The sequence below is a fragment of the Triticum urartu genome, chromosome 6 (genome assembly GCF_003073215.2).
Source record: "Triticum urartu cultivar G1812 chromosome 6, Tu2.1, whole genome shotgun sequence".
Classification (NCBI taxonomy): Eukaryota; Viridiplantae; Streptophyta; class Magnoliopsida; order Poales; family Poaceae; genus Triticum; species Triticum urartu.
Genome location: NC_053027.1, coordinates 549,139,065 through 549,211,153, shown reverse-complemented (window position 1 = coordinate 549,211,153; position 72,089 = coordinate 549,139,065). Strand labels below are relative to the sequence as shown.

The window sequence follows — 72,089 nt, the reverse complement described above, 5'->3', positions numbered from 1 at the left end:
CCAAGACAAAAATTCTTGCATGGCAGGGGATGCGCTAGTAGAATAGTGAAAATTTAAAATTATAAGTTGAAGCAAATGAAGCATAAGTTTTGCAATCAAATAATAATTGACAAAGTGACTTACTGTGTCAACTTCGAATGTCTCATCCAGCTTGATGCTGAAGCGCCTACCATCAATAAGGAAATTTCTGTCGCACAGGCTGCGCTGGTCTTCACAGTGTTCGCACATAATGAAATCTTTTTCGTTGTCAGATGACATTTCCTATGTTCATATAGGTGAAACATTAAACACCTATTACAAATTAGTTGTCAACTATTTTTGAATAAACTGTATCAAATCTCAGATACCTAAATTTTCTTACTAAAAATAAACTAATTATATTAATTATTGAACTAGTTCAAATCTCATATACCTAAATAAACTAGTTCGACAATTTTCTTACTAAAAATAAACTAGTTATATTAATTATTGAACTAGTTCAAATCTCATATACCTAAATAAATTAGTTCGATAATTTTCTTACTAAAAATAAACTAGTTATATTAATTATTCAACTAGTTCAAATCTCTAGTTCGACAATTTTCTATCTATCTAACATTCGACATTAATCAAACATTCGATCATCTAATTAACTTTTCTAAAAAACAGAAAATAAGTAAAAAAAATGTGTGTGTGTATGTGCGTGTAGTGTGTATGTATATATATGTGTGTATGTGTGTATGTGTGCGGCCCCGTACGCCGCCGCCCCGTACGTACGAGCGGGGGCGTCGGCGTACGGGGCGGGGGCGGCGGCATACGTACGGGCGGGGGCGCCGCCGTACGGGCTGGGTGCGACGACGACGGACGGCGGCGCGGCGGGTATACGCGAGAGCGAGAGACGTACGGGACCGCGGCGGGACGACGACGGACGGCGGCGCGCGACGTTCGGGGCGGCGGCGCGAGACGGCGACGACAACGGGCGGCGGCGGGGACATCGACGACGACGCCGGACGACGGGGACGGGCGGCGAGGACGGGTTCGAGCGGCGCGCAAGAGGTTGGAGACGAAAGAAGTGGGGAGATCTAACTAAATTTTCGTAAGTGTTGTATATATAGGAGAGGCCTTTAGTACCGGTTGGAGCCACCAATCGGTACTAAAGGCCAACTTTGGCCAGGCCAAGAGGCGAGAAGAGCAGGCCTTTAGTACCGGTTGGTGGTTCCAACCGGTACTAAAGGGTGGTCTTTAGTACCGGTTGGAGCCACCAACCGGTACTAAAGGCCTCGCGCTGCCACCCCAAAGTTTAGTCCCACCTCGCCGGGCGAAGGGCAGCCGCACTGGTTTATAAACCCAGCCGCGGCTACCTCTTCGAACTCCTCTATATAGCAGGCTTGTGGGCCTAAACTCTGCGCGCTGCCCTGTGAGTCTGCTGGGCCTTTAAGGCCTGTAATTGCACGCCTGTGGCCTAGCAGGCCCACAGGCAGCGCCCCAAATTTTTTTATAATTTTTTTCTGCTATATTTTCTTCTATTTATTTCTGCGTAGTTTTTTGTATAGTTTTTACTTTTCTGTTATATTTATTTTCTTCAATTTATTTGTGAGTAGTTTTATTCATCTAGTTTGCCAAAATTCAACATTTTCAGAGTTCATTTGTAGTGATTTTCAATTTTACGGTCATTTTGTGAACGATTGAAAAATAGCAAATATTTTTTTTTTCTTTTCTACTTTATTTTTTCTTCTATTTATTTCTGAGTAGTTTTTTCTTTTCTGCTATATTTATTTTCTTCTATTTATTCTGAGTAGTTTTTTATATAGTTTTTTTCTTTTCAGCTATAGTTTTTTTCTTTTCTGCTATTTTTTCTTTTCTGCTATTTTTTCTTTTCTGCAAAATTTGATGGTCAAAGTCTGGAGTTATAACCAAAGTTTAAAAAAAAGAAATGCCGACGTGCAATTAGTTTTTGCCATAACAGAAGAAGTCCGGAGTTGTAACAAGTTATTAAAAATAAAAAAGAGGTGCAATGCTCGTTAATTTGCTTCAAGCCTTTCGAAATAGCGTAAACTGCACTGCGCGTAGCTCCGTGCAATCTACCATATTCCTGAAGGCTTGAAGCTAAGCAACGTGAGCATTGAGCCTCTTCTTCATCGTCTCTGCACTCAGGGCTTATAAACCGCTCCTAGTCCCTCTCTCTTGGCGAGGTGGGACTAAAAACAGCTTGCCATAACCTCATTAGTACCGGTTCGTGGTACGAACCAGCACTAAATGGTGATGGTGGGGCCATAGCCTGACCGCAGGCTGACACAACCTCTTAGTGGCGGTTCGTGGCATGAACCGGTACTAAAGGTTCGCCACGAACCGGTGCTATTGATCGCCGCCACGAACCGGTGCTATTGTACACATTAGTGCCAGCTGAAATTTAAACCGGCACTATTGTGCTTCACGTTTGACCCTTTTTCTACTAGTGATTATCTCCTGTGGACAGATCCGAAGCGGCTGATGGATCTTCTGTGGATCCAGCGGCTGTACCTGTTGCACAAACATGTACATGTCTTCAAAAAGGGGTAATTAAACCTGTCAATTACAATCATATTACCAAGTTTGGCATGGCATGTACCACAGGTGAACCGACTTCTTTGCAAGAAGCATTTGGTGATTTGAAGTGGAAAAGGGCTATGGAAAAAGAATACATGGCTCTTCAGAAAAACAAAACATGGCATCTCGTTCCCCCAAAACAAGGTAAAAATTTGATAGATTGCAAATGGGTATTCAGAATCAAGAGAAAATCTGATGGAACAATAGATCGCTATAAAGCTAGACTGGTTGCAAAAGGATTTAAACAAAGGTATGGCATAGATTATGAAGATACCTTTAGTCCAGTTGTGAAAATTGCTACCATTCGTCTTGTTTTGTCTATTGCTGTTTCAAGAGGATGGAGTCTCAGGCAACTAGACGTACAGAACGCGTTCCTCCATGGTGTTCTGGAAGAAGAGGTCTACATGAAACAGCCTCCTGGGTTCGAAAACAGAAAATTTCCCAATCATGTCTGCAGGCTTGATAAGGCCATTTATGGATTGAAGCAAGCTCCTAGAGCATGGTATTCCAGGCTCAGTCATAAACTGCAAACTCTTGGTTTCATTCCTTCTAAGTCTGATACTTCCCTGTTTATATACAATAGGTCAAATACATCTATATTTGTACTTATTTATATGGATGATATAATTGTTACAAGCTCATCTGATGAGGCAGTGGCAGGGCTGTTAAAGGATTTGAGTGCTGAGTTTGCTTTGAAGGATCTTGGAGACTTGCATTTTTTTCTTAGGGATTGAAGTCAAGAAACATGGTCATGACCTTCATCTCTCTCAAGAAAAGTATGCTACTGACCTAGTCAAACGAGTAGGGTTGCAAGGTTGTAAACCATCACCCACTCCTTTATCTAGTTCAGAAAAGTTGTCACTTATAGAAGGAGATCCCTTGAATCAAGAGGACAGCACAAACTACAGAAGTCTGGTAGGTGCACTTCAATATTTGACACTCACAAGGCCAGATATTTCATTTGCTGTTAATAAAGTATGCCAGTTTCTTCATGCTCCTACCACAGTTCATTGGACTGCAGCAAAACGCATAGTCAGATATATCAAAAATACTCTGAACACTGGTCTTACTTTCAGCAAGTCTTCATCAACACTGGTTAGTGCTTTTTCTGACTCTGACTAGGCAGGATGTCTGGATGATAGACGGTCTACAGGTGGATTTGCCATCTTCTTTGGACCAAATCTTATATCTTGGTGTGCCAAGAAACAAGCTACAGTATCCAGGTCAAGTACAGAAGCAGAGTATAAAGCCTTAGCAAATGCAATAGCAGAAATTATATGGGTTCAGTCTTTACTCAGAGAGCTTGGCATAAGACGAATCCCAGCACCGTGCTTGTGGTGTGATAACCTTGGTGCTACATATCTCTCTGCAAATCCAGTTTTCCATGCTAGAACAAAACATATTGAAATTGATTTCCATTTTGTCAGAGAACGTGTTGCTAACAAACAATTGGAAATCCGGTTTGTTCATTCTAGAGATCAGCTTGCAGATGGGTTTACCAAGGCATTACCTACACGAAGCTTTGAAGAGTTCAAACGTAATCTCAACTTGACCAAGTTGTGATTAAGGGAGGGTGTTAAACATCATCATGTCACGATGACTTGTGTCACGTAGCTTCGGCAGGAGGTAGTTAGGAGATAGTTTAGATTCTCTCTAAACCGCATGTACTTATCTCTATCTCTTATCTCTTTCTTACTCCTCAAGATGTAATCTCTCCAAACTACTTGTATGCATATCCAGGGATAAGCCCCTGACTATATAACACGCAGGCGCGACCCCGATCAGGGTACGACGCTTCACGCCTTTCGCACAGTAAATTCTTGTCCCGCCGGATGAGGTGGGAATAAGTCATTGTACAGAAATTAATTAGTACTAGTTCAGGATGTTAGGAATTCGCTTGCAGATGGGTTTACCAAGGCATTACCTACACGAAGCTTTGAAGAGTTCAAACGTAATCTCAACTTGACCAAGTTGTGATTAAGGGAGGGTGTTAAACGTCATTATGTCAGTCACGATGACTTGTGTCACGTAGCTTCGGCAGGAGGTAGTTAGGAGATAGTTTAGATTCTCTCTAAACCGCATGTACTTATCTCTATCTCTTATCTCTTTCTTGCTCCTCAAGATGTAATCTCTCCAAACTACTTGTATGCATATCCAGGGATAAGCCCCTGACTATATAACACGCAGGCGCGACCCCGATCAGGGTACGACGCTTCACGCCTTTCGCACATCCTCCGACGTTTGAAGGTAGGCGTCAGCAAGCTGCTCATCTTCAAAGTCCCAACCCGACGTTTCTTGTAGCTTCAGTTTCAATTGAGCTGCCTGCTTCCACGAACGCTTGTCCTCCCGATAGGCGGCTCGCTCCCTCCTCCTCGCGTCCCTCTCCGATCTCAATTGCTTATACACCTGGCGCGCGTCGACGATGTCCTGCGGGTAGCCTCCTCGCCACAACACCAAGGCTTCCACGTCCTTCTCTGCGATGGCGAGGCGACGCTGCCGCCTCCGATGGACACGACGATCCTCGTCGGTGAAAAGCCGCGGGAGAGGCGCCAGATCCTGCGCCCGCTGACTCGACACGTTGGGAAAATTCATATCCCGACGAGGCCTCAGGAGGCGCCACGCCGCCGCGTCGTGCGCGCGGGCCGCCTCCTCTGCAGTGTCGAAAGTGCCGAGGATGAGACGTTTCTCGCGAAACCAGATCTCGGTGGAGAAGGCGCCGGAGCGGCGCTCGCGGACTCCGCGAAAATCCGAAGCGTGTAGGCGGCGGATCGACATGGTGGCACAGAGGCGGCGAGAGTGGGCGACCGACATAGTGTGGAGGGAGCGCCTTCTTTTATAGCGAGCGCCGGCCGCGGCGCGCGCTGGAGCGCCAAAACCAGCGCGCGCGAACCTTTCCCGCGTGCTGGAGCGTCAAAATCAGGGCAACGACACGATGTTAAACGCGCGCGGTCATGAAAATGGGTCGGCCCGTTGGGCGCACTGCTAACCCAAAACTAAAAAAGGGAGGACGGCGGGCGGGCGGGCGACCCAAACGGACAAAAAACGGACAAAAACGCCGTCCGTTTGGGTCGGCCCGTTGGAGTTGCTCTAACGGCGTAGGTACGGTGCACTGGCAGAGGCTGCATCTTCCAAAACCGTCTACAGGGAGAGGAGAACAGTCTGGCGATTAAGTTGGATGCAATCTGCGGAGGGCAGATCTAAGAAAATAAAATGTCTGTGGAGGATTTGGATCTATGTAGCGTTTAATTAAGTGATTCTTAAATGAAATACAAGAACGGAACAAACATGTGGAACGGAGTATGTCACTAGCTTTGTGCGTACATGTTCTATTTTTTTCAGATGATCATATATATAGATGTTGTTCGATCTAAATACCAAAGAACACACAAATAATACAATAAATCCAACCTATACAAGACCTATAGAAGCAACACAACAAGGGTGGCTACACACCGTTCGTGTTGCACCATTGGTACAAGGAGCTAGTTGGCCATGATAAGTTTTTCTGCATGGGCTGATTTCTTCCTTCCTCCCCCCATTTCCTCTTTAGTATTTAACTCCCCCTCTGCCTTTTTTATATAAAGTGCCATCTTGAGAACATCATGTACGGCATTCTTTAGTTACATCACATATCCTTGCCTTCCAAAAGGTGTCTAGCTAGCCCCATCAATCATCTATTTATCATTGAGCATGTGTGAGAAACAGTGGGTGCATATACTATGCAGAATCGGAAATGCTTTGGTGAGCCGTCCTGCCCGGACATAGCAAAGTACAGCAGTACTTGGCCAACAGCACTGCAGCATATCCGGCAACGCTTCCACTGTTGGCAGATATACAACCACCGGCAGTGTACATAGTGCTGACTGGGACATGCACTTACAACAACTCTCTCTAAAAACTCCAGCTGGCCAGGTTACAACTGCAACTACTACATCGTTGTTCTTGTTACAAATTGGTGGTTCTATATGCAGGTCGTCGTCAAAGGTTACTGAAAATCGTGAGAACTTTGTAGATCGGTAATGCTGCAAGCCCACACGAGACTGGTCGATCAAGAGGCAGGCAACGACTCACATATGTTGCTTGAAATTGTATTGCCAAGAATGTTAGCACATCAACGCTATGTCATGTTCCCACTGTGTGACAGTGTGAGCTTACATGAGTTTTACAAAAAAGTAATTTTGGCAGCGCAGCTGCCGTGTCTACCTACCTAGCTAGTCAGTTCTAGACAGAGATCATCGATCAAGAGGAAATAAAGAAGAATTTGCTCCGTCAATGGTGCCTAGGGCTGTGATCTTTTGGACCATAGTAGTCCTCATGAAACTCCGGCAATTTATGCGCCGCCGCACTAACTTCATCTGCAGCAACGTGGACGCTCCTCTTTGTCTCGCTTGTCGAGCCAGCAGATCCCTCGATGACATTGGTCCCAATCGGTTTCTGCATTGACGACACTGAGTTGCCACCGCTGCTGCTGAGTGATGCCCGCACCTCTGCATCTAGCCGGATGGCTTCAGCCTCTGTGGCCGCTGTCAGTACCAGAAGCAAGATCACGGCTGCAGCCAGTGTCAAGTATCTGGAACTGCAACTCCTCATCTTGTGAGAGATCAATGTCATTGACTAGATGGAGAGTATACTTCAGTGAGTCTTCAGCTCAGAAGAGGATGTAGAGAGGAGAGGTTAGCTAGGCTAATGAAGTCGTTTGAACTGAAGCATGCATCTAACCTCATGAGAGATGGTATATATGCATTCAGCTTTGCAACCCGTCCCGGTGTTTGCTGCACTGATGTCTGTCAGGAGTGGTTTATCAACAACATATACAGATTAAACAACTACTTCTGAGTGCAAAATGTCTCTGGATCACTGCCATTAATTTATTTTAATTAATAGGGTACGTCCTTGCATGCCACCCTAAACGGGAGGATGTTTCCACAAAAGTTGGGCCATGAACAATTTGTTTAAGCCACTAGTTTGTTCCTTAGTACTTAACCAAACACTAGAACAGTTTAAATTAACTGCTAAGCACAAGAAGCTTTAGGTTCTTGTGTTTGGTTCCAGGTGCCGCACGCATTGCCCGGTCCTGGAAGGTTGGGTGCCGGTCTGTCTAGTCTAGCTAACGACGTAGGTGCATTGACAGAGGCTGCGTCTTATGAAAGCGTCTACGGGGAGAAGAGAAAATCCTGGCGGTTATGTTGGATTAATCTGCGGACACGCTTTGGATGTAGCTTTTACGTGCTTGGAATGGTAGCTGGCTCTAGCTCTGTACATGTTCTATATTTTGTTTTCCTGATGATCATATAGGTCCTGTTTGAACTAAATATACTCCCTCCGATCGGAAACAAGTGTCGTGGTTTTAGTTCGGAGTGAGTACCAGAGAGTACAACACACACAATATACAACATGGCCGTAGTATTTTATTTCTGGCTGAATACTGGAGTACCACGTTAGCCTGCTTTCTATTGATTACGAAAAATAATACTACAATGCTATTTTCTCTTCTTCTTTTTTGCCTTTTTTTGTCGACCCTCTCTTCCTTTAGTGCCAACACTTATCCTTGCCTTGCAAAAGGTGGCTAAGCTCAATCAATCATCTACTCCCTCCATTTGGAATTACTTGTCTTGAATTTGTCTAGATACAGATATATCTAGACTAATTTTAGTGTTAGATACCTTCGTATCTAGATAAATCTAAAACAAGTAATTCGGAACGAAGGGAGTAGTTATCATTGAGCATGTGCGAAATAGTGGTTGTACGTAGCTTTGGGATAATCAAGTGCACCGTCCTGCCCGAACGTAAAGTGTTGTAGTACACCAAAACTAGTACACCAAAACTGTGTCTTCTCCGGCTTACAGAGATGCAGAAATGGAATTGAGCTTCATAGTTGCTATAGCTATCATGATGTGCTCACTGCTTCAGCTTACATGAAATTCTAGCTGCTTCGCATCTAACCTCATGAGAGATGGTATATACTCGAAGGTTATGCGCGCTTTGTTGCGCCTTTCGTGTTGTTGTGTTTCTTAAAAAAAATCACTCTTTAAAAAAATATAAGGTCTATTACTTTTTTTGAAAAGTCAAACCTTTTAAGTTTGATCAACTTTGTAGTGAGACATATCAAAATCCATAATATCAAATCTGTATTTTTTGATTCATCACGAAATGAATTTCCATACCATTTTTGTTTAATATTGTGGATGTCGATATTTTTGCTCTGAACTTGATCAAAGTTAAAGAAATTTAATTTTCTAAAATACTAATACCCCTTATATCTTATAACTAATGGAATATTTAGTTTGGTGGGTTGGGGAGATGATAGAGTGTGTTTTACTTTATTTACAATGAGGTGATTTGGTGGACCTTTCGTGGTGTGATTTCGTGTTATCCGCTAACCAACCTATATTTATGTGGGGAAATTTCTGTGTTGGTGGTTGCATGTATTATATTGATGCTATAATATCATATGGTGACACTTTTTTCTATGTTTTATAGGTCGGTTGCTGCTGATTGATTTTAGGAAATCACTGGCCCAGTCGAAATCATAAACCAAATCAAAATTGAATACCACAATTGAATGAAAGAGCTTCAAATTTTGGGAACATAGTGAATTAATATAATTGAATGGAAGAGCTTGAGAAGTTGTTGACCCGGTCAAAATCGGATGATCCAATTCTAAATTGAATACCTTAAAAATTAGAAAGCATATCTCTACTATTATAGTACATCAGTTTTTGAACTCGCGGCTTACCAGCACGTATACAGTGTTCCCGCCAAACTTCATCTCAAAACAGTATGGCCCGTCCATTTCGCAGACACAACGGACTAAGCAGGAGCGAATCCAAAGAAAGTTGGCCGTCAGATTTGGATACATCTAACAGTTCAGGCTGCTTGTTTCTCTGTCAGGTCCTTCTCGATTCTTCCGGACTGAACTTTTCCCGTACCGCCGTACGCCATACATTTCTCTGATCAGGCCGGCGTCCCCCTCCGCTCCCAGCATGCAGCAACTGACTCACCCCCGCCTCCCGTCTCTCTCCACACAGCAATCTTCTGTATTCTTGCTCCCAAAATCCACTTCTAAACTGGCCGCCTCGCACCCAAATGTCGGCCGCCGTCTCGCTGGCCACCGCAAAACCTGCGCGCGCCCTTGTGCATCCCAAGCTTCAACACACCTCCACCCTGCATTCCTATGCCAAGTCCCTCCTTTTGTATGTCCGGCATACGCGGCGTCGCGATGACTTCGGAGCTTCCTCTGTCATAGAGTAGCTTAGCTTGTCCAAGTGAGTCATTCCCTGTACTGGTTTTGCTTTTCTTTTTCTGCATCTGGATACTCCACGGGTGATTCTTTACTAATATCTATCACGTATCATCACATTAACCCTCAGTTTTGAAAATTTAGCGCTGGTTATGGTCATTGGTAATGTTTGGTATTCCTGCACGGCAGCTGTTTGTGTTTTTGTCAAACCAACATATGTTGCGGTTCTTTGAGGCAGACCAGAAAAATTATTGATTTTTCTGTGATTAATCTGGACCACCAGATGATAGTGCAAGTACCAACAATGATGCAAGGCACGAGTACAGACGCCAATGACAAAACATGCATGCCAGTAGAATTATCCTCAATGACAAGTTATTTATGATGTGCCATTAATAAAAGAAGAATCCAACTCTATATCTTGGTTGCACTTTGTATGATGGTAACAGTCCTATGCCAAGAAAGAAAAGCAGTGGGATTTTATCTCACAATCACCTACTTAAAATATTGTGTGTTTCAAAATATAGCATACATGATTCAATCGTTCAATTTATCTTTACTAAATATTGAAAAACTTGATGAGTAATAATCTATCCTTATCTAATATTTTTCTCTTTATCTCTATGTTAAAAATACAGTGTTTCTATTGGTAATTTTAATATATACTCATCTGACCAATGAGGGCAATATGTTTCCAATTGTAAAATGAATGAAGACTTTGATTTAGATCAAGCAGAAAGAAAAAAATTCATGCCACCCCTGATTACATGGAAGTAACTCTGTATGATGGCATTTATTTCTAATGGCTGTACTACTAGGTTCAGACATGGAAGATGACAGTTTTTGCCTCCAATCGTTCACCATTGGTTACAAGCATGGAAACCTACTGCGAGAAAGGCAGTAAAACATACTGAAGCCTTATCTCATGTGGTTTAATAGTTTCTAGAATTTTGTATTATTGGACGTCCGAGCATGAAGAATGTGAGATACTGAGATGTATAAGATATTACATATCTGTTCTGGAGAGTAGTATTTCTTTTTGCGGGAGAAGGGTAGTAAAAGATAATGGCTGCCCATTGTTATTTATCCAGAATGGCACTCTTCTATTTGGCCTCCAAAAGTGTGCAGCGATCATGTATATCTCCAAAAGTGGGTTCACAAGGCGGAGCCATTGCTTTGATCCGTATGTGGTTATTACTCACTCCGACGGAGGCCAGGAAGCGTTTGGTTACTGGATCTATCCGATGGAAGATGGTTGCACGGGATATCTTCAGCCGGTTTGGATGACGGTCATGTAATATGATAGGCAATTAGTTTTCCTATCGTTCTCTTGCCGGCCGGCGGTGGCTTTTGGTTTCCTTCTTTAGCGCTCTGTGAGCAGCTTTGTTTGAGAATTTTAGACTGGTGTCGAACCTCTTTGCTTGTTTAATAAAGGTGGCCGTATGCATCTTTTCGATGCAGAGGCCGGGGAAGTCCCCCTTTTCCAAAAAAAAATGTAAAAAAAAATGGGCAGCGATTCCTTGATCTTGTTATTGCAATTACCAATTGTGTAAAGTTTAGTCATAAGAACAAGGAATCATATGGGGCAAACAAAATAGACCAAGGAGTCTTTTTCATGTTAAATGATGATCAACACAAACACATGTTCTTAGGGTGTGAACTATTTACGAACTGGCAAATAGGTCTTTCTTGATAATTTTGTGAAAAGTTGGATGCATTGCCAATTTGCGTATCCCCATCGCCATAATGATGACGTTAATTCAAGTTTATTTTCTAGAAATTATTAGGGCGTAAGACAAATAATAATCCAATGCTTACTATTTCTTTTATTAGATTATACACGTACTTGGTACGTGCCTTTTACTAGTAGTGTATAGTATAAAATAATTGAATGGTGGAGCTTTGAGAAATAATTGGCTCGGTCAAAACCGGGTGACCCAATTCTAATTGGTGACCTCAATTGAATGCGGGCTCTTTAAAACTAGGGAGCTTAGTGTTATAAAGAATACATCTAAGTAGCTCTACTCCGGTTGTTCTATTTTTTGTCAGTGGTGCCTAGGATTGTGAACACTTGGAACATAATAGTCTTCCTGGAACTCCAGCAACCCATGGGCCACCGCCTTAGCATGGCTCGCAGCACCCGCGTTTCTCGTCGTCTTGCCTTCTGATCCAGCAGAACTCTTATAGCCACATCGTCGATTGTTTTCTGCAATCATGAACATAGGACAGTTAATTAGCATCTGCAGAAAGAATCATCCAAAGATTCAGACAACGGAACAGAAGATCAAAATCACTGCTTACATTGACCACTGAGACTTTGCGAAGTCAAACACAAGGCCAACCCAAAATGCGACAGCAGAGAACAACCAGGTTGGACATAGGAATAAAGTGGGATGTGCTACAAGCATATGACGTCAGCCGACTGAGACCAACCTTTTTACAAATAATAACCCCTGGCCCAATCATCAAATTATGATTAAGCTTGTCTGAGTAGAGGATATATAGACCCATATATATACTTTAGCTCAGCCGTACGGCCCGGGCACAAAGTACAGCAGTACTTGGGCGAACAACACTGCAGCATATCGGGCAATGCTTTCACTGATGAGGTTGGTATTCGCTATGAACTTGGAATGATGTTCCTAGATCAACCACACCAGTCATAGTGGTGCTATTTGTATTTGACGCAATGTGGCTGATGAACCATCTGACGAGCACATGTACATTCCACACACACAATCGCGATCAACGTTGCTTGGGCATTCAAACCGTAAGTCCGTAAAATATTGTCATTTGTCAACAAGTTAATTAGTACACCAAAACTATGTCTTCTACAGCTTACAGAGATGTGGAAGTGGAATTCATGGCATCTAACCTTATGAGACATGGTATATGTACATCCTCTGGGACTAACCAACTAGCTACTCTGGTTGTTCAATTTTTTTTATCAGTGATGCCTAGGGCTGTGAACACTTGAAACATATAGTCTTCCTGGAACTCCAGCAACCCATGGGCCACTGCCCTAACTTTCCTCGCAGTATCAGCGCTCCCTCAAGTCTCCGTAGCCGATCCACCGGAACCCTTGACCGCATCATCGATTGGTTTCTGCATTGAGCAACACAAGTAGGTTGATTAGTGTCTGCAGAAAGGACCATCCAAAGATCCAGACAACGAAACAGAAGGTTAGAATCACTACTTACATTGAGCATTGGCTTGCTGCCGCCGCTGCTGACTGATGCTCGGGTCTGTGCTTCTAGCCAGATGCCTTCAGCCTCCGTGCTTGTCAGTACTAGAAGCAAGATCACAGCTGCAGCCAGTGACAAGTACTTGGAAATGGAACTCCTCATCCTGTCAGAGATTGATGTCACTGACTATGAGAAACAGAGTATACTTTAGTCTTAGGCTCAGAAGAGGGTGTAGACTATAGAGAGGAGAGGCTAGCTGGGCTAATCAAGTCGCTTGAACTGAAGCATACAACTAACCTCATGAGAGATGGTATATATACATCCTGCTTTTCAACCTCCCCCAGTGTTTGCTGCACTTATGTGTGTCATGAGTGGTTTATCTACAACATATACAAATTAAACAATTATACTTACGAGTGCAAATGTCGCTGGATCACTACCTTTAATTAATGGGGTACGTCCTTGCATGCCACCCTAAATGGGAGGATGTCTCCACAAAAGTTGGCCCATGAACAATTTGTTTAAGCCACTAGTTTGTTCATCAGTACTTAACCAAATGCAGCACTTTAAATTAGTTGCTAAGCACAAGAAGCTTTAGGATTTTGTGTTTGGTCACAGGTGCCGCACGCATTGCCCAATCCTCGAAAGTTGGGTGCTGGTCTGTCTAGTCTAGCTAACGGCGTAGGTGCGACCGAACCTTAAACCCTAGGGAACCTAGGTCTTCTGAAAGCTTCTACTACATGTTGGGATATGGATAAGTTGGATTTAATGCGTGGAGGGTTTCAATGTGTTTACCTTCTGAAATGAAATACATGAACAGAGAGAACTAAGAGCATCTCTAGCCGAACTCTTAAAAACGGCTAACTCCTCAAAAGATTTCATTTTGAGGAGGTTAAGCCGCAGCTAATCGAAGGCTCAAACATTTAACTTAGGAGTTCAGTCTCAAAAGTTCCCCACTCTCTCCATTTTGAGCAGCAGCCACCAAGTCTCATCAAAAGATTCCTTTTCTCCTCTCTCGCGCACATGGCGCCTCTCCTGCCTCCGCCGCTACAACCACCAGGCTGCCCGATTTCTCCGAGAATGGACTGTTGGCCGCCTTCACACTCTGGTGAACACTCTTGCTAGCGTTTGACACCCACGCCAAGGAAGCATCTTAGGACGAAGACCGTCGTGCGCTTCGCTGCGTCGTCCACGACGACTAGCAGCAAGGCTGCGGCATCCCGAAAGACGATTGGCCACCCTCCGATTGCTCCGGCCATCACCAAGTGGACAAGGAAGTTGACGTCGGTGGGCAAGTCCCTCGATGAGGCCATGGCGAAGAAGAGGGAAAAAAGGCATCTGTTGACGCTCAAAAGTGGCACGTTTATAAAGAGTGGCTTGAAGCTATGTCAAGAGTAATTCAAACTTACTATTGAAAGTCACTATGAGATGGCTCTCTTCGAGAAGATCAAGATGAATATGAAGATGGTCTAAAACGGGGTTTGGATGCAAAAGTTATGACAACTTCAGAGATGCTCATGTTGACACCAGATTAAAGAATGGCTTGAAACCCAATTAAGATGTCCTTATATGGAAAAATGATCAACATGAAAGTTATGCGTCTCGTCGAAACAGTGGATTTTGATATAAAAACCATCTTAATCCGAGGTCTTATGCAACCTGTGAAAGCAAAACAAGGTCAGAAATAGAAGCTGCAGAGTCATTTCGGACCAACCGAGTTGATTTGATCGGTGAGACCGAGTTGGTCCAAAAATTTACCAGAGAGTTGGCAATGTTGACTCGGTAGGACCGAAGAAAACTAATCGGTAAGACCGAGATTGATCCGGAAATTACACAAAGTTACAGAGAGTTGGCCATGTTCACTCGGTGGGACCGAAGCAAACCAATCGGTGAGACCGAGATTGATCCGGAAATTACCAAAGATTCGTGTCCGAGTTAGGTTAGGGTTTTTGATGTTTTGGACGGAATTTTTAGTCCTTTTCTTGTACGGAAAGTCCATCCGCCTCATAAATAGATGAGAGGTGACGGCCGATTGAACAACACACAATTGATCAAATCATCTACCACTTTTTACCCTTTACGTTTATCTCTCTCCCTTGTTCTTTCTCTCTCATTCTTCGTTCGTTCTTCTTGTTGCAGGGCGACGAACCTCGAGGCCCTAGGGGCGATCAGGTCGACCTAGGGCAGCCCATAGCCGCCGCGCGCCCTGACGGGGGTCCCTCCCGGGCGTGTGGGGTTTCGGGTCCTCAAAAGCACCCGCCGGATTGCCTGCGTACCGCGCTTCCGGTCAGGTCTCCTTCGATGTGAGCTGCGGTGCATCACCCCCGGCGTCGAGGGTACACGGTGACGTGTTCATGTGCGAACACACTTTTTGGCGACTCCGCTGGGGACGAAGCTTTGAACGGTCTCTGGCCCGTTCTTGCTACGAAGAGATCGTCATCTAGGGTTTGCAATCTACAAAGGTAATATGAATACCGAATTCACATATGTAGATGCAAATAATGCGTATGTTGTTGCTAGATCATCTAATGAGCATAATGTATCGGCTAGCCCTAGCTTTATCAATCATGCATCTAATTATGTGCAAGGGCCGATGCAACAAAATCTCCATGATTCTACTTCATATAATTTTAGCAACATGCAACATATGTATCCCAACTCCCATGCATCGGCAACCCCACAAATTTATATGCCGATGAATAACATGATGAGTTTGGTTAATCAAGTTGAGACACCCTATGTAGGAACTTCCAATGGTATGCAACAAAGTGTTTCAAATTTTTATTCATTGGCAAATAACTTACAGTATGTTAATCCAAACGTGCCGGTGGATAAGGGAATTGGCCATGTTACTACTAGTTATTTGGCCAATTACCCTCAACCATCATATGCTACACCTCATGTTAGTAATTTTTCAGCACCGTATGCAACTGTAGATGTTCATAATTCGGCCCCGCATCTTCATGGTCATAGCCGAATAAGTGAAAATTTTACAGGAACACATGTGCCGTCATCAAATACTATAGCATATAATGCATACTCTACGCAATTTGAGAATTTCGGCAACACTCGTGAATCATTGCCGAAAGAATCTAAAAGTATTGCGGAGCAATCTCTTCCAGAAGTGGTTGTGGCTGCATTAAAAAAGAGCTTGGCACAAAACAAGAGGATTAGTGCTCTTTGCCTTGAACAATATGAAAAGGGGTTGTTTCCTGATTATGCTGCAATAAAGGCTAGAGTTTTGCAAGAAGATGAAACTTCATCAATCGATAGAATTGGCAAGAGAGCATATCGTTATACAGAAGTGCATACACCTCCACCTAGTACCGCGGCATATTATACACCCCCTACACAGTTGCAAAATTTCGGCAACACTAACAGTCCATTACCGAAAGATCCTAAAAGCATTGGGGGGCAAACTACACTAGAGAGGGCTGAAATTGAGAGGGGAGTTAAAGCTTTGCGCGATAAGGTGCAAGTACTTCGCCAAGAGAGAATTGATAGGGAATTAGCTCAAAGAAAACAATCCTTGCCAATTGATATAACCGGTGAAAAGAATGATGATTCAGAAACTAAAAGTGCTTCGGTTGAAAAAGCCGAATCAAGTTATATATATTCCGTATCCATCAATTCCAAAGAGGCAAACATTATTGAGAAAGGGCATGGAAAGTATAGCAAGACAGTCATACTTGATTTTTCTGAAGTTAATGGAACCTACTTCCTGCCCTATGAGTTTCGTGCCATAGAAATTGGTGAGCTTCAAGAACAAGATCAAGTAGCCTAAGAAAGTTTGGTGGACGAAGATCTTGCAACTAATGATGCACCAAATCAAGAAAAAGATGATGACAGGGCGTTGGGGAGCTATCCGAAGGCGGCGCAAGATATTCTTCAAGTCACACCATCATCATGCTCTCCCAACATATTTTAAGAGGTATGTCTAGCAATTAATTTACCTGTTTTCAGATTTGGTCATGACTTAGTTGTTGATGCATACATTAGAAAAATCTTCAGAAGAAATATTGAGAGACCAATGAAGAAGGGTAATTTATTTGTTAGCAATCAGATTGTGACAAAGCATATCGGTCAACATATTGCATCATTCAGAAAGACTGATAGTGAAAAATTATTGAAGCCAAGGCTTTCCCCATTGCTTTATCTAAAGCTCATATCTAATTGGGTAGCTTTGCTTATTTCGTACTTGGCCTGCACTTGGTCTCAACTGAGACATGTATGTTCTAAATATCTTTGTTTCAGAAATTTAAGGCCAAGGTTAAATTCTATTGCGAAAACCGATGCTAATATAATATCTTATCCAAAGGCATCGGAGATAGAGTGGAAAATACAATGCATATCCGAATGGGAAGATTCCAAATCTTAACCATTCGTTTGCTTACCTCCAAAACCGTTCACACAGCAAGATCGGCTAGAAAACAAGAAGTATACCTTCAATTCAAGCATGTGTGATCAAATATTTGATTTGTTGCTGAAAAATAATTACATTACAATCCTTGATCACCATGTTAAGCCATCAATCCAAGGACGAATGTATTGTAAGTTGCATGGTTCATTCAAGCATAATTTTGAGGATTGCAACATGTTTCGTCAAATAGTTAAATCGGCCATTGAAAAAGGACGATTGAAGTTTGTTGAAACACCAATAGATGACTGCTCTATTCCGATTGGTCCCGATGGCAAAAAGTTTTTGCATCGGCTGCTTCAAGCCGATCCATTTAAAGAAAAGGTAAAAACCTCAGGTGATGGGATCAAGCTTTCATGTAAAGAAGTTGTTGAAGAGCATAATGAATATAATCTTGAGGATGAGAATTCCATCGAAGCTACAATGGAGATGCCAAGGACTGGGGGGCAGCAAGCAAATCCAATGATCGATGAAAGCAAACCAAAAGAAAACAAAGGCCGAAATAAGCGCAAGTGTAAGAGATCAAAAATCACCTTCGCTGAACTATTGGATAAATATCAAAAGAAGAGTGAAGAGAAGAATGCTTATCGGCCAAATCATTCAAAGAAACCAAGGTCACCCCAAAGCGCAAATATGAGGGTCGACATTGGCAAAGTGAGAATCTCAATGTAGCATATTCATATCCTTACTTTGGGCCGCTGATGCCGATGTCGTGGATACCTCCCTATGCTCATGTAAATCCATATCCATCATGGGACAGGTATGATACAAGGACACATTACCCATCTTACTTTGGACCATTTCACCAATATTATGCATCTCCGAGAAGATCAACATTTGAACAATCATATGTTAAAGACCGTTTCAATCATAAGGAATCGGTCCGGAGCTCAAAGAAGAAGAAAGAAGTTGTCAAACAAGTGCACCGTGTTAAAAGAGATGGTCGTAAGAGTGCAACTTCAGATTTGATCTCAAATGAAAAAGATCCAATTAACATGTTGACATTGGCTACTAAAGGCAATGAGATGAAGCAACCAATTATCAAGAGTCAAAGTGCCAAATCTGAAGAAAAGAAGTTGACAGTGCACAAGGTAAAACAAGAATTGTCATTGCTTCAAACAAAATCACAGCCGGGGTGCCCACTCGGCTTATCATATTGGCGAAAGAAGGAATTACAAAAACTTAGTGCACAAGAGCTGAAAAAGTAGAACATGGCATGGGTTCCCAAGAGGAGCAGTCAAAATAAAAATGATGTGCAACCTTCTATTGCAACAAGTGTTATAAAAGTGAAGAAAGAGAAGGGTGGAAACCCGAAACAATTAAGCCGAAGGTTTGCATCACCCCATCAAAATCTTCGGTTAGCACATCATCCATGTTTTTCAACCATACCATTGATGCCTTTGCCATGGAATTCATCATCAGGTATGATAAATTACCCTCCCTGGATTTATTTTGATCCATGGAAGCGACATAATTTTCTGCATCATGAGAGGGTATTACCAAATCTCTATACAATTTATTATCTACATTTTTTCTTGCTAATCCAATGGGCCGAAATATTTGATTGCTATTTCATTTGTTTATTTCGGCTATACATGATTTGGTGAATGAATTCTACATGGACCTCATGGTAATGGCCGGTACTTATCTATCGCCCTAAGAATATATGTAAGAATGGCTGGTGTGGTACTCTAACACCGTCCTTAGTTTGAGTAGAGATTGAGATAAGTGCTTGCAAAGGAATTTGTCAAATTGATGCCATTGAGGATATTATGCATAGACCAATTCACTAAAATTGCAAAGAGAACTTATGTTTTGATTGGGTGTGCTTTGGCTTGTTAGTTTTCAGAACTTACGTAAGGCCAAATCATGGTTGATTTTATTATTGAGCATCATATTGACATCATGCATAATATTAATTTTAGCTTGATCTCTCTAGTACCATGGAGATTATATATTGATGGTTAAATTTGTAGCAATGGCCAAGGTGTTGGTGTTGTTTATATATCTCCTTATGGTGCTATTTTGTGAAGCCTCATGCCGCTTAAAATATTTTTGCACAATGATCAAAGCCGAATATGCATTGTCATTCGGATTGGAGCTTTGCCTTGCTATAGGAGCTATACATATTGAGGCTTCCGGTGATTCGTTATTAGTAGTGCAACAAATATCCAAGGGTTATCAATGTTATAACGAATCACTTATAGTTTATCTTTTGGTGTGTCTAGATGCAAAATTTACCTTGGTTTGCTTTAAAAGTATTCATGTTTTTAGACATGACAATTCGAAAGAATTGGCACAGCAAACACCCGGGTACTATGTTAATCATGGTGTATTGCATTTCTGTCAACAGCCGATGCTTAGTCTCGTCAACATAGGTAAGGCCGAACCAAAGTCCACAGCTTCGGCCACTAATGAAATTTTTATGTAGGCAAAAGTAAGGATTGGAGAAAGTATTGTTGATTATCTACAAAATCCTAGCAAAAGGGTGAACAATATGGTCCGGAGGATGACCTTGAGATACATATCTATGGTATTTTATCATCGGATTGTTAATGAAGCTGAGAAGGTTTCACCCAAGTTTGCATCAGAAAGTTCACACAAGACATGGTCGATATATACTTATCGTCCTAAGGACATATAAATGGCCGATGGAGTGTTGACATCGTCCTTAGAACAAACTTGGTACAAGTTATTTTTCGGCACGCTAGCTTTGCCGAAAAATAGGGGGCATGTGTTGACGCTCAAAAGTGGCACGTTTATAAAGAGTGGCTTGAAGCTATGTCAAGAGTAATTCAAACTTACTATTGAAAGTCACTATGAGATGGCTCTCTTCGAGAAGATCAAGATGAATATGAAAATGGTCTAAAACGGGGTTTGGATGCAAAAGTTATGACAACTTCAGAGATGCTCATGTTGACACCAGATTAAAGAATGGCTTGAAACCCAATTAAGATGTCCTTATATGGAAAAATGATCAACATGAAAGTTGTGCGTCTCATCGAAACGGTGGATTTTTATATAAAACCATCTTAATCCAAGGTCGTATGCAACCTGTGAAGGCAAAACAAGGTCAGAAATAGAAGCTGCAGAGTCATTTCGGACCAACCGAGTTGATTTGATCGGTGAGACCGAGTTGGTCCAAAAATTTACCAGAGAGTTGGCAATGTTGACTCGGTAGGACCGAAGCAAACTAATCAGTAAGACCGAGATTGATCCGGAAATTACAGAAAGTTACAGAGAGTTGACCATGTTCACTCGGTGGGACCGAAGCAAACCAATCGGTGAGACCGAGATTGATCCAGAAATTACCAAAGATTCGTGTCCGAGTTAGGTTAGGGTTTTTGATGTTTTGGACGGAATTTTTAGTACTTTTCTTGTACAGAAAGTCCATCCGCCTCATAAATAGATGAGAGGTGACGGCCGATTGAACAACACAATCGATCAAATCATCTACCACTTTTTACCCTTTACATTTATCTCTCTCCCTTGTTCTTTCTCTCTCGTTCTTCGTTCATTCTTCTTGTTGCAGGGCGACGAACCTCGAGGCCCTAGGGGCAATCAGCTCGACCTAGGGCAGCCCATAACCGCCGCGCGCCCTGACGGGGTCCCTCCCGGGTGTGTGGGGTTTTGGGTCCTCAAAAGCACCCGCCGGATTGCCTGCGTACCGTGCTTCCGGTCGGGTCTCCTTCGACGTGAGCTGCGGTGCATCACCCCCGGCGTCGAGGGTACAAGGTGACGTGTTCGTGTGCGAACAACATCCACTTCTCTTCCATCTCCGACCACCGCCCTCACCTCCTCCGCCAACAACTACAACCACCTCAACCGCCGACAAGGATCATGCCCCAAGTGTCCGACACAAGTCGGAAAGGTAAAAATAGCATTTTTTATCTTTTTTGATGAATTTTTGAGATACATTGCGACGATGTTCGTGTGATATGTTTGTTCTTGGTGATTTAGTGTAGAAGAATATGATGTTACAAGTTTCATATCTTAGTTGGATGAATCGCACATACTTGAACTTGATGACATGTCGATGTCTATGGCTGATGATCCTGAGAGGGAGGAGGATGACCTGAAGTGGAGGAGGTCAATGAGCCTGTGGAGATACAAACAAGCACATAGAAGACAAGATCAGTGAACTATCGCAGCCAAGAAGACATTGCTTTCTGTTTTTCTTGGATGAATGCATCCTTTGGTGTCTAAGTTGGTACCAATGAAATGAAGGAGAGGTTTTGACAAAGAATTGAAGAGTACTAGTTGAGCAATGTGACGGTTCCTTCCAGCTATACTCAAGGTTCTATTGCCCACCGGTGGGCTGTGATCCATGATCAATGCAACCAATGGTTTGGTTGTGTTGATCAAGTCAACTTCACTGCCAACTAGGGTGACAATCAATGAATATGGGTCTATCATCCAAGACCTATACAAGCAACCCAACAAGAATGGTGGTTGTGAACCGTTCGTGTTGCACCATTTGTACAAGGAGCTAGTTGGCCATGGTAAGGATAAATTTCAAAACTAGTTCAAGGAGGGCAACAATCACTAGTAGAAAAAGGGCCATTTGTCCCGGTTCATAAGGCCCATCTGTCCCGGTTGCAGAACCGGGACTAGTGGCCTTTAGTCCCGGTTCTTATACGAACCGGGACAGACGGGCCTCCACGTGGCCGCTGTGGCAAGCCCAGGCAAGAGGGCCTTTAGTCCCGGTTGGTGGCACCAACCGGGACCAATAGGCATCCACGCGTCAGTTCAGGGGCTAGGGTTTTTGTTTTTTTTCTGAAGGGGGGTGGATTTGGGGTTTTGTATGGTTAATTAAGGTGTTTCATATATTGTGTTAGGTAGCTAATTAATTAATAGAGAGAAGTGTCCTCTCTTATCTCCGTGCTTGGTCGACGCTACGTACTATACGTATAGAGAGGCCCTCGACACGCTAGCTAGTAAGAAAATGAAGGAAACCATTAAGTACAGAAGTTCGTCATGCATACCGAGAGAAGTGATCGACCTCTCCTTCTCCGAGAGATTGGTCGAACAACAAGTTTTCGTATTATCTATCTGACGCTACTGGCTACATACATATACAATATGTAAGATCTGTTACAATCCCCTAGCATCTGAAATCAAGTTCCACATGGTATTCTCCGGCTTTATTGATAACGTGGTCAAGAAAGAATCCCGCTAATTCCTCTTGAATTGCTTTCATGCGATCTTCTGGTAGGAGTTCATTCCGCATCTCCCATGTCTAATTTGAAGAAGGGGGTTAATACATATATATGAACGAAACTCAACAGAAATGATGGTGTAATAAAATGAAATTGTGAATATTATTGCTTACGCACATCAAATTGTCTTTTAGATATAGCATTACAACATCCAGAATACAATCAAGGTCCGACTACGGAACCAAATAAAGAAAGACAACCCCTAATGCTAGATCCCCGATCGCCCCGACTAGGCTCCACTACTGAACAACTGGAAACGAAACAACACAACGAACACGAACTTCATCAAGCTCCTCCTTGAGCTCGGTTGCGTCACCTGCACGGTATCATCGGCACCTGCAAACTTGTTTTGGAAGTAATCTGTGAGTCACGGGGACTCAGCAATCTCACACCCTCGCGATCAAGACTATTTAAGCTTATGGGTAGGAAAAGGTAGTGAGGTGGAGCTGCAGCAAGCACTAGCATATATGGTGGCTAACTTACACAAAAGAGAGCGAGAAGAGAAGCAAAGCACGGTCGTGAACTAGAAGTGATCAAGAAGTGATCCTAAAACTACTTACGTTCAAGCATAACACAAGAATTGTGTTCACTTCCCGAACTCCGCCGGAAAGAGACCATCAACGGCTACACACGCGGTTGATGCATTTTAATTAAGTTTAGTGTCAGGTTTTCTACAACCAGATATTAACAAATTCCCATCTGCCCATAACCGCGGGCACGACTTTCGAAAGTTCAAAACCCTGCAGGGGTGTCCCAACTTAGCCCATCACAAGCTCTCACGGTCAACATAGGATATTCCTTCTCCCAGGAAGACCCGATCAGACTCGGAATCCCGGTTACAAGACATTTCGACAATGGTAAAACAAGACCAGCAAAGCCGCCCGATGCGCCGACATCCTGATCGGAGCTGCACATATCTCGTTCTCAGGGCAACACCGGATGAGCAATCCGTACAACTAAAAACCAGCCCTCAAGTTTCTCCGAGGTGGCGCTGCAAGGGGCTCTAGTTCGGACCAACACTTAGACAAGCACTTGCCCGGGGGGTTAAAATAAAGATGACCCTTGAGTCTGCAGAACCCAAGGGAAGGTGATAGGTTGTTAGTGCAAATGTAAAACCAAGGTTGGGCCTTGCTGGAGGATTTTTATTCAAGGCGAACTGTCAAGGGGTTCCCATTATAACCCAACCGCGTAAGGAACGCAAAATCAAGGAACATAACACCGGTATGACAGAAACTAGGGCGGCAAGAGTGGAACAAAACACCAGGCATAAGGCCAAGCCTTCCACCCTTTACCAAGTATATAGATGCATTAATTAAATAAGAGATATATTGTGATATCCCAAATAATATCCATGTTCCAACAAGGAACAAACTCCATCTTCACCTGCAACTAGCAACGCTATAAGAGGGGCTGAGCAAAGCGGTAACATAGCCAAACAACGGTTTGCTAGGACAAGGTGGGTTAGAGGCTTGACATGGCAATATGGGAGGCATGATATAGCAAGTGGTAGGTATCGCAGCATAGCAAAAGAGAGAGCAACTAGCAAGCAAAGATAGAAGTGATTTCGAGGGTGTGGTCATCTTGCCTGCAAAGTTCTCCGAGTTGATGTAAGCTTGATCCTCGTAAGCGTACTCAACGGGTTCCTCGATCACGTACTCGTCTCCCGACTCTACCCAAGGCAAGAACACAAGAAAAGGAAACAACAATCAACCATAGTGCAATGCACAAACAACATGATGCAAAACATGGCATGATATGCGGGATGTGATATGCAATGCATATGCGTGCTCCGGAAGGAAAATAATGAACCAGGCCTCAACTTGGCAAACCAAGAGTGCCGCTGGAAAGATGAGTTGATTTCGGTCAAAATCGATATAAAGATCACCGGAATCGGATGCACGGTTTGCAAATGGCAAGCAAAACAAGAATGGCACAATTCTGGGATTAACAGCACGATGTCATCTAGAATGCAACAAGAAACTAAGCTATTGCACTCCAACATGGCAACAAAGCACATGACAGTGATCTACTCAAGATGCTTGACAAAAGATGAACACTGAGCTACGGCTAAATCACACAAGAGCAGGTTCAAACAAGCATGGCAAAAGTGCAAAAGATAACACCATCACAGACTTAGTGAAAATAACAACATGCCAGGAATTAACACTAGGAAGACATGTTTAGAGCAAGATAACAACATGCTATAGGATCAGATCATAGCAATACAAGGCATGGAATGAATCTACTCAAAGCATATAACGAAAGTCCCTTAATGACCATAAGCCAAAAAGGATCATAAGATATGATGGCACCCATGTAAACATAGCAAGTTTCGTTAACAGATTAAGACTTAGTAGAAAACTGGACATGGCATCAACAGAATTATGAAGGCATGTTTGTGAGCTCGATGCTCTCAACACAAGGCATTGCATGACAAACTAAGCATACTACCAGCAAGAAGACATGATCAAGAAGCTATCCAAAGCAAGAACAAGTTCATAGCATGCATGGATCAACTACAACAACCTTGGCAAAATTGATTAACATGTAAACAATCTGCCAGGAACATTTATTAGCAAAAGTAGAGCAAGATTGAGTCATGCTAGGGCACTCCATAATTGCAAACAGGGGCATGGATGGATAGAGCACAACCATATGCCCAAATCATCCTTACTGAACATACTCAAAAGAAGCATGGATCTCTCTGTAGCAACATGAATACATGGCATAAAAATAACAGCAGGGAAATGACTTAGTGAAATTCTAAGTCCCTAAAATCAGCAATATCACGAGAGCTACTTTGCATGCCTGTGCTAGTCACCACATTGATCACAAAAATACATGGCATACACCCCTGTAAAGATGGCATGGCATAGCCCAAAACATATGTAGGGCTCAAGTTCATATGCAGCACACAATAATCATGGCAAAAATGACAAATGCTCAAGATCTGCTAAGAATCAGCACCTAACATTATGAAGCACTCTTGCAACAGCAATTAGGGCATCAAGATGGACTCAAACAAGCATGGTGCAATGGAACAAAATGAAGAGGACATCCTGATGAGCATTTTGATATATCATGCATGCAAAATGGATCTACGGATGAGGAGTTATGGCATGATGAACAGGGCCTGAAAACATTACAGATCTGGGACTTAGTGGATTTTGACCTCGTGAAAATTGGACGAGGAGGTCCCGAGACAGAGAGATCCAGGGACGGGCGCGGGCGTTTGGATCGGCGAGGTGGTGGATCTGATCCCGATCTGCAGAGGAGAGGGCCGACTAGGGTTTCAGCGACACATCAACTCCGGCGAGAGCATGAAAGCCGAGGCGAGGCGCTGCTCCGGCAAGGGGAGGTGCGGGGCGGTGGCGCATCGGCAGGAGGACGGCGCAGCGGCGGCGCGCGCGGGAGGCGAGGCGCGGCCGCGGGCGGCTCCTTGAGCCCGTGGCGAGTGGCGGCGATGGCCGGCGGGAAGATGGCGGGCGGCGGTGCGTGGAACGGTGGCGGCGCAGGGTGCGGGGAGCCGCGGGCTGAGCGGGCGGCGCACTCGGGCCCGGCGTGGGCCGGCCGTGGGCGCCGCGGGCCCGGCGCGGTGGGGAGGAGGCAGAGCGACAGGTGGCGCGCGGCGGTTGGCGGAGAGCGGCGGCGGGGTGACATGGCGGCTTGCGATAGGTCGGGGTGAGGTGGCCGGCGGACATGTCCGGCGCGGACGGATGTGTCCGGCGGCGCGGGAAGGAAGAGGACTAGGGTTAGACTGTGAAACTTTGGAGGGGATCACATATATATAGGTAGAGGGAGCTAGGAGAGTCCAAATGAGGTGCGATTTTTGGCCACGCGATCGTGATCGAACGGCCAAGAGGATGGAGGGGGTTTGGATGGGTTATTGGGCCACTTTGGAGGGGTGTTGGGCTGCAACACACACGAGGCCTTTACGGTTCCCCGGTTAACCGTTGGAGTATCAAACGAACTCCAAATGGCACGAAACTTGACAAGCGGTCTATCAGTAGTGTACCAAGGCCGCTTGGAAAATCTCGGTCCATTTCGAGAATGTTTAACACCCGCACACGAAAAGGGGCAAAAGCGGTCGCCGGAGGACATAGGAGTGTCGGATTGCAAAACGGACAACGGGGAAAATGCTCGGATGCATGAGACGAGCACGTATGCAAATGCGATGCACATGATGACATGATATGAAATGCATGACACACAAACAAATGACAAGGCAACAACAGCGAATAACTGGAAGACACCTGGCACAACGGTCTTGGGGCGTCACAATCATACATTTCTGCTTTTCTGCACTCGACGATCTTCAATCTGCATAATATAGTGAGGATAATCATATATACATGCAATGAAAGAGCTGAGCTATATATAGAGACTTAATGACAGAAGTAGTACTTACAGATAGTAGCAAGTGACCGTTAATTTATCGAGGACCTTTTGATTGAACCACTGGAAGAACTCAAATGGAACAAGCAACAAATCAATTCCAACGAGGTTGTGCTCCTCTTTAACTCTCAGATACAAAGCATTCGTCCCCCAGACTCTCTGCAGGTTTCCATGTACCAATCATGGAATCTTCGCATCATCGTTGTTAGAGATTTTTCATTTTTGGCAAGAGGCTTCCCGTAATGGTATTGGTGTTCTTCCACCTCCAAGAAATCATAATGTACATCGTCGGGCAGGTAATCTTCAAGATTGCCACAACCGGGCACCATCCCCGGATCATTAGCGACGATATTGCTAGACACCTTGAGCGGGGGGCACGATTGGTCCGCTTGTTCGCCGAGCTAGGTAATTTTTTTTCCCAACTCATCGTTTTGCTAACCTTCGATCACTGATAGTATTTCCCGACCACTACGCTTCGATGTATACCTTTGCAGTAATGCGCTCATAGTTGGTTTTGGCGGAGACTTTGGTGGTTTCCTCAGGGCATCGAGTGTGCACTTTTCTTTCACCCGGTCTACCTTAGTCTCCGGAGGTGGATGTCTCTTTGCTTTCACCCCTTTAAAGAAGTCATTCACTTCTTTTTCCATGATCTTCGCATTTTCTTCCATGGTCCTCTCATATGGTAACTTCTCTAGAGGCTTGAGAGGTGGATCGAATTTGTATTGCCTGCCTCTGGCTGTACTGCTAGACGCCGGAGCAGACGGAGTGGCTGCGGCTGTCTTCTTTCGTGCTTGCTTATGAGGCGGAGGAGAAGGACTACGACGCGCCGGAGCAGCCGGGGCGGCGGCGGGTATCTTCCGCCCTTGCTGGCGACGCGCAGAAGGAGGAGGCTGGTGGCTACTCGGGCGCGCCGGCGCAGGCGGAAAAGAAGGCGGAGTGCCGCCACGCGCCGGAGAAAGAGGCTGGTGGCTGCTCGGGCGTGCCGGTGCAGGCGGAGAAGGAGGCGGAGTGCCGCCACATGCCGGAGAAGGAGGCTGAGTGCCCTGATCACTCGCCGGAGGAGGAGGCGGTGGAGGAGGCGGAGTGCCCTGACTCGCCGAAGGAGGAGGAGGAGGCGGAGGTGTCCAGTTCGGAAGGTTGATGAGCTCCTTCCGCCATAGGCATGGAATCTTCAGAGCAGAGCCCAGCCGAGTCTCCCCATCACCCGTAGGGTGGTCAAGCTAGAGGTCCTCAAATCCTTCTGTGATTTCATCGACCATCACCCAAGCATATCCTTCTGGAATCGGCCGGCAGTGAAAAGTTGCGCCAGGTTCAGGACATGCAACAGAGCCAACAGCCGCCTTGACTTTCATATTCATCCACTGCGTCATAAGGTGGCAATTGTGAGACTCCGTGATTAAGTCCACGGGGTATCTAGCAGGAGCCGTGAAGACAGGCTCCTGAAGCAGCTCCGTGGAAGCCACGCTGCTTCTCCGCTGAGATGGCGGGGTAGCTTTGGGTGTAGCAGCTTCGGCAGGTCGCGCACTGCGGGCCTTGTCTCATTCATCTAGCGCTTGTACCCTTGCGTGCAGCGCCTGTAGTTGGGTCAGCTCCTTTTTCTTCTTCCTCTCCCAGCGTTTGTAACCGCCTGCGTCTGGAAATCCAGCCTTCCACAAAAGGGAGCCTGGCGTGCCTCGTGTCCGTCTGGAGTGCTCAGGATTCCCGAGGGCCTCTTTGAGCTCGTCGTTCTCTCTATCCGGAACGAACGTCCCTTGCTGCGCCTTTTCGATATACTCCTGAAGCTTCACGATGGGTGTGTTCAGTTGCACGTTGGTCCAAACGCACTTCCCTGTTACAGGGTCCAATTTTCCCCCAACCCCGAAGAACCAAGTCCTGCAACGGTCTGGCAAGCATCGCGTCTCTGGTTCGGTCCCTAGCAATGAGGTCATTCTCAGCCTTGTCCCACAATGGTCGGGCTTTCAGGTAGCCACCTGACCCCGTGCGATGGTGATGCTTCTTCTTTGCAGCATTTTTCTTGTTTGTCGCTGACATCTTCGCTACTCTCTCAGATTTCTTTTTGGTGACGAATGCGGGCCACTGATCTTTGATCTTCTCAAATCGGCCGATGAATTCTGGAGTCTTCTCTTGGTCGACAAACGATGATTTCAGCTCATTCTTCCACCTCCTGAATAGCTCATCCATCTTCTTAAGAGCATAAGCCTTGATCATTGGCTTTTTAACTGGATTCTCCGGATCCTCCTCTGGCGGGAAGGTGAAATTCTCCTGCAGCGTAGTCCAAAGATCAGCTTTCTGCCTATCGCTAACATAAGACACCTGAGAGTCTTTGTCCTTAGGCTTCAACCATTGCTCGATGCTGATCGGGATCATGTCCCTAACTAGAACCCCGCACCGAGCATTAAATTTTTGCTTGGTCCGGAGGGGTTCAATCGGTTGGCCAGCGCGATCAATTTCGACGATCGTGTACCTTTCATCCGTGCGCAACTTTCTCTTCGGGCCTCGTTTCGTTATCGAAGTGTTGCTCGATCTGGAGGGCTAGAAATGAAGAAAAAGAAGAGAGTTAATATGTGTACATACCAAAAACAATTAATGCATCAATTAGCTATAGTCAGCACGTGCTTAATATATATATATATATATATATATATATATATATACTTGGCCGGACTCCGTTCGGTCACCGGAGCCGTCATCATGGTGTCCTTCCCCCTCCATTCGGTCACCGGAGCTGTCATCACGGTGTCTTTCCCCCTCCATTCGGTCACCGGAGCCGTCATCACGGTGTCCTTCCTCCTCCATTGTTTGATCATCATCGTCGTATCCTGCTTTTTCATCCTGTCTTCCTAGACCATCGGTGCATGTGACGTTGACAAACGACAAGACGGCATCACTTCCGTGTGCGATTATCTCCCCCAACACCGCTTCTTGTGCTTCGTCTCGGGGGTGCGGATCCATAGTTTCTGCAAATATTTACAACATGGCAATTATTATTCAAACATGACAGATGGATATATTAGTGGCAAACGTTGAACTAGCTAGCTAAGCACAATAAGGAATCATATTAGTGGCCTGGCCTCGACGCTTCTCTAGGGTTTGGGGTGGCCTCGATGACAATGCTCTTTTAACTTGGTAAATTTGGGTGGCCTCAAGAGAGATTGTCGATCGGGCAGGGGCGCGGCGAGAGGGGGTAGGAGACCGACATCTTTTTTCTCTAGGGTTTGGGTGTCCTCGAGAGTTTTGGTCGAGCGAGAGGGCCGGGGGGTGCTCCCGTGGTATAAGTTATCACGGTCGAGAGGGGGTATATCGACAACGACAACATACGACGACCCCTCGACCCTCGAACCCTCGGTGACCCTTGACCCCTTGGTGACCCTTGACCCTCTACCCTAGCTAGTTCCCGCCCCTTGCCCCTCAAACCCTCGGCGACCCCTCCCCCCTTCCCCCCCTCATGTCAAAGTTATCAGGGACGGGGTATATCAACAACGACATACCTGATAAAAAAATAAGAAGACGAAGAAGAAATAAAAAGAGGAGAAGAAGAAAGGAATAAAGGAGAAGATCGAAGAAAAAAAGAAGAAAAAAGAGGACAAGAAGAAAGGAATAGAGGAGAAGAAGAGAAAATAGAAATATTTTTCTATTTTCTCTTCTTCTCCTCTATTCCTTTCTTCTTCTCCTCTTTTCCCCCCTTTTTTCCTCTTCTTATTTATTTCTCCTCTTCTTCCTCTCCTCTACTTCTCCTTTTTCTTTTCCTTCTTCCTAAACTAAACATAAAATGAAATAATCCTAATACTAAACGAAGTTATCGGGACGGGGTATATCGACAACGAAGAAAAAAAGAGGAGAAGAAGAAAGGAATAGAGGAGAAGAAGAGAAAATAGAAAATATTTTCTATTTTCTCTTCTTCTCCTCTATTCCTTTCTTCTTCTCCTCTTCTTTTTCTTCCTTTTTCCTCTTCTTATTTATTTCTCCTCTTCTTCCTCTCCTCCTCTCCTCCTTTTTTCCTCTTCTTATGTATGAAATTGTTCTTCCTCTCATTCTTTTTCTTCTTTTTTCCTTTCCTAGCTAGATATATAAAACTTTTCTGAAAATGTAACTTTTGCATATATAAAACTTTTCACTCTACATTTTCATACATATGAAAAAAAATAAAGTTTCTATACAAAAGTGCACAATTTTTATGAACAAATTACAACATCTAAATTAACTAGACATCTAAATAAATATAACTACAAATCCGAAATTTTCCTAATCTTAAGACTAAACTAAACATAAACTAAAATAACCTAAAAACATGTAAAAACATCTAAGAATAGCATCTAAAAACTTCTAAAAAACATATAAAAACATCTACAAATATAATAGCACCGCGCAGGGGCGGATCCAGGGGCACGGTGGAGGGGCCGGCGCCGGCGCCGGCGGGGCAGGGTAGGGGCGCGGGACAGGAGAGGGGCGCGGGAGCAGGCTGGTGCTCACAGGGGGCGGCGCGTCGGGGCCGGCAGGGGCGCGAGGGTCGAGGGCGCGTCGGGGAAGAGGGCGTCAGGGGCGCGAGGGTCGACGACGTTGAGCAGCCTGACGGCGTTGGTGGCGGCGGCGACAGCGACGTTCAGCAGCCTGACAGCGTCGGTGGCGGCGGCGACAGCGACGTTGAGCAGCCTGACAGCGTCGGTGGCGGCGGCGACGACAAGGTGGAGCAGGGGCGTCGGGCGGCGACGGCGACGACGAAGAGCAAGGGCGTCGGGGGAGAAGAAGTGATGGATTTCATCAAAACTGCTAAGTGTTTTCTTATATACCCATGGCATTGGTACCGGTTCGCGGCACAAACCGGTACCAATGCCCCCTTTAGTCCCAGTTGGTGCCACCAACTGGGACCAAAGGTCTCTTTTCAGCAGCCCAAAGGGCGGGAAGCGGAGACCTTTGGTCCCGGTAGGTGGCACCAACTGGTACCAAAGGAGGGCATTCGTATCGGTTGGTGGCACAAACCGGTATGAATGCCTCCTTTGGTACAAACCGATACGAATGCCCTCCTTTGGTACCGGTTGGTGCCACCAACTGGGACCAAAGGCCTCGTGCTCCCTGTGGCCAAAACTTTAGTCCCACCTCGCTAGTTGAGAGGGGCGCGGAGTGGTTTATAAGCCCCACTGCCGCACCCCTCTCGAGCTCCTCTCGATTGCAGGCTTACAAGCCTAATTGTCACTGCTATGCCTGATGGGCCTACTGGGCCTTCTGCGGGCCTGAATCCTGGCCCATGGTAGGGTTTCTAGTCATATTCAGGCCGTGGTGGCCCAGTAGTTGGCACTTTTTTTTGTTGCTTTATTTATTTTATTTTATATCTACTTACAACAAAAAACCTTACTGTTGCTATTTTTATTTATTTTATTAAATTTTATTTATTTTACTTTTATAAAGTTTATTTTGTTTATACTTCTTTATTTCATAAAAGTTTATTTTATTTTATTTTGTTTCTACTTATTTATTTTATTAAAGTTTATTTTATTTTATTTTGTTTCTACTTATTTATTTTATTAAATTTCAATTTATTTTATTTTGTTTCTACTTTTTATTAAAGTTTATTTTGTTTCTTTCTGCTTTTCATGTTTTGAACAGAAAATAGTTTGATAATTTCAGTGGCATGAATTTTATATAATTTTAGTTTAGAAAATACTAGAGGTTTATAAAAGCTTTTTAGTTCATTCTTTTTGATATTAGAGTTTTATAAAAGCTTTTTAGTTATTTTTCTTTTTGCATGGTATCATCATTTCATCCACGTAGCATGTGCAAGAAATTAGAGAGGATTATGGCAAAAACTGGATGCACTTCGTGTACAAAACGGATAATCTCTTTCGAAGTATGAAGGTTTCATACGGAAACTCGTCTGTTACAAAGGGATTTCATTTTTTTGAACTTATTTGAACTCCATAGTTTTTATGTGTTTAAAATGCACCATTCAAAGCCACGTCATCAATTTTCAACTCTTTCTGACTTCATTTGTTATTTTTCATGCATTTACTGATTATTTTGAGCTATAAGACCTTGAAATTGAAAAGCATTTCAAATGAACTCTGAAAAGGTTGAAAATTGGCATCGTATCATCATTTCATCCACATAGCATGTGCAAGAAAGTAGAGAGGGTTACGGTAAAAACTGGATACACTTTGTGTACAAAACAGACAATCTCTTTCGAAGTATGAGAGTTCTTATTTGAACTCCATACTTTTTCTGTGTTCAAAATGCACCATTTAAAGCCACATCATCAATTTTCAACCCTTTCTGACTTCATTTGTTATTTTTCATGCATTTACTGATTATTTTGAGCTATAAGACCCTGAAACTGAAAAGCATTACAAATGAACTCTGAAAAGGTTGAAAGTTGGCATGGTATCATCATTTCACCCACATAGCATGTGCAAGAAAGTAGAGAGGCTTACGGCAAAAACTTTATGCACTTTGGGTACAAAATGCACAATCTCTTTCGAAGTATCAGAGTTTTATACGGAAACTCGTCTGTTAAAAAGGGATTCCATTTTTTTGAACTTATTTGAACTCCATACTTTTTCTATGTTCAAAATGCACCATTCAAAGCCACATCATCAATTTTCAACCCTTTCTGACTTCATTTGTTATTTTTCATGCATTTACTGATTATTTTGAGCTATAAGACCGTGAAATTGGAAAGCACTACAAATGAACTCTGAAAAGGTTGAAAGTTGGCATGGTATCATCATTTCACCCACATAGCATGTGCAAGAAAGTAGAGAGGCTTACGGCAAAAACTGGATGCACTTCATGGACAAAATGCACAATCTCTTTCGAGGTATCAAGGTTTTATACGGAAACTCGTCTATTACAAAGGGATTTCATTTTTTTGAACTTATTTGAACTCCATACTTTTTCTATGTTCAAAATGCACCATTCAAAGCCACATCATCAATTTTCAACCCTTTCTGACTTCATTTGTTATTTTTCATGCATTTACTGATTATTTTGAGCTATAAGACCCTGAAATTGAAAAGCACTACAAATGAACTCTGAAAAGGTTGAAAGTTGGCATGGTATCATCATTTCACCCACATAGCATGTGCAAGAAAGTAGATACGCTTACGGTAAAAACTGGATGCACTTTGTGTATAAAACGGACAATCTCTTTCGAAGTATCAGGGTTTCATACGGAAACTCGTCTGTTACAAAGGGATTTTTTTTGAACTTATTTGAACTCCAGAGTTTTCCTGTGTTCAAAATGCACCATTCAAAGCCACATCATCAATTTTCAACCCTTCCTGACTTCAATTTTTATTTTTCATGCACTTACTAATTAGTTTGAGCTATAAGACCCTGAAATTGAAAAGCACTACAAATGAACTCTGAAAAGGTTGAAAGTTGGCATGGTATCATCATTTTACCCACATAGCATGTGCAAGAAAGTAGAGAGGCTTACGGCAAAAACTGGATGCACTTCGTGTACAAAATGCACAATCTCTTTCGAAGTATCAGGGTTTCATACGGAAAGTCGTCTGTTACAAAGGGATTTCATTTTTTTGAACTTATTTCAACTCCATACTTTTTCTGTGTTCAAAATGCACCATTCAAAGCCACATCATCAATTTTCAACCCTTTCTGACTTTATTTGTTATTTTTCATGCATTTACTGATTATTTTGAGCTATAAGACCCCAAAATTGAAAAGCACTACAAATGAACTCTGAAAAGGTTTGAAGTTGGCATGGTATCATCATTTCATCCATATAGCATGTGCAAGAAAGTAGAGAGGCTTACGGCAAAAACTGGATGCACTTCGTGTATAAAATGCACCATTCAAAGCTACATCATTAATTTAGTACATATAGCACTCATGGATAGATAAGTGACCAAATTAATAGAAGTTCATCATCACATTAAAAACAAAGTACATACATAGTTCTCATTGAACAACATATAGCTCTCCAGAGCATCTAGTTAAACCATACATTGAAACTATGTGAAACCATTCAATGCAACAATAAATGCGATCATAATCACAACCAAGGTAAAAATTGATCGAACGGCATAATGATACCAAGCCTCGGTATGAATGACACATTTTCTAATCTTTCTCATCTTCAACCGCATTGCATCCATCTTGATCTTGTGATCATCGACGACATCCGCAACATGCAACTCCAATATCATCTTCTCCTCCTCAATTTTTTTATTTTTTCCTTCAAGTAATTGTTTTCTTCTTCAACTAAATTTAACCTCTCGACAATAGGGTCGGTTGGAATTTCCGGTTCAACTACCTCCTACATAAATAAAATCTATGTCAACTTGATGGGCATAATTGTCATAAACAATAAATGAACCAAATAGTTATAAAAGATAATATATACCACATCCGAATCATAGCCAGGACGAGGGCCGACGGGGGCGGATACCAAAATCATCGCACTATATAAGCACAAGCAATAATAAAAGTAAGAAAATTAGACAAGTATCTATCTAAAGTAAGAATTTTTTTCTTTCAGAAGAAGATAAGAGGCTCACCACAGTGGTGCAGGCGACGAGATCGGCGCGGGCGATCGACGGCGGTGAAGACGGGGACGGGACGTGACGGACCGCTAAACCTAGACAAATCTCGGGGAAAATGGAGCTTGGAGGTCGAGCTTCGAGAGGAGAAAGCTTAACTAGCGTGGCTTGGGCATTTCATCGAACACCTCGTGTGCATAGGAGGTGAGCTAGAGCACCCAAATGCCCTCTCCTCGCCGGCCAGAAAAAGCAGAGCACTGTGGAGTGCTCTGCTGCAGCGACGGAGTATATATAGGCAACTCATTTGTCCCGGTTCATGGCTGGAACCGGGACTAAAGCCTAGCCTTCTGTCCCGGTTCGAGCCAAGAACCGAGACCAATGTTTGTGGGCCAGGAGCGAGGCCCATTGGTCCCGGTTCATGCCTGGAACCGGGACAAATGGGTCCATACGAACCAGGACCAATGCCCACGAGGCCCCGGCCGGCCCCCTGGGCTCACGAACCGGGACGAATGCATCCATTGGTCCCGGTTCGTGGAAGAACCGGGACTAATGGGCTGGCTAGGTCCGAACGAAAGCCCTTTTTTCTACTAGTGAATTAGCATATCGGTTGATGTTGACGATGAGCATGATGAAAATCCTCACACTAGGCCAGATGGGCAAAAGATTGCAGAGGAGGGAAAGAAAAATGGAGGCATCGACGTGTACCGAGAGGAGCTTTGTGCTATGATCGAAACCAAGAAAGCATTGGAGCAGAAAGGAAGGTAGAGAAAATGGCGAGCTGGACCGAGCTCATGTTCATGGAGGATGAGAAGTGAAAAGGTGGCGGCCGAAGCGAGGAAGGTGCAAGCAAAGGAGACGGGGTTGCACTCGAGGACGGGAGGCTTGCAAAAGAGAAGAAGGCGGAAGAGCATGCTATCATGTTCATGCATGGATCCGAGAACGATGGATGACACGGCAATGCAATATTGGTAACTCACTCGTGATGAGATTTTTGCAAGTCGATGTATGCCCTGGTGGTGATGGTGGCAGCCGTGGTGATGGTGGTGGCCGTCGTGATGGTGGGCATGGGAGTGCTTGATTTTGTCTAGTATGAACTTGATAGGGTTGGTCCAAGACATAAGACACACCATGTGGTGGTTTTTTGGATAAACTTGATCTATTTGGTGGCTTTTGGATGAAGTATATGCATGTTTTAAATTGAATTATTGGATTGGATGAATTATATGTATATTTGTAGTTGAACTGTTGTATATGGTGCATTTGAATCATTCATACTGTTGATGAAATATGGTGCATTTGTTTCAAATGTACGTGTCCAAGACTGAAAGAAATTGGACATTCTTTTTAGAAAGTTATAGGATAGGGGTTCGATCAGAGATGCTCCAAGGTGGGCACCATATGCGAGTTGCCCGTAAATTTTTTCTACATGAACCGATTTCCTCGTCCTCCCCCTCCGTGGCGCCATTTCCTCTTTAACTCCCTCTGCCTTTTTTTGTACAAACTGTCATCTTGAGAACGTCATGTACTGCATTATTTAGTTACAGCACTTATCCTTGCCTTCCAAAAGGTGGCTAGCTAGCCCCATCAATCATCTAGTTATCATTTAGCATGTGTCGGAAACAGTGGGTGTGTATACTATGCAGAATCGGAAATGCTTTAGTGAGCCGTCCTGCCCGGACATAGCAAAGTACAGCAGCCCTTGGCCAACAACACTGCAGCATATCCGGCAATGCTTCCACTGTTGGGGTTGGTATGCATCTCTCTCTCTCTCTCTCTCTCTCTCAAAACTCCGCTGGTTAGGCGCGAGGAGAGTCTTCAACTTTGACATCGTTCTTTCTTGTTATCTATAACTAGGACTTGCTATGCAGAGGCCAGGTGTCGCTCATCATGTTTGTTATTTACTTGATGCTATATTTTGAGTTAATAAAGGCACCCTTTATCGAAAAAGTAATAATTAGGATTGTCTTTCGATCAAACAAATTGGTGGTTCTATTTGCAGGTTGTCATTAGGTTATTGAAAATCGTGATCTGTAATTGTGCAAGCCCACACGAGACTGATCGATCAAGAGGCAGGCAACAACTCACATATGTTGCTTGAAATCGTATTGCCAAGAATGATAGCACATCAACGCTATGTCATGTGCCCACTGAGCTTACATGAGTTTTACAAAGTAATTTTGGCAGCCTGTAGCTGCCGTGTCTACCTAGCTAGCTAGTCAGTTCTAGACAGAGATCATCGATCAAGAGAGGGAATAAATAAGAATTTGCTCCATCAATGGTGCCTAGGGCTGTGATCTTTTGGACCATAGTAGTCCTCATGAAACTCCGGCAACTTATGCGCCGCCACTCTAACTTCATCTGCAGCAACCGGGACGCTCCTCTTTGTCTCGCTTGTCGAGCCAGCAGATCCCTCGATGACATTGGTCCCAATCGGTTTGTGCATTGACGACACTGAGTTGCCACCGCTGCTCCTGAGTGATACCCGCGCCTCTGCATCTAGCCGGATGGCTTCAGCCTCTGTGGCCGCTGTCAGTACCAGAAGCAAGATCACAGCTGTAGCCAGTGTCAAGTATCTGGAACTGCAACTCCTCATCTTGTGAGAGATCAATGTCATTGACTAGATGGAGAGTATACTTCAGTGAGTCTTCAGCTCAGAAGAGGATGTAGAGAGGAGAGGTTAGCTAGGCTAATGAAGTCGTTTGAACTGAAGCATGCATCTAATCTCATGAGAGATGGTATATATGCATTCAGCTTTGCAACCCGTCCCGGTGTTTGCTGCACTAATGTCTGTCAAGAGTGGTTTGTCAATAGCATATACTCCCTCCGTCCCAAAATTCTTGTCTTAGATTTGTCTTGATACGGATGTATCTAATACTAAGAAGAGACTTGATACATCCATATTTAAACAAATTTAAGACAAGAATTTTGGGACGGAGGAAGTACAAATTAAACAACTACTTCTGAGTGCAAAATGTCTCTGGATCACTGCCATTAATTTACTTTAATTAACAGGGTACGTCCTTGCATGCCACCCTAAACGGGAGGATGTTTCCACGGCCATGAACAATTTGTTTAAGCCACTAGTTTGTTCCTTAGTACTTAACCAAATACAACACTTTAAATTAACTGCTAAGCACAAGAAGCTTTAGGTTCTTGGGTTTGGTTCCGGGGTGCCGCATGCATTGCCCGGTCCTGGAAGGTTGGGTGCCGGTCTGTCTAGTCTAGCTAACGACGTAGGTGCATTGACAGAGGCTGCGTCTTCTGAAAGCGTCTACGGGTAGAAGAGAACAGCCTGGCGGTTATGTTGGATTAATCTGTGGACACGCTTTGGATGTAGCGTTTACGTGCTTGGAATGGTGTTTCTAGCTATGTACATGTTCTATATATGTTTTACTGGTGATCATATAGGTCCTGTTTGAACTAAATATACCAGAGAGCACAACCCACACAATATACAACATGGCCGTAGTATGTTATTTCTTGCTGAATACTGGAGTATGTTTAGCGTGTCCGGACTCCTGCAAACCCCCACGTTTGGTTCCGATTTGCGGGAAAATCATGGTCCGGACTGCTCGCCGATTGATACAGGGTCATGTTGAATGACTTTCATGATCCAGACAGCGCAGTCTGGACGTAAGCGGGCGGTTTGAGAGTCGCCGTTGAAGATGCCTTTATCCTTGCCTTCCAAAAGGTGGCTAGCTAGCCCCATCAATCATCGAGTTATCATTGAGCATGTGTGAGAAACAGTGGGTTTATATACTATGCAGAATCAGAATACTTTAGTGAGCCGTCCTGCCCGGACATAGCAAAGTACAGCAGTACTTGGCCAATAGCACTGCAGCATATCCGGCAACGCTTCCACGGTTGGCAGATATACAACCACCGGCAGTGTACATAGTGCTGACTGGCACATGCACTTACCACAACTCTCTCTAAAAACTCTCGCTGGCTTGTTACAACTGCAACCACTACATCTTCCGTTCTCTTGATACAAATTGGTGGTTCTATATGCAGGTCGTCGTCAAAGGTTACTGAAAATCGTGGGAACTTTGTAAATCTTTAATGCTGCACGAGACTGGTCGATCAAGAGGCAGGCAACAACTCACATATGTTGCTTGAAATCGTATTGCCAAGAATGTTAGCACATCAACGCTATGTCATGTGCCCACTGCGTGAGCTTACATGAGTTTTACAAAGTAATTCTGGCAGCCTGCAGCCGCCGTGTCTACCTAGTTAGCTAGTCAGTTCTAGACAGAGATCATCGATCAAGAGAGGAAATAAAGAAGAATTTTCTCCATCAATGGTGCCTAGGGCTGTGATCACTTGGACCGTAGTAGTCCTCATGAAACTCCGGCAGCTTATACGCCACCGCCCTAACTTCATCTGCAGCAACTTGGACGCTCCTCTTTGTCTCACTGGTCGAGCCAGCAGAACCCTTGACCACGTTGACGACATTGTTCCCAATCGGCTTCTGCATCGACGGCATTAAGTTGCCACCGCTGCCGCTGAGTGATGCCCGCGCCTCTGCATCTAGCCGGATGGCTTCAGCCTCTGTGTCCGCCATCAGTACCAGAAGCAAGATCAGAGCTGCAGCCAGTGTCAAGTATCTGGAATTGCAACTCCTCATCTTGTGAGAGATCAATGTCATTGACTAGCTGGAGAGTATACTTCAGTGAGTCTTCAACTCAGAAGAGGGTGTAGAGAGGAGAGGTTAGCTAGGCTAATGAAGTCGTTTGAACTCAAGCATGCATCTAATGTCGTGATAGATGGTATATATGCATTCAGCTTTGCAACCCGTCCCGGTGTTTGCTGCACTGATGTCTGTCAGGAGTGGTTTATCAACAGCATATACAAATTAAACAACTATTTCTTAGTGCAAATGACTCTGAATCACTGCAACTAATAACTCGAATATATAGAGACCGTCCTTGCATGCCACCCTAAATGGGAGGATGTTTCCACAAAAGTTGGGCCATGAACAATTTGTTTAAGCCACTAGTTTGTTCCTTAGTACTTAACCAAACACTAGAACAGTTTAAATTAACTGCTAAGCACAAGAAGCTTTAGGTTCTTGTGTTTGGTTTCAGGTGCCGCACGCATTGCCCGGTCCTGGAAGGTTGGGTGCCGGTCTGTCTAGTCTAGCTAACGACGTAGGTGCATTGACAGAGGCTGCGTGCGTGCGTCTTATGAAAGCATCTACGGGGAGAAGAGAAAATCCTGGCGGTTATGTTGGATTAATCTGTGGACACGCTTTGGATGTAGCTTTTGCGTGCTTGGAATGGTAGCTGGCTCTAGCTCTGTACATGCTCTATATTTTGTTTTCCTGGTGATCATATTGGTCCTGTTTGAACTAAATATACTCCCTCCGATCGGAAATAAGTGGACACTTATTTCCGATAGGAGGGAGTATACCAGAGAGCACAACACACACAATACATGGCCGTAGTATGTTATTTCTAGCTGAATATTGGAGTACCACGTTAGCCTGCTTTTTAATGATTATGAAAAATAATACTACAATGCTATTTTCTCTTCTTCTTTTTTGCCTTTTTTGTCGACCCTCTCTTCAGAGAAAACAGGAGTCTCGCAACTATGCTTCAAAAAAGCAGGAGTCTTGCAACTACATAGTTGCGACCCTCTCTTGAGAACATCATGCATGTACTGCATTCTTTAGTGACAGCACTTATCCTTACCTTGCAAAAGGTGGCTAAGCTCAATCAATCATCCAGCTATCATTGAGCATGTGCGAAATAGTGGTTGTACGTAGCTTTGCGATAATTTAGTACACCGTTCCTGCCCGGACGTAAAGTACGGCAGTACTTGGCCAACAGCACTGCAGCATATCCGGCAACGCTTCCACTCTTGGGGTTCGTATGCATGGGCTCGGAACTGGTATGTGCTTTGCCCACAAATCAACCACCGGCAGTTTACATAGTGCTCACTGGTGCATTTTTTAGAGAAAAAAATGCTCACTGGTACATGGACTCAAAATAATTCTCCATCTAATACTCTTCAGAGAAAACAGGAGTCTCGCAACTATGCTTCAAAAAAGCAGGAGTCTTGCAACTACATTGTTTGTTTGTATTCCCTCCGTCCTACAATGTAAGATGTTTTCTGACATTACACCAGTGTCAAAAAACATCTTACATTATGAGACGGAGGGAGTAATTATTAATTTTTTCCGGGAAGGATGTTGAAAACCCAGGCCTCTGCACCGCTTGGTGCAGAAAAAAACTCTCAATAAATTATGCAAAGTTTGCAAATATATATATCCACATATATAATTAGAGTTGTCTTTCACACTTTCCTGTCAACAAATTGGCTCTTGTCATCAGGTTGCTGAAAATCTAGGCTAATATCGTGATAGTGCCACCTGATGTTGATGTGAGATATTGTGACGCAACCAATTGGTTCCATCAAGTGTCGGTGACAATATCATGATAGTTTTGTAATCTGTAATGGTGAAAGCCCACGCGAGGACTGATCGGTCAAGAGGCACACAACATCTCACACAGTCACACGTCTTGCTTGAAATTTGAACCTCGTATTGCCAAGAATGTTAGCACATCAACGCTATCTATTTGCCATGTGCCCACTGCTTGAGCTTACATGAATAGCCTACAGCCGTCACCGTCTACCTAGCTATAAATACTCTGTTCTACAAGAGATCATCGATCGAGAGAGGAAACACAAACAAAGCAAACAGTGTAGAATTTGCTCCATCAGTGGTGCCTAGGGCTGTGATCACTCGGGCCGTAGTAGTCCTCATGGAACTCTGGCATCTTATGCGCCACCGCCCTAACTTCACCCGTGGCAACGTCCACGCTCTTCTTCGTCTCGCTTGTTGAGCCAGCAGAAGCCTTGACCACATCGACGACATTGTTCATAGTTGGTTTCTGCATTTTTAAATAACACAAGCACGTTAGCATCCTGAGAAAACGGGTTCAGAGATTCAGACAATAGGTGATGAAAATTTCAGAACCACTTACATCAGTGGCCGTTTGGTTACTGCCGCCGCTGACTGAGGCCCGGGTCCCCGCGTCGAGTCGGATGGCTCCAGCCTCCATGGCCGAAGCCAATACCAGAAGCAAGATCACAGCTGCACCCAGTGACAAGCAGACGAAGCTCCTCATCCTGTCAAAGATTTGCTTGAGAGAATACTGCTTCAATTTGATCACTCTTCAGGCTCAGCTCAGATGGAAGTACCTAGAGATAGACTAGAGAGGCAGGAGCTGTAGCTCAGTGGGCGAAGTGGTTTGATGCACTAGACACTACAACAGATATATATATATATATATATATATATATATATATACACATCGGTTGCTTTACGACCCGTCCGAGTGTTTGCTGCACTCATGTCTACCCTCCGGCAGTAGAGTGGGCTATCTATCTACAGGACTTGCAAAATTTAAAATTCCAAAACCATTTGAAAACCACTTCTGCTTTGACAATGTCTCTGTCTGTAGGGTCGCTGTCGCTAACCCGTACCCGTGCATGCATGCAACGACGACGGATGCCTTACTTAATGGACTTCTTGCCACCTTTAATCATGGCCGGATGTCTGCACGAAAGCTGGGCCGGCCGTGTCTTAATCAAGTAGTTGATGATGGTCCCTTCCTGGATTACTTGCTACTAAAATGCCCGATCAAACGGAGCCACCGGAAGTGCTGGTAGGCTGCATGCATGCATGGTGGACAGTGTCGTCAGGTTTCGCGCTTTGGTCCGTCAGGCACGGCGGCGCACGCATCCTCCCCTGGAAAGTTGCGACGCTGTCTCGTCGCTACGTGCGTGCATAGGGCCAGGGGACTGGGAGAGACCGACCGGCGACCAAGAGAGGGAAAGGTAAAATTGATAAATTTGACCTATGAACGGAATCAAATCACGAAATGAACTGTTCATGAAACTATTTTACGCGGCTGACCTTTTTGTGTGACGCCTGACATGAAGGCACCACACTATACTGTGCAACGCCTCACAGATAGACGTTACACGCCTGGCTAGCGTCACACCCGTATGATCCAAAAATTACTAAGTCAGTGTGCAACGCCTGAGAGCTAGGCGCCACACTATACAGTGTAGCGCCTAGTTTCTAGGCGTTGCACTAGTGGTTGCTTCATTTTGTAGTGCAACCACTAATGCAGCGCTTGAGAGCTAGGCGCCACACTATACGGTGCAGCGCCTAGCTCTCAGGCTTTGCACAATAACTTGGCAATTTTTAGACAGTTTGGGTGCAACGCTGGTCAGGCGTGTAGCGCCTATCTATGAGGCGTTGCACAGTGTAGTGTGATGCCTTCATGTCGGGCGTCACACAAAAAGGTCAGCCGTGTGAAATAGTTTCACGGACAGTTCATTCTGTGATTTGATTTTATCCACAGGTCAAATTTGTCAAATTTGCCAGAGGGAAACAGCGTGGTCAACTAGTGACTGAGTTGGGGTGGAGTGGCCAATGGGGTTGTGTTGATCTGGACCTAGCGGACTACTTAAAGCAAAAACTACGTACCACAATTCGACCAACAAAAACTAGTACCACGTCGAGGGCGGAGAAACCAGTCAAAGAACATCTTCGACGGTCCGCCGTCCAGAAAAGAAAGGCAATCGGGGAAGAGGTGGCTCGGCTTTTGGCAACTGAGTTTATCCGAGAGATTTACCACTCCGAGTAGTTAGCCAATGTTGTCATGGTCCCAAAGAAAGACGACTCACTTCGCATGTGCATTGATTTCAAGCATATCAATCGGGCCTGCCCGAAAGATCACTTTCCTCTCCCTCGCATCGACCAGATAGTCAACTCGACTGCAGGGTGCGAGCGTTTGTCCTTTTTGGACGCCTACTCCGGGTACCACCAGATCCGTCTGTATGGACCTGACAAAATAAAGGCAGCTTTTATCACCCCGTTTGGGTTCTTCTGTTATGTCACAATGCCATTCGGTTTGAAAAACGTCGGAGCCACATTCATGCGGATGATTCAGAAGTGCCTGCTCACTCAGATCAGTCGGAATGTGGAAGCATACATGGATGACATTGTGGTCAAGTCACGTAAAGGTTCCGACCTACTGACTGACCTTGCTGAAACCTTTGCCAACCTCAGAAGGTATGATATCAAGCTCAATCCATCAAAGTGCACGTTTGGAGTTCCAAGCGGAAAGTTACTCGGTTTTCTTGTTTCCGAACGAGGAACCGATGCTAATCCAGAGAAAGTAGGCGCTATACTCCGAATGAAGCGCCCTGTGCGTGTGCATGATGTCGAGAAGCTTACTGGTTACTTGGCCGCCCTAAGTCGATTCATTTCTCGTCTCGGTGAAAAGGCGCTGCCTCTTTACCGACTGATGAAGAAATCAGACAAGTTCGAGTGGACCCCAGAAGCTGATGCAGCATTTGCAGAGCTAAAAGCCCTGCTTTCCACCCAGTCGGTGCTTGCTGCTCCAATCAGCAAAGAGCCTCTACTGCTTTATATAGCAGCCACTGTACAAGTCATCAGTACAGTACTTACGGTCGAGTGGGAAGAGGAAGGAAAAGCTTATAAGGTTCAACGCCCAGTTTATTATATTTCTGAAGTCCTGACCCCGTCAAAGCAGAGATATCCTCATTATCAGAAGCTTGTCTATGGAATTTACATGACCACGAAGAAGGTTGCACACTATTTCTCAGATCACTCTGTTACAGTCGTCAGCGACGCTCCATTGTCAGAGATTCTGCACAACAGAGATGCAACTGGTCGAGTGGCCAAATGGGTGATTGAACTCCTTCCCCTGGATATCAAGTTTGAGGCAAAGAACGCTATCAAGTCCCAAGCAACAACAGATTTCCTTGCCGAGTGGATCGAACAGCAACTGCCGACTCAAGTTCACTCTGAGCACTGGACCATGTTCTTTGACGGATCCAAGATGCTGAACAATTCTGGTGTTGGAGTAGTTCTGGTATCCCCTCGAGGAGACAGGCTCAGATATGTCCTCCAGATAAAAATCCTACCGTGTGGAGAGCAATCCTCTCACTCGGGGGCTTAGCTGCAGTCCAGCACTCGCCTAAGTTCTCTCACTAGGAGGCTTAGCTGCAGTCCAGCACTCACCTAAGTTTGAAAAAAATCCTACAGAGTGGAGAGCAATCCTCCCACTCGGGGGCTTAGCTGCACTCCAGCACTCGCCTAAGTTCTCTCACTAGGAGGCTTAGCTGCAGTCCAGCACTCGCCTAAGCTTGAAAAAATCCTACCGAGTGAAGAGCGATCCTCCCACTTGCGGGCTTAGCTGCAGTCCAGCACTCGCCTAAGTCCTCCCACTAGGAGACTTAGCTGTATTCCAGTACTCGCCTAAGTTTGAAGAAATCCTACCGAGTGGAGAGCAACCCTCCCACTCGGGGGCTTAGCTGCAGTCCAGCACTCGCCTAGGTTCTCCCACTAGGATATTTAGCTGCAGTCCAGTACTCGCCTAAGTTTGAAAATATCCTACCGAGTGGAGAGCAACCCTCCCACTCGGGGGCTTAGCTGTAGTCCAGCACTCGCCTAAGTTCTCTCACTAGGAGACTTAGTTGTAGTCCAGTACTCACCTAAGTTTGAAACATATCCCTATCCGCAAGGATGACGAGGTGCAGGTCGACTGCAACCTTCTCCTTCGGAGCTGCGGCACAAGTACAATGACCGCTCCATCCCTATCCGCAAGGATGACGAGGTGCAGGTCGACTGCAACCTTCTCCTTCGGAGCTGCGCACAAATACAACGTCCGGTCCATCCCTATCCGCAAGGACGACGAGGTGCAGGTCGACTGCAACCTTCTCCTTCGGAGCTGCGGCACAAATACAACGTCCGGTCCATCCCTATCCGCAAGGACGACGAGGTGCAGGTCGACTGCAACCTTCTCCTTCGGAGCTTCTGCGTCTCCAGCGCAAAGACTATTCAAAGCAGTGAGTAAAGTCCTTTCGAGGACAAACACAAGCACATTCGGAAATAAACCAAATTCAGATAAATCCTAAAGGTTCCGAGCAGTAAATCAAAAGTACTCGGGCATCAAGCCCGAAGGAGTTCAACGGTTACACTAATCACTCGGCATTCCGAGGCAAATTTAAAGCGTATTCAGGTTTCATGAGTCTGTTCGCTCGGCCGGAGGAGGGCTGGCAGGCTCCACGAATGAGTCCAGGTCGATCCCATCAGCAATCCGAGTGGCGGCAGCGATGAAAGTCTCCATGAAGGACTGGAAGTCGTGCTTTTTGGTGTTAGCGACTTTGATCGCAGCCAGCTTATCTTCACGAGCCTCCTTGCAATGGATTCGCACCAAGGACAACGCAACGTCAGCACCGCACCGGGCAGAGGATTTCTTCCATTCTTGCACTCGGTCAGGGATCTCGTTCAATCGAGTCATCAAGGATTCCAGGTCATTCTGAAGCGCCGCCCCCGGCCAAAGCGATGAGTCGATTCGAGAGAAAACCTCCTTCAGGCATGCGAGGTAGCTTGTGGCGCTGGCGATACGGGACTCCAGTCGGAGCACGTTCATCGCAGTTTCGTCGCAGACTGGGGAAGCGATAGGGTCCAGACCCGTCTCGACCCTTCCAGTTTCTTCATCGAAGTCTTGGCAGAGTTCTGCAGCCAAAAGTTAGTTAATCGACCGAGCAAGATCCGATCACAAGCATCAACACAGTCGGATTAAAGGAAATACCTTCCAGCGCGAGATAAAGCTTCTTGGCGAGAGTCCTCAGATAAGCTTCTGTGTCATTCCTCTTGCGGATTGCAGACTCCAACTTTTCATTCAGGACGACCTTGTCCTTCTTCAGACTGGTCACTTCGCGGTTAGCTTCATTAAGACAAGATTTCAGTTTGTTCACCTCTCCTTCAAGCGTTCCGATTGAAGCAAGCTTCTTGTCTGCGAGAGCGGTTTTGTCTTGGGCTGCTTTCTGTGCACCGGCGAGGTCCGAGTCCTTCTTCTCCAGAGCCAACTTCATTTTCTCTGCAAAAGAAGCAATCGAATCAAAGAAGAGATCAAAGAGATATATTGAGAGTCAGTCGACAATCAGTTACCTTCCATACCAGCAGCCTCGTCTTGAGCTTTTTTCAGATTTTGCTGAGCCAATTCCAAGTCTAAGTTGAGTTGCCTCTGCTTCTCCTCGAGTTCAGCAAACATGGAAATAAGAGTACAAGACTTCTGCAGAAGGCAAAAGACGGATCAATCGATAGGATCAAAGGTGGTTCACTTCCGAGTGAATAAAACCTAAAGAAGTCCATTTAGACCCCAGCCGACTGCACACAATCGACTGCGGTCTCAGGGGCTACACCCAGCGGGTGCACTTGGCGTGCCCCCGCTGACTAAGACTCAACTCGTCCGGTCCGCCCGGACCAGGGTAAAAAAAAGGGCAGCAAGCTGTTCAGACCCCAGTCGACTGCCAGCAGTCGGCCGCGGTCTCGGGGACTACATCCAGTGGGTGCACTTGGCGTGCCCCCACCGGTTCAGATCTTACTCGACCGGCCCGCCAGAGTCGAGTGTAAGGAGTAGAAAGAAAAGAAAGAAGAACTCAGACCCCAGTCGACTGCCAGCAGCCGACCGTGGTCTCGGGGACTACACCCAGTGGGTGCACTTAACGTGCCCCCATCGGTTCTGATCCCACTCGCCCAGACCAAGTGGAAGAGCGAAACTACCAAAAGCAACAAAACATCCAGTGGGTGCTCTAATTCGACGCAAACAATAGGAGATTGTGTAGAAGAAGATTTTTCAAGAACAAAAACAGTCGGAAATTCTACTCACCTAGACATTGGCCCGAAGGGCGGCACTGGCGTCGTAGGCAGCCTGGCTGTTCTCGTGCACCGTATTCACCCGCTCCATCATCATGTCAGCCTGTCGGATGGCTTCCGCAGCCGCTTCCGACTGGTTGTCCGGGATGCGGTAGCTGGTGAAAAAGTGTGCAGACGACCCAGGTGCAGTGGCTTGGAGCTCTGTGGTGTGGAGTTGGACGGTTGAAGGAATCTAAGGTGTAGTCGACGGTGCGGGATGCCCACTCGACAAGGGTGTAGCGAACGTCACAAAGGCCCTGCCCGCGTCTTCAGCTTGACGGACGAGAGGTGTTGTAGTTAGTTCTTGCTGAGCCACCCTGCCAGCTGCTACCTTCTTGCTCTTCCTGGGCTTAGGAGCCACATCTTCATCGTCATCTGGAAGATCAATGATGTTGGGTGGAGCTGCAAGGCAGATCATTCGACCCCAAGTGAACCACTCGAACGCAGTCGACCAAAGAATCCAGAACAAGATCACAAGAGTTTATACCTGGGTTGGAGGTTACCGCATCTTCCATTTCCTCGTCTCGGTACTGGAAAGAAGAGGTTCCTGACGTAGCAGCACTGCAAAGACCCGTATTCAATTGGTTACGTCTGGTTAATCGAGTCGACGAAAAAGACAAGTCAGATGGTTACCCGGAGATAGTAGGAATGGTCACTTTAATCCTGGGCAAAGCTTTTGGCAGTTTGGAAGAGGTGGCTTTCGGCACTGGAGGCGGCGCAACTTTGGACTGCTTTGGAGCCTTTTCAATCAGCGTCGGGGAAGACGTCCTAGGACGCTTCGAAGACGGACCAGTCGGTGCGGCCACTAAGTCTGGAGCACTCGCCGGGTCGTGGGCTTGTTTGGATCTCCTCTCCCTGCGAGGAGGCGAGTCGACTTCTTCGTCACCAGTCGATTCGTCGCTCTCCTCGTCTTCCTCGGCCTCCGAATGCTCCTCGCTGCTCTCGCCACCGCTACCTTCTTCCTCAGCCTCTTGGTCCTGCACTCCGTTGGGCATTGAGTACATGTCGATGAGGGCCTGAAAAGACAACGATCAAAGGAAATTCAATCGACCATAAACAAGATGTCACTCGGTGAATCGAAAAGATAATTGATAAGACAGAATTATACCTGCTCCGGTTGGTGTGAGTTGTCGAATGGAATCACCCTCCTAGACCCCCGAGGGTTGTCTTTGTTGCTGGTGATCCCCATCAACCACTTCTCCAAGGTATCCTCGTTGACGTCCTCCGGGTGGATCCGAGTGGAATCCTCGAGCCCAAAGTACATCCACATCGGATGATCGCGTTCCTGAAGAGGTTGGATGCGTCGACTGAGAAAGACCTCTAGCAGGTCCATCCCGGTCACCCCGTCGCGGACAAGCTGGACGACCCGTTCGACCAGCACCTTGACATGCGCCTTCTCTTCTGGAACTACCTTCAGGGGGGCAGGCTTCTCCACTCGAGCCAAAGAAAAAGGAGGAAGTCCAGTCGACTGGCCCGGGGTCGGCTGATCCTTGCAGTAGAACCAAGTCGACTGCCAGCCCCGGACCGAGTCGGGAAGAATCATGGCTAGGAAAGTACTCTTGCTCCTCATCTGGATCCCCAGACCCCCGCACATCTGGATCACTTGTGTCTTCTCGTCACTCGACTCGGCCTTTTTGACCGACTGGGATCGGCAGGTGAAGATGTGTTTGAAAAGGCCCAGTGCGGTCAACAACCCAAGAAGTTTTCGCACATCGACACAAAAGCGGCCAGATAGACTATGGTATTTGGGGTGAAGTGGTGGACTTGAGCTCCAAAGAAGTTCAAAAAACCCTGGAAGAAAGGATGGGGAGGCAGTGAGAATCCGCGATCTACGTGGGTGGCGAGGAGAACACACTCACCCTCCCTCGGCTGCGGCTTGGTTTCATTCCCCGGGAGCCGTGCTGACTTGTGGGGGATCAGTCCCCCCTCCACCAGGTCGTCGAGGTCGTCCTGGGTGATTGTCGAGCAGATCCAGTCGCCCTGGATCCAGCCCGCCGGCATGCCGGATCTCGACGAGGATCCGCCCCGGCTGGTCTGCTTGCCCTTCGCCTTTGCTGTCACCTTCTTCGCGCGTTCCAGCGCCACCGTCCTCTCCTTCCCCATGGCAGCGGGTCGAGCTCGAGTAAAGGTCCGGCGACGAGGGCGGAAGCGAGCGTGGCGGAGAGATTGAGAGAAGAAGAAGAGAGAATGGGAGCGCACGGGGCAGAGGCCTGGTCTGAGGCCTTTTATAAGGTCATCATCCGAGTGACTGACTGGTGGACCCAGGCGATCTAAACAAATCCCGCAACAATCGCGCGCGCAACACGTGGCGAAAAGGGTGGCGCGGGGATCGAGGAGACATGCCTAATTCGTCCCAATAACCTTGGTTCCGTCCGTCTGGCGCGCTTCCCAAAATTCGAATCCCGCGAGATCCGTGGAGAGCAGAACAACCTGTCAGACTGAAGACAAACATCCTCCGCATTGTCATTCGGAATTCTGCCGTGAAAATTCACTCGACAAAAACAAAGAATGGACCACGGCGACTAAGTAAGGAGTCGACGTCGTCACCTCAACTCATTGTTCCAGAACAGGATATACTCATAACACAAAGAATGGGTCGGAAGTGTTTCCAACTCCTTCCCCACTCAAACCTTGATCCATTCGGGGGCTAATGATGAAGCTATGTACCTAGGGTAGGGTCATGGACCTGTCCGACATACCTTCCCCAAGGACATCTCTATAAAGAATCAGAAGCAGTCGAAGAGAAACCATCGTCCACTCGACCATGAAGACGTGCTCACTCGACCACCTTGAAGACACTCGACCACTAGAAGATGAGAAACTCTCCACTCTGCAACGGCCAAGACTTAAACCATAGCTTTATGGGCATTTATAACACTTTACTGCAGACGTTACCAGTAATAGTAGAATGGGGCTGTTACTTCCTCCGAGAAGGGTTTGAACTCGTAAAACTCGTGTGTACAACTACTCCATAGCTAGGATCTTGCCTCCTCATACTTACCCCCCATTCTACTGTCAGTCTTAGATCCACGATAGATGCCACTACTAAGGAAAACCTTATACACAGAACTTCAGCAATAGCGCAGGATAAAATGAGGCGCTACTGCTTAGTAGCTAAGTAGGAGTAGCGCGTGTCAACAGAAGGCGCTACTGCTATGTACATAGCAGTAGCGCAGCTGGGGCAAACGTCGCTACTACTAAAATTGCCCCACCGTTGCCGCCAGGCTAAGTATAGCAGTAGCAATTCCCTTGAAACGAACTATTGCTAGGTAGTTTAGCAGTAGCGCTTTCCCCTAATACGCGCTACTGCTAAGTACTTTATCTTCTCCACACCGTCCGCCCCTCACTCTCCCTGATACGTCTCCAACGTATCTATAATTTTTTATTGTTCCATGCTATTATATATTCTGTTTTGGATGTTTAATTGGCTTATTTATACACTTTTATATTATTTTTGGGCCTAACCTATTAACCAGAGGCCTAGCCCAAATTGCTGTCTTTTTTTTTGCCTATTTTAGTGTTTCACAGAAAAAGAATATCAAACGGAGTCCAAACGGAATGAAACCTTCGGGAGCGTGATTTTTGGAACAAATGTGATATAGAGGACGTGAAGTGGACGTCAAGCAACCAACGAGGAAGCCACGAGGCAGGGGGCGTGCCAACCCCCCTGGGCGCACCCTCCACCCTCATGGGCCCCCTCGTGGCTCCACCGACCTACTTCTTCCTCCTATATATACCTACGTACCCTGAAACATTAGAGAGCACCACGAAAACCTAATTCCATCGCCGCAACCTTTTGTACCCGTGAGATCTCATCTTGGGGCCTTTTCCGGCGCTCCGTCGGAGGGGGCATTGATCACGGAGGGCTTCTACATCAACACCATAGCCTCTCCGATGATGTGTGAGTAGTTTACCTCAGACCTTCGGGTCCATAGTTATTAGCTAGATGGCTTCTTCTCTCTCTTTGGATCTCAATACAAAGTTCTCTCAATCTTCTTGGAGATCTATTCGATGTAACTCTTTTTGCGGTGTGTTTGTCGAGATCCAATGAATTGTGAGTTTATGATCAAGATTATCTATGAACAATATTTGAATCTTCTCTGAATTCTTTTATGTATGATTGGTTATCTTTGCAAGTCTCTTCAAATTATCAGTTTGGTTTGGCCTACTAGATTGATCTTTCTTGCAATGGGAGAAGTGCTTAGCTTTGGGTTCAATCTTGCGGTGCTCGATCCCAGTGACAGTAGGGGAAATGACACATATTGTATTGTTGCCATCGAGGATAAAAAGATGGGGTTTATATCATATTGCATGAGTTTATCCCTCTACATCATGTCATCTTGCTTAAAGCGTTACTCCGTTCTTATGAACTTAATACTCTAGATGCATGCTGGATTGCGGTCGATGTGTGGAGTAATAGTAGTAGATGCAGGCAGGAGTCGGTCTACTTGTCACGAACGTGGTGCCTATATACATGATCATACCTAGATATTCTCATAACTATGCTCAATTCTATCAATTGCTCGACAGTAATTTGTTCACCCACCGTAATACTTATGCTATCTTGAGAGAAGCCACTAGTGAAACCTATGGCCCCCGGGTCTATTTTCCACCATACAAGTTTTCAATCTATTTTATTTTGCAATCTTTACTTTCAATTTATATCATAAAAATACCAAAAATATTTATCTTATTATTATTATCTCTATCATATCTCACTCTTGCAAGTGGCCGTGAAGGGATTGACAACCCCTTTATCATGTTGGTTGCAAGGTTCTTATTTGTTTGTGTAGGTACGAGGTGACTCGCGCGTGGTCTCCTACTGGATTGATACCTTGGTTCTCAAAAACTGAGGGAAATACTTACGCTGCTTTGCTGCATCACCCTTTCCTCTTCAAGGGAAAACCAACGCATGCTCGAGAGGTAGCAAGAAGGATTTCGGGCGCCGTTGTCGGGGAGTCTACACACAAGTCAATACATACCAAGTACCCATCACAACTCTTATCCTTCGCATTACATTATTTGCCATTTGCCTCTCGTTTTCCTCTCCCCCACTTCACCCTTGCCGTTTTATTCACCCTTCTTCTGTTCGTCTTTTCGTTTGCTTTGATGTCTTACTTGGCTCGTTTGCTCGTTTGGTTGGAATAACTGTTTATTTATTGCTAAACAGAGAACCTAAGATCTATGGATCCTCATCCGCTTGCTAATCTTTTTAAGAGATCCAATTATGATGAATCAATTGTTAGTGAGTTTTGTGCAATAGATTATCTTCATGAAGTTTTACTCGAAATTCGTGAATCTGAAAATTGGGATGAAGTAATTTATGGAGTGATTCACGATGGATCTTTGAATAAAAATCATGATTGCCACTAGTAGAAAAAGGGTCAAACGTGAAGCACATTAGTGCCAGTTTGATTTTGGCCCGGTACTAATGGTACCATTAGTGCCAGTTCGAACAGATTTGCATTAATGCCGGTTCGTGTTGAACCTTTAGTACCGGTTCGTGGCACGAACCGGTACTAAAGGGGTGCGAACCGGTAATAAAGGTCTAACATTTAGTACCGGTTCGTGCCATGAATCGGTACTAAAGGGGTCTGACCTATAGTACCGGTTTGTGACACAAACCGGCACTATCGGGCAATTTTCAAACTCTACCCCCCCCCCCTGTGTGTCGCCATTTCAGTTCTGAAAAAATCAAAAGAAAATGATAAAAACTTCAAAAAATAAAATCCTTCGAGAGGTAGTTATATTACTACATCTACTAGTTAGCAAAATTTAAAAACTACAATTTGGACATGTTTTGCAAAAAGTATAGGGAAAATGTAAAACGGCTATAACTTTTGCATACGATGTCGGAAAAAACGTATAATATATCAAAAAATTCAGCACGAAAATCCGCATCCGATGGAGACGGCCTATGGCCTGTTTGGACTTTTTTAGAATCCTCAAATTCCAAAAGGAAAAAAAGATATGGTCAAATTTCAGTTTGTTTAAAAAAATTGGTTAAATCTGGTCAAACTACTTATTCCAGAAGTATTAATGTTACTACATAATTATTCAAGAATATTAGTGTTACTAAATAATTATTTCAATTTTTTGAATTTTGGTCAAATCTGGTCAAACTGTGGTCAAACTATGGTCAAACTTATTCAAGAAATATTAGCGTTACTAAATAATTACTGTTTTTTAGAATAATAGTTTCAAACTCAAACGGTGAAATGTGTGACTTCATGCTCAAGCTAAACTCCTGAGGGTTAATAGGATTGACATCTTACTATTGTCAGGAAAACAACAAGTGCAGACTCGGAAACGAAGGAGAATAGAACCCGAAAGTTAAGCGTGCTCGGGCTGGAGTAGTGAGAGGGATGGGTGACCGGTCAGGAAGTTAGATGATTTGGAATGAGTGATCCACACTTGAGCAGTTAAGAGAGGTGATTAGAGACTAAATCATCAAATAATTAAAAAAATAGAAAAAAACAAAAAAAAATCCCAAAATTTTCAAAAAAAAATTCAAAAAAAAACCTGTAGTACCAGTTGGTAACACCAACCGGTACTAAAGGTCCCCCATACCAGGGCGCGAGCTCACGCCACGTGGTGGCACTTTAGCGCCGGTTCGTGCCGAACCGGTACTAAAGGGGGGGGGGGCTTTAGTGCCCACCCTTTAGTGCCGGTACCATAACCGGCATTAAAGGCCCTTACGAACCGGCGCTAAAGCTCCATTTTCTATTAGTGTGCAATGATGATAGTATAAATTCTATTAATGTCAATTTTGCTTATAATATGCAAAACCCTAAGCTTGGGGATGCTAGTTTTGCTATGTCTACTACTTGTTGCAATGATCATGATTGGGGTGATTCTTCTTTTGATCTTGAAATTTTTTTAAGCCCCATGATCAATATGAGATTGATTATAATGTTTGCAATAATATTGAAAGTTGGTTTGGAAGAGTGTCAACTTTAGATCCCACATATTTGGAGAATGTTCAATCTTATGAAGTTCTTAATAAAAGTGGGTTTGGAGAGGTTATGACTTTAGTTAATGTTAATCCCACTATTTTGGAAGAGTGTCAACTTTGCATACATGTGAATCGTGTTAAGAATATGTTTTGTGATAGCTATATTGTTGAATTTGATTATGATCTTACATGTAATTATTATGAGAGAGGAAAGTATGGTGGTAGAAATTTTCATGTTACTAAATTACCTCTCGTTATGTTGAGATTGCTATTGTTTCTTTCCGCTTCCTTGCATATGCTAGTTTTTGCTTGCCTTGATAATTTGTTTGCCTATAAGATGCCTATTCATAGGAAGTATGTTTGACTTAGATGTCTTTGTCACGTGTTTTATGATGCTCTCTTTGTGCTTCAATTCTTGTCTTTCATGTGAGCATCGTTGAAATCTTATGCCTAGCTGTAAGGCTTTAAAGAAAAGCGCTTGTTGGGAGACAACCCGATATTTTTCATTGCTGTTATTCAATAAATAATTAATCTAGCCTATGTTTAGATGTGGTTTTATGCTTTTAATTAGTGTTTGTGCCAAGTAGAACCTTTGGGAAGACTTGGGGAAAGTCTTTGCGATCTTGTTGTAAAAATAGAAACTTTAGCACTCACGAGATTAGTTACAAATTTTTACTGGAGAGCGCTATTTATTTAATTATTTTTGAAGAGGATTAATAGATAAATTACTCACGTCCGGAAATTTATTTTAGAATTTTTGGGGTTCCAGAAGTATGCGTTTGATACAGATTACTACAGACTGTTCTGTTTTTTGACAGATTCTGTGTTTCGTGTGTTGTTTGCTTATTTTGATGAATCTATGGCTAGTAATGGAGTTTATAAACCATAGAAAAGTTGGAATATAGTAGGTTTAACACCAATATAAACAACGAATGAGTTCATTACAGTACCTTGAGGTGGTGTTTTGTTTTCTTTCGCTAACGGAGCTCACGAGATTTTCTGTTAAGTTTTGTGTTGTGAAGTTTTCAAGTTTTTGGTAAAGATTTGATGGATTATGGAACAAGGAGTGGCAAGAGCCTAAGCTTGGGGATGCCCAAGGCACCCCAAGGTAAAATCCAAGGACACCAAAAAGCCTAAGCTTGGGGATGCCCCGGAAGGCATCCCCTCTTTTGTCTTCGTTCATCGGTAACTTTACTTGGAGCTATATTTTTATTCACCACATGATATGTGTTTTGCTTGGAGCGTCTTGTATGATTTGAGTCTTTGATTTTTAGTTTACCACAATCATCCTTGCTGTACGCACCTTTTGAGAGAGACACACATGAATTGAAATTTATTAGAATACTATATGTGCTTCACTTATATCTTTTGAGCTATATAGTTTTTGCTCTAGTGCTTCACTTATATCTTTTAGAGCACGGTGGTGGTTTTATTTTATAGAAATAATTGATCTCTCATGCTTCACTTATATTATTTTGAGAGTCCTTTAGAACAGCATGGTAATTTTCTTTTAGGCATAATAAAAACTTTCATATAAGTGCATTGAATACTATGAGAAGTTTGATACTTGATAATTGTTTTGAGATATGGAGATGGTGATATTAGAGTCATGCTAGTTGAGTAGTTGTGAATTTGAGAAATACTTGTGTTGAAGTTTGTGATTCCCATAGCATGCACGTATTGTGAACCGTTATGTGATGAAGTCGGAGCATTATTTATTTATTGATTGTCTTCCTTATGAGTGGCAGTCGGGGACGAGCGATGGTCTTTTCCTACCAATCTATCCCCCTAGGAGCATGCGCATAGCACTTTGTTTCGATAAATAATAGATTTTTGCAATAAGTATGTGAGTTCTTTATGACTAATGTTGAGTCCATGGATTATACGCACTCTCACCCTTCCACATTTGCTAGCCTCTCTATAACTGCGCATTTTTCGCCGATATCATACACCCACCATATACCTTCCTCAAAACAGCCACCATACCTACCTATTATGGCATTTACATAGCCATTCCGAGATATATTGCCATGCAACTTTCCACCGTTCCGTCTGTTATGACACGCTTCATCATTGTCATATTGCCATGCATGATCATGTAGTTGACATCGTATTTGTGGCAAAGCCACCATTCATAATTTTTTCATACATGTCAGTCTTGATTCATTGCATATCCCGGTACACCGCCGGAGGCATTCACATAGAGTCATATTTTGTTCTAAGTATTGAGTTGTAATTCTTGAGTTGTAAGTAAAAAGAAGTGTGATGATCATCATTATTAGAGCATTGTCCCAGTGAGGAAAGGATGATGGAGACTATGATTCCCCCACAAGTCGGGATGAGACTCTGGACGAAAAATAAAAAAATGAGAGAAAAAGAGAGAAGGGACAATGTTACTATCCTTTTTCCACACTTGTGCTTCAAAGTAGCACCATGATTGTAACGCCCCGAGACCGATGCGCCAGGTGTCTTCCAGTTATTCGCACTTGTTGCCTTGTCATTCGCTTGCGTGTTGCATTTTGCCATGTCATCATCCGCATTGCATCTGCATGTTTTCAAAACTTGCATTCTTTCGGGTCTCCCAGTTCTCTCCGTTGTCTGTTCTGAGCCCAGACACACTTGCACGCGCCCGCGGCACGTCCGAAATATTATTTTATAGGTGGCCGGAAAATGTTCTCGGAATGGATTGAAAGTTGGCATGCGGTGTTGTTATGTTGTCAGTAGATCGCCTGCCAAGTTTCATCACATTCGGAGTCCGTTTGATGCCCCAACGGTTAAATATAGCGGCATTGTAGCCGGTCTTTCATCGGATGTTTCGGTCCCCTAAACTACCATCGGGCCTCCCTCTTCTCTCTCTCTCTTCTTAGCCAAACCACACACTAGACCTCGTCCGCCTAACCCTATTTGCACAGTGCATGCATAGACCCCTCTCGCGCGTCCGAAACTTCCTCGAACCCGACCCGGGCAGTCGTCACCGATGGGTCCGGATCATCCCCTCACATCTATAAAACATCTCCATTTTTCTTTTTGGTCTCCCTAGCCTATTTTTTCCCGACCATCTAATTTCGATCGGAGGGACTCGGTAGCCCCTAACCTAATCCCCTGCCTATATATGAGCCTAACCCTAATCCTAGGATGTCCCATCCAGCCATTTCGCCCACCGCCGCCAGCCCACCTGGTCTCCTCCTCGCCTTCCTCACCGAGCCAACCACCTTCCATCCCGATCCACCTCCCTCCAACCAGAGCCTCTGACTACCTCCCATGATTTTCGCGCCACCAAAAATCCCCAGCAGCCACAGCCCTCGTCCTCGTCAGCCCCGTCGCCGCCGACGACCTCAACCACCACGGCATTGCCCTCATCCATCAGGCCAGGACCCCTTCGCGCCCTCTCCTACCCTTCCTCCTTTCCCGTTCTTCTCTCTCTCTCATATGGAGCTCTCTGTCTCCCAAAAACCACCCATGACCGACAACCTCGAGCTGGCATGGATGGGCGCCACCAAGTCCAACCACAAACGCCGGGAACTGCTCCACCACGACCTCCTCCGGCCTCGTCTGCCCCATCTCCGTCGAAGGCCCGCCGTTGTCGCTCTGGTCCGGTGTGACCAGCGCAACAAGTTCCTCTGCCTCACGCTCGTCCTCGTCTCCTCTCGACCCCGAGCCTGTCATCGCTCGCGCCTCCACGACCCTCCGCCGCTCCTTGCCGTTCCGGACGGATCCAGCTGCATCCGCGCCATCCCCGTGCCTGTGTCGTCGTGCCTCATCGTCGGCTGGCCGCAAGTCCTAGCCCCAGCGCTGCCGGCCGGCCATCGGGTCTGCATCCTCTGCTTTGAGCGACAGAGGGTAACGGGCGATGCCCGCGTTGACCAGCCGCCTTGTTCGATCCGCATCAACCCGCTCTTGGGCCGTGTCTCTAGAAGGCCCATCCTGCTCCTCAACGGACCCAGCAACCGCGTCCTCCCGCGGGCCGCCTTCCCAACCGGGCCGAGGCCCATGGGTGAGTAGCCCCAAGTGCCCTCCTTTTTTCCATTGTTGGGCCAGCTAGATACGACCCGATGTGTTTTTTCCCTACTGCAAATTTGTCTATTACCCACAGGAATGTCTGTTTTACAGAAAAGCCCTCCAACATCATGCATATCATAACTCACCAACCGTGCATCAGATCTAAATAAATTATATATGCAACTTGCTTAGAATTTCGTCTAGTTTCATAATATGCTGCCTTCATCCATGTTAAAAATGTTAAAAATGTTGTTTGTTGAAATTCGCCTATTGCCATGTTAAAATGCTCTAATTCATAACTAATTAACTGTAGCTCCAAATTTAATAAACTTTATATGTAAATGGGGTAGAAAAATGCCTAGTTTAACATGGTGGCTTTACTTTGCATGTTTAGCAACTCTAAAATATGGTTTAGGGCAGAACATTACCAAATTCATAATATGCATATGAGGATTTTCTGGAATTGTTATTTGTTATATCAGGCCTCATTTAAACTTGTCTAGATAGGTAGTTTTCTTATGCTTCATCTCTTGCCATGTTTAACAACATTTAATATTGTTAGGTTCCTAAACGGGTGAGAACTAAATAATTGATGTGGTGTTTTGTCAATACGCAACTCGTTGCATATTGAGCCCCACTTAATTTGTAGTATTGTTTGTGCACTTTGCCATGCCATGCCTCATTAAACCGGACATGCATCATACTTGGTTGTGCATCATGCCATGATTATGTGTGATGATTGTTTACCATGTTGTTTGCTTCTTTCCGGTGTTGCTTCTTCGGGTTAGTGCTACCTCTTGAGCACTGCGTTGGTTTTCCCCGAAGAGGAAGGGATGATGCAGCAAAGTAGCGTAAGTATTTCCCTCAGTTTTTGAGAACCAAGGTATCAATCCAGTAGAAGGCTACGCGCCAATCCCTTGTACCTGCACAAAACAAATAAATCCTCGCAATCAACGCGATATGGAGTTGTCAATCCCTACACGGCCACTTACGAGAGTGAGATCTGATAGATATGATAAGATAATGTTTTTGGTATTTTTGTGATAAAGATGCAAAGTAAAATAAAAGCAAAGTAAAAAAGCAAAGGAAATAACTAAGTAGTAGGAGATTAATATGATGAAGATAGACCCAGGGGCCATAGGTTTCACTAGTAGCTTCTCTCGAGAGCATAAGTATTCTACGGTGGGTGAACAAATTACTGTTGAGCAATTGACAGAATTCAGCATAGTTATGAGAATATCTAGGTATGATCATGTATATAGGCATCACATCCGAGACAAGTAGACGGACTCCTGCCTGCATCTACTACTATTACTCCACTCATCGACCGCTATCCAGCATGCATCTAGAGTATTAAGGTAATGAAAACAGAGTAACGCCTTAAGCAAGATGACATGATGTAGAGGGATAAACTCATGCAATATGATGAAAAACCCCATCTTGTTATCCTCGATGGCAACAATACAATACGTGCCTTGCTGCCCCTACTGTCACTGGGAAAGGACACCGCAAGATTGAACCCAAAGCTAAGCACTTCTCCCATTGCAAGAAAAACCAATCTAGTAGGCCAAACCAAACTGATAATTCGAAGAGACATGCAAAGATAACCAATCATACATGAAAGAATTCAGAGAAGATTCAAATATTGTTCATAGATAGACTTGATCATAAACCCACAATTCAACGGTCTCAACAAACACACCGCAAAAAGAAGATTACATCGAATAGTTCTCCACAAGAGAGGGGGAGAACATTGTATTGAGATCCAAAAAGAGAGAAGAAGCCATCTAGCTACTAACTATGGACCCGTGGGTCTGAGGTGAACTACTCACACTTCATCGGAGAGGCTATGGTCTTGATGTACAAGCCCTCCGTGATCGATGCCCCCTCCGGCGAAGCTCCGGAACAGGCCCCAAGATGGGATATCGTGGATACAGAAAGTTCGGCGGTGGAATTAGGGTTTTAGCTCCGTATCTGATCGTTTGGGGGTACGTAGGTATATATAGGAGGAAGGAGTATGTCGGTGGAGCAACAGGGGGCCCACGAGGGTGGAGGGCGCACCTGGGGGGGCGGTAGGCGCACCCCCCTACCTTGTGGCCTCCTCTTTTGTGTCTTGACGTAGGGTCCAAGTCTCCTAGGTCTTGTTCATTGAGAAAATCACGTTCCCGAAGATTTCATTCCGTTTGGATTCCGTTTGATATTCCTTTTCTTCGAAACCCTAAAACAGGCAAAAAAATAGCAATTCTGGGCTGGGCCTCCGGTTAATAGGTTAGTCCCAAAAATAATATAAAAGTGGATAATAAATCCCAATAATGTCCAAAACAGTAGATAATATAGCATGGAGCAATCAAAAATTATAGATACGTTGGAGACGTATCAAGCATCCCCAAGCTTAATTCCTGCTCGTCCTCGAGTAGGTAAATGATAAAAACAGAATTTTTGATGCGGAGTGCTACTTGGCATAATTTTAATGTAATTCTTCTTAATTATGGTATGAATATTCAGATCCGAAAGATTCAAGACAAAAGTTCATATTGACATAGAAATAATAATACTTCAAGCATACTAAGTAAGCAATTATGTCTTCTCAAAATAACATGGCCAAAGAAAGTTCATCCCTACAAAATCATATAGTTTAGTCATGCTCCATTTTCGTCACACAAGTATGCTCTCATCATGCACAACCCCGATGACAAGCCAAGCAATTGTTTCATACTTTAATAATCTCAAACCTATAAACTTTCACGCAATATATGAGCGCGAGCCATGGACATAGCACTATGGGTGGAATAGAATATAATGAGAGGGGTTATGTGGAGAAGACAAAAAGGAGAAAGTCTCACATCAACGAGGCTAATCAATGGGCTATGGAGATGCCCACCGATTGATGTTAATGCAAGGAGTAGGGATTGCCATGCAACTGATGCACTAGAGCTATAAATGTATGAAAGCTCAACAAAAGAAACTAAGTGGGTGTGCATCCAACTTGCTTGCTCACGAAGACCTAGGGCACTTGAGGAGGCCCATTGTTGGAATATACAAGCCAAGTTCTATAATGAAAATTCCCACTAGTATATGAAAGTGAAAAAACAAGAGACTCTCTATCATGAAGATTATGGTGCTACTTTGAAGCACAAGTGTGGCAAAGGATAGTAACATTGTCCCTTCTCTCTTTTTCTCTCATCATTTTTTTATTTGGCCTTTCTCTTTTTTTATATGGCCTTTCTCTTTTTTTCTTTTTTTATAATTCCTCACTTGGAACAATGCTCTAGAAAATGATGATCATCACACTTCTATTTATTTACAACTCAATGATTACAACTCGATACTAGAACAAAATATGACTCTATATGAATGCCTCCGGCGGTGTATCGGGATATGCAATGGACCAAGAGTGACATGTATGAAAGAATTATGAACGGTGGCTTTGCCACAAATACTATGTCAACTACATGATCATGCTAAGCAATATGACAATGATGAATGTGTCATGATAAACGGAATGGTGGAAAGTTGCATGGCAATATATCTCGGAATGGCTATGGAAATGCCATAATAGGTAGGTATGGTGGCTGTTTTGAGGAAGATATAAGGAGGTTTATGTGTGAAAGAGCGTATCATATCACGGGGTTTGGATGTACCGGCGAAGTTTGCGCCAACTCTCAATGTGAGAAAGGGCAATGCACGGTACCGAAGAGGCTAGCAAGGATGGAAGGGTGAGAGTGCGTATAATCCATGGACTCAACATTAGTCATAAAGAACTCACATACTTATTGCAAAAATCTACAAGTCATCAAAAACCTCGGCACTACGTGCATGCTCCTAGGGGGATAGATTGGTAGGAAAAGACCATCGCTCGTCCCCGACCGCCACTCATAAGGAGGACAATCAAATAACACCTCATGTTTCAAATTTGTTACATAACGTTTACCATATGTGCATGCTACGGGACTTGCAAGCTTCAACACAAGCATTTCTCAATTTCACAACTACTCAACTAGCACGACTTTGATATTATTTCCTCCATATCTCAAAACAATCATCAAGCATCAAACTTCTCTTAGTATTCAAAACACTCATAAGAAAATTTTACTAATCTTGAATACCTAGCATATTAGGATTTTAAGAAAATTACCATGCTATTTAAGACTCTCAAAATAATCTAAGTGAAGCATGAGAGATCAATAGTTTCTATAACATAAATCCACCACCGTGCTCTAAAAGATATAAGTGAAGTACTAGAGCAAAACTATATAACTCAAAAGATATAAGTGAAGCGCATAGAGTATTCTAACAAATTCCAAATCATGTATGGCTCTCTCAAAAGGTGTGTACATCAAGGATGATTGTGGTAAACTAAAAAGTAAAGACTCAAATCATACAAGACGCTCCAAGCAAAACACATATCATGTGGCGAATAAAAATATAGCTCCACGTAAAGTTACCGATAGAAGTAGACGAAAGAGGGGATGCCTTCCGGGGCATCCCCAAGCTTTGGATTTTAGATGTCCTTAGATTATCTTGGGGGTTCCATGGGCATCCCCAAGCTTAGGCTCTTGCCACTCCTTGTTCCATAATCCATCAAATCTTTACCCAAAACTTGAAAACTTCACAACACAAAACTCAAAGTAGAAAATCTCGTGAACTCCGTTAGCGAAAGAAAACAAAAGACCACTTCAAGGTACTGTAATGAACTAATTATTTATTTATATTGGTGTTAAACCTACTGTATTCCAACTTCTCTATGGTTTATAAACTATTTTACTAGTCATAGATTCATCAAAATAAGCAAACAACACACGAAAAATAGAATCTCTCAAAAACAGAACAGTCTGTAGTAATCTGTAGCTAGCGCAAGATCTGGAACTCCAAAAATTCTAAAATAACTTTCTGGACGTGAGGAATTTATTTATTAATCATCTGAAAAAAGAATTAACTAAATATCACTTTCCAAATAAAAATGGCAGCAGTTCTTGTGAGCGCTAAAGTTTGTGTTTTTTACAGCAAGTTTAACAAGACTTTCCCCAAGTCTTCCCAATGGTTCTACTTAGCACAAACACTAATTAAACACAAAAAACACAACCAAAATAGAGGCTAAATAAATTATTTATTACTAAACAGGAGCAAAAAGCAAGGAATAAAAATAAAATTGGGTTGCCTCCCAACAAGTGCTATTGTTTAACGCCCCTAGCTAGGCATAACAAGCAAGCATAGATCTAGGTATTGCCATCTTTGGTAGGCAATTCTTCAATGAGGCATCTACCATCTTTAGGAATTTCTTTCTTTTTATTGATTATCAAACTTTTAGGCACAAGATAGAGAAAATCATTTGTAACAAATGGTTCCTTAATGATAGCAAAAAGATTAGGATGAATACTTATAGATTTAAGATCCGCAGTTTCCTTACTAGAAGATTCACCCTTATTTTTAGGAACATACATAAACTTGGCAATTTTAGTGGGAGGACTTGGAGTATTCTTTACGGAAGAAAAAGCGGTTCTCAAGTTGGTAATAATATCCTCAAGTTTATCGATTCTAGTGGAATCGTGATTTATTTTCTCATTAACTATGGGTTCCTTCTCTTTAATATTTTTCAAAGTGACTCCTACTTTAGATCCATATTGAGAGATTCGGTTGTGGATATTTTTATCCATATTTTCAATTATCTCTACGGTAGCAACCTTATTTTCAATAATTTCAAGTCTTTGCATTACATGCTCCAAAGTCAATACAGTTCCATTAACCAAAAGAGGGAGTGAGCCAAACAAATCTATCATAGCATTATAAGAATCAAAAGTATGGCTACCCAAGAAGTTCCCTCCAGTAATAGTATCAAGGACATATCTATGCCAAGGAGTAATGCCTACATAAAAATTGCAAAGAAGAACAGAAGTAGATTGCTTCCTTGTAGATCTATTTTGAGCATTGCAAATTCTATACCAAGCGTCTTTTAGATTTTCCCCCTCCCTTTGCTTAAAATTTAGAATTTCATTCTCGGGAGACAACAGAGAAGATAAGGGACTAGCCATAATGACAAGCAAACGAACTAACACACAAGCAAACAAAAAGCAAGCGGGCAAAAAGAGGCAAATAGAGAAAGAGAGGGAGGATAGAGAGAGAGGGCGAATAAAACGGCAAGGGTGAAGTGGGGGAGAGGAAAACGAGAGGCAAATGGCAAATAATGTAATGCGGGAGATAAGGGTATGTGATGGGTACTTGGTATATTGACTTTTGCGTAGACCTCCCCGGCAACGGTGCCAGAAATCCTTCTTGATACCTCTTGAGCACTGCATTGGTTTTCCTCGAAGAGGAAGGGATGATGCAGCAAAGTAGCGTAAGTATTCCCTCAGTTTTTGAGAACCAAGGTATCAATCCAGTAGGAGGCTATGCGCCAGTCCCTCGTACCTGCACAAAACAAATAAATCCTTGCAACCAACGCGATATGGGGTTGTCAATCCCTACACGGCCACTTACGAGAGTGAGATCTGATAGATATGATAAGATAATATTTTTGGTATTTTTGTGATAAAGATGCAAAGTAAAATAAAAGCAAAGGAAATAACTAAGTAGTAGGAGATTAATATGATGAAGATAGACCCGGGGGCCATAGGTTTCACTAGTGGCTTCTCTCGAGAGCATAAGTATTCTAAGGTGGGTGAACAAATTACTGTTGAGCAATTGACAGAATTGAGCATAGTTATGAGAATATCTAGGTATGATCATGTATATAGGCATCACGTCCGAGACAAGTAGACCGACTCCTGCCTGCATCTACTACTATCACTCCACTCATCGACCGCTATCCAGCATGCATCTAGAGTATTAAGTTAATGAAAATAGAGTAACGCCTTAAGCAAGATGACATGATGTAGAGGGATAAACTCATGCAATATGATGAAAACCCCATCTTGTTATCCTCGATGGCAACAATACAATACGTGCCTTGCTGCCCCTACTGTCATTGGGAAAGGACACCGCAAGATTGAACCCAAAGCTAAGCACTTCTCCCATTGCAAGAAAAACCAATCTAGTAGGCCAAACCAAACTGATAATTCAAAGAGACTTGCAAAGATAACCAATCATACATAAAAGAATTCAGAGAAGATTCAAATATTGTTCATAGATAGACTTGATCATAAAACCACAATTCATCGGTCTCAACAAACACACCGCAAAAAGAAGATTACATCGAATAGTTCTCCACAAGAGAGGGGGAGACCATTGTATTGAGATCCAAAAAGAGAGAAGAAGCCATCTAGCTACTAACTATGGACCCGTGGGTCTGAGGTGAACTACTCACACTTCATCGGAGAGGCTATGGTCTTGATGTACAAGCCCTCCGTGATCGATGCCCCCTCCGGCGAAGCTCCGGAACAGGCCCCAAGATGGGATATCGTGGATACAGAAAGTTCGGCGGTGGAATTAGGGTTTTAGCTCCGTATCTGATCGTTTGGGGGTACGTAGGTATATATAGGAGGAAGGAGTATGTCGGTGGAGCAACAGGGGGCCCACGAGGGTGGAGGGCGCACCTGGGGGGGCGGTAGGCGCACCCCCCTACCTCATGGCCTCCTCTTTTGTGTCTTGACGTAGGGTCCAAGTCTCCTAGGTCTTGTTCATTGAGAAAATCACGTTCCCGAAGATTTCATTCCGTTTGGATTCCGTTTGATATTCCTTTTCTTCGAAACCCTAAAACAGGCAAAAAACAGCAATTCTGGGTTGGGCCTCCGGTTAATAGGTTAGTCCCAAAAATAATATAAAAGTGGATAATAAAGCGCAATAATGTCCAAAACAGTAGATAATATAGCATGGAGCAATCAAAAATTATAGATACGTTGGAGACGTATCAGTTAGTTCCGATAACATAGCGTTTGTGAGGATTCGTTCGACTTCGTCCGTTTGTCTTCGTCATGGACTCGTTCTTCTTCCTTGCGGGATCTCAAGCAAGATGACCATACCCTCGAAATCACTTCTATCTTTGCTTGCTAGTTGTTCGCTCTACCGCTATGTCGCGCTACCTACCACTTGTTATATCATGCCTCCCATATTGCCATGTCAAGCCTCTAACCCTCCTTCCTAGCGAACCATTGTTTGGCTATGTTATCGCTTTTGCTCAGCCCCTCATATAGCGTTGTTAGTTACAGGTGAAGATGAAGTTTGTTCCATGTTGGAACATGGATATGTTGGGATATCACAATATCTCTTATTTAATTAATACATATATATATATATATACTTGGTAAAGGGTGGAAGGCTCGGCCTTATGCCTAGTGTTTTGTTCGACTCTTGCCGCCCTAGTTTCCGCCATACTGATGTTATGTTCCTTGATTTTGCGTCCCTTATGCGGTTGGGTGTTATGGGAACTCCTTGACAATTCGCTTTGAATAAAACTCCTCCAGCAAGGCCCAACCTTGGTTTTACATTTGCGTAACAACCTATACCCTTCCCTTGGGAGTAATTAACCCAAGGGTCATCTTTATTATAACACCCACGGGCCAGTGCTTCTCTACGTGTTGGTCCAAATCGGGCAGCCTGCGAGGCCACTTCGGGGCAACTAGAGGGTTGGTTTTACTCGTAGCTTGACCTATCCGGTGTTGCCCTGAGAACGAGATATGTGCAGCTCCTATCGGGATTTTCGGCACATCGGGCGGCTTTGCTGGTCTTGTTTTACCATTGTCGAAATGTCTTGTAACCGGGATTCCGAGACTGATCGGGTCTTCCCGGGAGAAGTAATATCCTTCGTTTACCGTGAGAGCTTGTTGAAGGAAATATGCCCTAGAGGCAATAATAAAGTTATTATTTATTTCCTTGTATCATGATAAATGTTTATTATTCATGCTAGAATTGTATTAACCGGAAACATAATACATGTGTGAATACACAGACAAACAGAGTGTCACTAGTATGCCTCTACTTGACTAGCTCGTTGATCAAAGATGGTTATGTGTCCTAACCATAGACATGAGTTATCATTTGATTAACGGGATCACATCATTAGGAGAATGATGTGATTGACTTGACCCATTCCGTTAGCATAGCACTTGATCGTTTAGTTTGTTGCTATTGCTTTCTTCATGACTTATACATGTTCCTATAACTATGAGATTATGCAACTCCCTTTTACCAAAGGAACACTTTGTGTGCTACCAAACGTCACAACGTAACTGGGTGATTATAAAGGTGCTCTACAGGTGTCTCCGAAGGTACTTGTTGGGTTGGCGTATTTCGAGATTAGGATTTGTCACTCCGATTGTCGGAGAGGTATCTCTGGGCCCTCTCGGTAATGCACATCACTTAAAGCCTTACAAGCATTGCAGCTAATGAGTTAGTTGCGGGATGATGTATTCCAGAACGAGTAAAGAGACTTGCCGGTAACGAGATTGAACTAGGTATTAAGATACTGACGATTGAATCTCGGGCAAGTAACATACCGATGACAAAGGGAACAACATATGTTGTTATGCGGTCTGACCGATAAAGATCTTCGTAGAATATGTAGGAGCCCATGTGAGCATCCAGGTTCCGCTATTGGTTATTGACCGGAGACGTGTCTCGGTCATGTCTACATTGTTCTTGAACCCGTAGGGTCCGCACGCTTGACGTTACGATGACAGTTTCATTATGAGTTTATATGTTTTGATGTACCAAAGGTTGTTCGGAGTCCCGGATGTGATCATGGACATGACGAGGAGTCTTGAAATGGCCAAGACATAAATATTGATATATTGTAAGCCTATGTTTGGACATCGGAAGTGTTCCGGGTGAAATCGGCATTTTACCGGAGTACCGGGAGGTTACCGGAACCCCCCGTAACCTAATGGGCCTTAATGGGCCTAGTGGAGGAAGTAGAGAGGAGGCAAAGGGGCAGCCGCCCCCCCCAAGTCCGAATTGGACAAGGAGGGGGGGGCGCCCCCCCCTTTCCTTTCCCCTCTTTCTCTCCTTCCCCCCCAAGTCCTAGTTCAACGTGGAAAGGGGGGAGTCCTACTCCCGATGGGAGTAGGACTCCTCCTGGCGCGCCCCTTGCCTGGCCGCACCTCCTCCCCCTTGCTCCTTTATATACTGGGGCAGGGGGCACCCCAAAGACACAACAATTGATCATTGATCTCTTAGCCGTGTGCGGTGCCTCCCTCCACCATAATCCTCAATAATATTGTAGAAGTGCTTAGGCGAAGCCCTGCGATGGTAGAACATCAAGATCGTCACCACGCCATCGTGCTGACGGAACTCTTCCCCAACATTCTGCTGGATCAGAGTCCGGGGATTGTCATCGAGCTGAACGTGTGCTAGAACTCGGAGGTGCCGTAGTTTCGGTGCTTGATCGGTCGGGCCATGAAGACGTACGACTACATCAACCACGTTGTGCTAACGCTTCCGCTTTCGGTCTACGAGGGTACGTAGACAACACTTTCCTCTCTCGTTGCTATGCATCACCATGATCTTGCGTGTGCATAGGAATTTTTTTGAAATTACTACGTTCCCCAACAGTGGCATCCAAGCCAGTTTTTATGCGTTGATGTTGTGCACGAGTAGAATACAAGTGAGTTGTGGGCAATATAAGTCATACTGCTTACCAGCATGTCATACTTTGGTTCGGCGGTATTGTTGGATGAAGCGGCCCGGACCGACATTACGCGTACGCTTACGCGAGACTGGTTCTACCGACGTGCTTTGCACACAGGTGGCTGGCGGGTGTCAGTTTCTCCAACTTTAGTTGAACCAAGTGTGGCTACGCCCGGTCCTTGCGAAGGTTAAAACAGCACCAACTTGACAAACTATCATTGTGGTTTTGATGCGTAGGTAAGAACGGTTCTTGCTAAGCCCGTAGCAGCCACGTAAAACTTGCAACAACAAAGTAGAGGACGTCTAACTTGTTTTTGCAGGGCATGTTGTGATGTGATATGGTCAAGACATGATGCTAAATTTTATTGTATGAGATGATCATGTTTTGTAACCGAGTTATCGGCAACTGGCAGGAGCCATATGGTTGTCGCTTTATTGTATGCAATGCAATCGCGCTGTAATGCTTTACTTTATCACTAAGCGGTAGCGATAGTCGTGGAAGCATAAGATTGGCGAGACGACAACGATGCTACGATGGAGATCAAGGTGTCGCGCCGGTGACGATGGTGATCATGACGGTACTTTGAAGATGGAGATCACAAGTACAAGATGATGATGGCCATATCATATCACTTATATTGATTGCATGTGATGTTTATGGTTTATGCATCTTATCTTGCTTTGATTGACGGTAGCATTATAAGATGATCCCTCACTAAATTAACAAAGTATAAGTGTTCTCCCTGAGTATGCACCGTTGCAAAAGTTCTTCGTGCTGAGACACCACGTGATGATCGGGTGTGATAGGCTCTACGTTCAAATACAACGAGTGCAAAACAGTTGCACACGCGGAATACTCAGGTTAAACTTGACGAGCCTAGCATATAACAGATATGGCCTCGGAACACAGAGACCGAAAGGTCGAGCGTGAATCATATAGTAGATATGATCAACATATTGATGTTCACCATTGATACTACTCCATCTCACGTGATGATCGGACATGGTTTAGTTGATTTGGATCACGTGATCACTTAGAGGATTAGAGGGATATCTTTCTAAGTGGGAGTTCTTAAGTAATATGATTAATTGAACTTAAATTTATCATGAACTTAGTACCTGATAGTATCTTTCTTGTCTATGTTTGATTGTAGATAGATGGCTCGTGCTGTTGTTCCGTTGAATTTTAATGCGTTCCTTGAGAAAGCAAAGTTGAAAGATGATGGTAGCAATTACACGGACTGGGTCCGTAACTTGAGGATTATGCTCATTGCTGCACAGAAGAATTACGTCCTGGAAGCAACGCTAAGTGCCAAGCCTGCTGCAGGAGCAACACCATATGTTATGAACGTCTGGCAGAGCAAAGCTGATGACTACTTGATAGTTCAGTGCGCCATGCTTTACGGCTTAGAACCGGGTCTTCAACAACGTTTTGAACGTCATGGAGCATATGAGATGTTTCAGGAGTTGAAGTTAATATTTCAAGCAAATGCCCGGATTGAGAGATATGAAGTCTCCAATAAGTTCTATAGCTGCAAGATGGAGGAGAATAGTTCTGTCAGTGAACATATACTCAAAATGTCTGGGTATCATAATCACTTGACTCAACTGGGGGTTAATCTTCCTGTTGATAGTGTCATTGACAGAGTTCTTCAATCACTGCCACCAAGCTACAAAAGCTTCGTGATGAACTATAATATGCAAGGGATGAATAAGACTACTCCTGAGCTCTTCGCGATGCTAAAAGCCGCGGAGGTAGAAATCAAGAAGGAGCATCAAGTGTTGATGGTCAATAAGACCACCAGTTTCAAGAAAAAGGGCAAAGGGAAGAAGAAAGGGAACTTCAAGAAGAACAGCAAACAAGTTGCTGCTCAGGAGAAGAAACCCAAGTCTGGACCTAAGCCTAAGACTGAGTGCTTCTACTGCAAGCAGACTGGTCACTGGAAGCAGAACTGCCCCAAGTATTTGGCGGATAAGAAGGATGGCAAAGTAAAACAAAGGTATATGTGATATACATGTTATTGATGTGTACCTTACTAATGCTCGCAGTAGCACCTGGGTATTTGATACTGGTTCTGTTGCTAACATTAGCAACTCAAAACAGGGGCTACGGATTAAGCGAAGATTGGCTAAGGACGAGGTGACGATGCGCGTGGGAAATGGTTCCAAAGTCGATGTGATAGCGGTCGACACGCTACCTCTACATCTACCTTCGGGATTAGTATTAGACCTAAATAATTGTTATTTGGTGCCAGCGTTGAGCATGAACATTATATCTGGATCTTGTTTGATGCGAGACGGTTATTCATTTAAATCA

General features: G+C 44.3%; 2 protein-coding genes across 2 annotated transcripts; both read right to left on the bottom strand.

Annotated features, from left to right (window-relative positions):
- Positions 1–39,810: 39,810 nt before the first annotated feature.
- Positions 39,811–40,140, bottom strand: LOC125517318. Its single transcript, XM_048682513.1, has one exon. The coding sequence runs from the start codon at positions 40,138–40,140 to the stop codon at positions 39,811–39,813; it is 330 nt and encodes a 109-aa protein (XP_048538470.1).
- Positions 40,141–42,109: 1,969 nt separating this feature from the next.
- On the bottom strand, positions 42,110–42,737 carry LOC125513233. Its single transcript, XM_048678286.1, has 2 exons — positions 42,503–42,737; positions 42,110–42,409 (listed from the first exon to the last, which is right to left on the bottom strand). The coding sequence occupies exons 1-2, from the start codon at positions 42,644–42,646 to the stop codon at positions 42,236–42,238; spliced, it is 318 nt and encodes a 105-aa protein (XP_048534243.1). The 5' UTR covers positions 42,647–42,737; the 3' UTR covers positions 42,110–42,235.
- Positions 42,738–72,089: the final 29,352 nt, after the last annotated feature.

Excerpts from the sequence above, each read along its gene's own strand:
- LOC125513233 (XM_048678286.1), bottom strand. The coding sequence starts at position 42,646 with ATGAGGAGCTTCGTCTGCTTGTCACTGGGTGCAGCTGTGATCTTGCTT. Across the intron at positions 42,410-42,502 it reads GTAACCAAACGGCCACTGAT|AAACCAACTATGAACAATGT; the intron begins GTAAGTGGTTCT and ends TTAAAAATGCAG.
- LOC125517318 (XM_048682513.1), bottom strand. The coding sequence starts at position 40,140 with ATGAGGAGTTGCAATTCCAGATACTTGACACTGGCTGCAGCTCTGATC.